Source organism: Quercus suber, unplaced genomic scaffold, assembly GCF_002906115.3.
Source record: "Quercus suber isolate HL8 unplaced genomic scaffold, Cork oak 2.0 scaffold_169, whole genome shotgun sequence".
NCBI lineage: Eukaryota > Viridiplantae > Streptophyta > Magnoliopsida > Fagales > Fagaceae > Quercus > Quercus suber.
Genome location: NW_027069629.1, coordinates 937,659 through 1,008,105, shown reverse-complemented (window position 1 = coordinate 1,008,105; position 70,447 = coordinate 937,659). Strand labels below are relative to the sequence as shown.

Here is a 70,447-nt window from a genome sequence, read left to right as displayed (position 1 = left end):
TTTGACCACTTATATGAACAAGCGGGTATTGCCAACTTAATCCTACCATACTTCACCCACATTATTTTGAGCTTGTTGCCAGTTACAACCTCAAACTCATAATGGTATTCACTCCAGATAAGAATAGGCTCAATTTATAAGCATATCTCTCGTGAAGGGCTGACGTAGGAAGTCTACGGACATACAAATGTAGTGTATATATAGACATATATAAATATATATTGGAAAGATTTTTCAGCATCAAGAGAAAGTAGACAAGCTGATCTGTGCATATAGGAACCCTGCCTCTCTAACAACAACACACACCAGATGCCATAAGATGTTGGGAAAGGTACCTGTTCAGAAATAAGAACTGTTGATTTGAAAGAAAGTTTTGAGAGTGAAACCAGCAAAGCGACCAAAAAATCCTCTTCTGTAGAGTCCAGCACCAACTTTAGACCTGTCTGCTACATATGAAGTATCAGTATCATTCTAACCCTGTACACAAGCCAAAAATATGATTCCACTTAAATCAGGGAAAAAAAACCACACAATAGATGACTTCGTGTATGAAATTAAAGAGGTATTACATGCTTCTACAAGTTCATGATTTCACTTATTATATGTCAGTTCTACAAAACACTAGTTAGGATAAAGGTTAAATGATTATTGCTTCCACTAGTTTTGACTATCCATGTACTCTAAAGCAACTCCTTTTTACAGAAACTCTTGTCTATTATGTGTTGCTCTCACAACCACTGAACTGCCACTTTGGAAGTCAGATAAGAGAAAAGAAACAGCATGCTTATTGTCAGCTAGCCCAAATCTTTGCTCCAGACAAGTGCTCAAGTTTTTCCAGACATCACATAACACCATGACTTTTGGATGAAAATCAGGAGAATTAAGAAAGATAATATCTATCATAAAGCAACAGATATACACAGACAAATATGTATCATTATGCAGCAGACACAGATAAATATCTATCATAATGCAAAAGACACACACAGACACACATCGCATTTGGTTGTGAATAATTTCTTAAAATTTCTGTTGAAGGCTTGAAGCACAACTAAATATAAATTCGTCAAAACCCAAAATACCATCCCATCGCATGTAATATGATCATATCATATGTTACTTGACTTAATCCTCAAAATGGCCTTTTATCATCGCCTAGTTCTTTTGTTGCAAAAGGAAAAAAAAAAAAAAAAGAGTAGCATGGCATCTCACACAGAAACTAAATCTATACCCTTTATGCAGATTACCATGTGTATAGTTTCTTTTTTAGTCAGTGATTTCCATGTGTATTTGAAACTGAAACAAAAACAGAAGAGAACCAGAACCTGGTAAGCTCTATTTGTAACTGAATATGAGCACCCAATTTTTGCAAGAACTCGTGCCCCGGCTAACCTTACAGCAGGTGATGTTTCAGATAAAGTCAACATATTAACCAGCATCTCCAGCACAGTACAAGCAAAATCATCTGATAACTCAGAAAAGCAACCAGCAGCAAATAATGATGCTTTTACCTGTAGAAACCAAATAAAATGCTTTCAGATCATTTTCAGACAAAATTTTGTGGATAATCAATTAAGATATAGAACCAAGTACATTGTGAAAAGCGTGTCCAAGAAGAAGGGGGTGGTGGGCAAGGGAATAATGTGCCCCTGAACCTAAAACCAGAACTCTAGGGACTAAATAAGTCCACCATAAGTGTCAATCTGCAAATTTAGTCTTCCAAATAATATAATTGTACATGTGTCAAAGATTTCATAAAATGATTTGACACATGTTCAATGATGAAGTTGTCCATATAAATTTCTAGAAACTTCTTATTGCTTCAGAGTTTAAACATGTGTGGCAATCTTTTCCAGGGGACCAGCAATGCAAACAATATGATCAACCCAACTATTAAGCCAACTAAAAAACCCCTCCTCTCCTCAAATTCTACTCAACAAAAAGCACTTTTATCATATGCATATGTTGGTTAATTCTGCCTGCCTGAATTCACTGAAAATAAGTCAATATTGGCCTTCAGGTGCATTAACTCTCTTGTGAATGAACTTGCAATATTATTATTTTCTCAACAAAGAATGTAAAGTTGTAGACCTTGACAATGATGATGATGGTGGCGACAAAAAAAAAAAAAAAATTAAGTTGCAGAAACAATACTGATGATGAAATCATTTTAACACGCAAAAAATACTAATCTCACCTCCAAAACATGAGAAGAAACTAGACTGGAAAGAATCACGTATCTTATCTGAGCACTGTCTTTTGCAAAATCTGCCCAACAACCGAAGAGAGCTAAAGCCAATGCTCTTGACTCAACTTCCCCAGTATCAAAAACATCCTTTACTCTTGTCAACAATTCTAGGTGGTTGTGTGGCCTGGCCTTAGACAAAATCCCTTTCTTTCCTTTACTTTTATTCTTCTTGTCATGATTTCTGTACTCAGATAAGAAAATCCTAACAATAGCAAGTTTAGTGTGTTTATCACCTAACCTAAACGCATCAGCAAGCCTTAATAGGATGGTGTTCGCAAAAAGCCTATCCTCCCCTGGCACTAAGCCAAACATGTCATATACTGCCATACTTGGTTCAGGTTCTCTACTCCAATGCTCTAGCCTTGGCCCAATCTGTAATATAGCTTCAACAGGTTGACCTGAATTGTGACAAACAAACTGAAAAGTTATAGCAAAATAAAAAAAAAATTGGGTACACTTTTTTCTTAATTGGACATATGCATAAGTTTGAAGAGTCCAAATCAGCATTGATTCCCAAAAAAAAAAAAGTACATAAGAGATGAGAATTCTCTGTAAAAAAGAAAATAGAATGAGGTCTAACCAGGTTTTTTGGAGCGGAGTGCCTTCTCCAGCTCAATACTCCATTCCATTGCACGAGCAGTAGAATTTCTCTCCATTACCACTTCCTCCCAAGTCCCTTTTGTCACCTGAATTGAGAAATTTACCTATCGTAATTGACATAAAAATAAAAGCGATCCAGCACTGGTACTGGTAATGGTATGAACACAAGTAGAAAGCAATGTATTAGGATCTTCTCCATTTAAAATGGATCCAGTTCATGGTTCAAATTAAATATTAGAAATCTAAAAGTGTTTCCAATGCCACAATTTTAAATGACATGGCACTCTGTACACTGTCAGATCCAAGAATTCTGAAAACAATAGGGGGAATAGTGGAACAGTTTACAAACCAAAGGCTTCACTTCACAACCTTGGGTTGCTTGGCATCACCAGCAAGCCATAGGAACAAACTCAATCCAATAATTTTTTTTTTTTTTAAATGTAAGTTGTCAAACTGAATTCTTGAATAGGAAAGAATTTCTCTCTATCTAGTGCGTTTGGTTTAGCTTTTTTTGGAGCTAATTTAGGTTATCTATTTATGTACAACATTTTAAAGCCTCACTTTTGTTGTTGTTGTTATAACTTCACTTATATCCACTTTCAGCAAATAAGCCAATCGAAACGCATATAACAAAGCCAAAGAAGGATTTTTGTAAAATAAATCAAGCAATAAGTGGCTCAATATTACGTTCACAAACTTGTCATAAGTAAAGAATGCTAGGAATTCTTTTAAATGTTCAGTGTTCCCAAATGGAACCCAAAATAGATCAACAACGTAGCAGACTGTGAATATCTAACAGTCTAACACCCCTTCTGCCATAATACTTTCAACTCATCAAGTCCTCCAATTAATAAACAAAACCTCAAAATAACCATCAATTGTAGGTTTTTGCTTAATGTAGGGAACCTCTAGGCATAATTGACCCCACCCACCAAAACCAATTGTCGGCTAATCCAAGGGTGTTCACCCCTGACGGGCTAAGCAGTTTACGCGCAAAAGCTTATATTTGTAAGCGTCAAATGACAAATCGAAATAAAAACTCAATGTAGGTAACTTTTCTAAATAAGAGCTCTCTGGACTCGCCTCTAGCTAGTAAAACCTATGCATAATTGACCCCACCTGCCAAAACCAGTTGTCGGGTAATCCAGAGGCATTCGCGCCTGACGGGTAACAATCAAATGATAAAATCGAAATAAAAGTTCAATCTTTGAAAATCACATGTGTGTGTTTGAATGTGGGTTATTGCTGAAAGCTTATATTTGATGGAAATTGACTAAAGTATAGTTGTAAACCATAGTTATGCCTAGAAAAAAGTGAGGCTTTAAAGAAACTGTACCTAAACAAATATGCTATTTACTAAAAAGAAAAAGTTGTTGCAAACAGACAAGCAAGAGGAGAGAGAGCGTGTACTTACCGGCAAGAAAGAGAGGCAGAAGAGGACGAGGTTACCGGTCGGCGGCGGAGGCAAATAGAGAGAGATTGAACATCGACCAAGTTTTCATCTTCGTTTGGGCAGTCGATGTTTTGTTATTATTTAGCATCAAAGGTACTGCCTTTGTAACTAGACTGTGTTGGTCGCCACCAAGGAGAAGTTGAAGGAAAAGAACCTATGAATATGCTAACCCGCGAAAGTTTTAAGGGAAAAAAATAGTTTTATTCTCGAGGTCAAAATTTGGGTTTTTTTTTAATTTTTTAGGTCTAATTAGTGTTTACATTTATTTACTTATAATTTAAAATTTGGCACTTTTTCCTACTTTAGGCTAGTTCATTAGGGTTTCATTATCCACCACTATTAAAATTGGGGCTAAAATATATATATATATATTTATATATTTAGTCTCATTTTTAAATTAAGCTCAAAAATACCCAACAAAAATAAGAATAAAAGAAAATAATATCAAAAAGTGAGAGTTGGGTAAAATTTATAATTTGGTTTGATTATATATATTTAGCACAGGCAGTAGAAAATTATATATATTAAATCAAACCAAAAAATACCCAAAAAAAAAAATTCATAATTTGGTTTGATTATGAATTAAAGAAGATGTTTGGCGGTGGTGGTGAATGACTGGCGGTGTTGGAGGTCTTAGGTAGTGTTAATTAGCGAGAATTATCAATGTGTTTGTTTTTAAATCTTGCATGTTCGTTTCAAGATTCTTCACAATATTTTATGGTGGTTGAGTTAGCAATCATACAAAAATAATGCAAAACAAATTAAACTAGGTGTTACAAGATGTGATTGAAAAGTGTTGCTGCAAGTTGATGCCTTGATGGAGAATATCCACAGAAGCTTGAATTTTTTTTTTTTTTTTTTTTTGTGGGTATTTTTTGGTTTGATTTAAGCTTTAGATGTACGGTTTCATTGGTTGCTTAGAAATGGATGAAGAAATTTGTTTTTATTGAAGATGATTCTTGTCAGAAGCTTCTATGGTAGTAGTATTGTTTATCCATAATTTTTACAAACCCTCGCTTTTTGATCTTGTTTTGTCTTATTCTTTTATATTTTTTTTATGTTTTGAGATGAAAGACATAAAAGAGAGAGAAAATACATATTTAGCTCAATTTCTAATAAAGGTGGGTAACGAAACTCTAACTAAACTAACCTCAGGCGGGTAAAGTACCAAATTTTAAACTACGGGTAAACAACTTAAATTTCGGCCAAATAACAAGTAGGTAAGTTGTAATTAGGCTTTTTTTTTTTTTTGACATTTTAACTTTAAAATTTTCATTTTCATCTTTGTCACAAAGTTTCATGAAATTTTCATCTTTTTCCTTTTTTATTTGCCCTAAAATAATGAAATTCTTGCATCTTTTTATAAAAGATTTAGAGTGTTTTTTTTTTTTTTAATTATTATTTACAAACGAGGATATCTAGACTTCTTTTTGACCATTCCCTGAGTGTATGCAATCTTATTACTCCGCACATACCAAGTTATTACAAAGAGAAATCTCAATAGAGTGGCCCAAGGTGTTGGGGAGAGGTTTTGAATTAGGATCTCATGGATATCATGAGCCCTTAAGAACCATTAAGCCAACCCTTTTGAGTTAAGAGTATGTTTAGTACGCTATAATAACTCTTATAATGAAATAGTTATTCGTGTGTAATTTCAATTCAGTCATTTGGTTGCATCTTTATTACATGGATTAGTTATTACCTTGGAATAACTATTTGTTAAATTGAAGAATAGCTATTCCTCTTTAAAATGAATATAATAGCTATTCCTTAGTGCATATAATAGGTTTTAAAATTAATATATTTCAAAAAATATAAAGTTTCCTTATTCATTATCTTTTACAAGCTTTCTATATGTAATAATCAAATTTATGAATAGTAATAGTTATTCCATTATAATGTATTCTATTCCCAGTAATAAAGATTACTATTCCTAATGTAATCTACATTCAGTGTACCAAACGTTCCCTAAATTATTTAAAGTTAGTATTCCATGAAATGATTAAACATAAAGAGTTAGATTATTAATGAAAACAAATGGTTGGTTCAATTTCATTTCCAAAAATAGATACCTCAATATTGTGCCTTTCAAGTAAACTCTATTAAAAAAAAGGAAAAAAAAAGAAGAGAAGATGGACTAGATGATCAGTGTTCATAAATAAAAAAGTTATATTTGTATTCGACTTATTTAATAGTCAAACTCAATTTGGACTTAAACTTGGTGTATTTGCTTAACAAACAAACAAACATAAAAATGTATGTTTATAAGTTTATCTCAAATTGTTCAAAAAAGTTTATTTACAAGTCTATTAACCTTCCACAAAAATAGGTGATTGTGTATAACTTATCAGTTATAATAAAAACAATTATTAGCACAGATTGAGGATTAGCAAACATTGTGGACTTCAATCCAAGGGAAACAAAAATATTACATATAGTTTTTTTTAGTATAAATAATTTATAATATAAGCACGTCAATTACTTTAATTGGTAAAGTTTTTATTTTCAAATAAATAAATCCAACTTTTGGGATTGTCGCATTTATTAGGTGCTTAATAAAGACTTGGATTTGGGACAAATCCAAGTTTCAAAGAGGGCAAAGACAACAAGAACTAGCCCATCATCTTTCTTACAAAAGACCCATTGGGATGGAAGAGATGGTTTACGGGCCTCAAGTTGAAAAAAGAGAAGCCCAACAGGCTAGCATGTAAGCATTAAACTTGGTTTATTTTCTAAATAAACGTCTATGTTAGTAGGTTTATCTCAAATTGTTTCTATTATCCTTCCACATAAATATTGATTGTATGTAACTTATCAAACAACAACAACAACAATGATAATAATAAATTATTAGCACACATAAAAAAAATAAAAAATAAAAAATAAAAAGAAAGGTATTCGCAAAAATTGTGGACTTCAATCCAAGGGAAAAATAATATCAGATATAGTTTTTTTTTATATACAAAAACAGTAAAACAATTTATAATATACACATATCAATTACTTGAATTGTTAAAGTTTTTTTTATTTTCAAATAAATTCATCCAGCTTTTGAATTGTTGCAATTATTTTACCAGACTTATTGGACTGATGTAGGTATGGATATCTCTCAAGCTGTTCTATCGTGCTTAAATTCTAGATCCATCCTGAAATCATTAATCATACTTTTATTACTCTTATTCCAAAAGTCCAAAATCCTGAGAGGGTGTCTGATTTTAGGCCTATTAGCCTTTGTAATGTGATATATAAGATTGTTAGTAAGGTTATTGCTAATCGCCTCAAACCATTGCTGGATTCTATTGTATCTGAAACTCAGAGTGCCTTCATTGCTAATAGGCTAATCACAGATAATATTTTGATTGCTTTTGAATCTTTGCACCATATGAAGAATAATTGTACAGGAAAGCAGGGCTACATGGCTCTTAAGCTGGATATGAGCAAAGCTTATGATAGGGTGGAGTGGTCTTTTCTCGAACAAATTCTTCTCAAATTGGGTTTTCAGGAAGATTGGGTGGCTTTGTTAATGGAGTGTATTACAACTGTATCTTACTCTATTTTGGTCAATGGTGAGCCGAAGGGTTTGTTTAGGCCTTCAAGGGGTTTAAGACAAGGGGATCCCCTTTCGCCTTATTTATTTCTTTTCTGTGCTGAAGGCTTAAATGCAATACTGAAAGAAGCAGCATTGAAAGGGGAAATTCATGGTTTCTCTATTTGTAGGACTGGCCCAAAACTCACCCATCTTTTCTTTGTAGATGATTGTCTTTTGTTTTGCAGAGCTTCATTATTAGAGTGTGAAAAGATCCAAGAATTATTGGGTTTTTATGAAGAAGCTTCGGGACAAATGATAAATAGGAACAAAACTACTTTATTTTTTAGCAAGAATACGGATGCCCAAACCATGGAGGAGATAAAACTGTCTCTGCGTGTTCCTGCTATTCAGCATTTTGAGAAGTACTTGGGGCTGCCCTCTTTTGTTGGTAAAGAGAAAAAAGCATGCTTTACTCATATTAAAGAACGGATTTGGGCAAAAATGCAAGGATGGAAAGAGAAACTCTTGTCGCAGGCGGGAAAGGAAGTTATGATAAAAGCGGTGGCACAATCTATACCTACCTATTCGATGAGTGTGTTTAAGTTGCCGGTGGGTTTATGTAAAGATATTGAAGCAATGATCCGAAAGTTTTGGTGGGGGCAAGGGGAATAAAAAAAGATTTATTGGGTTAAGTGGAGTACTCTTTGTTCGTCTAAGTCAGTGGGAGGCATGGGTTTTAGGGACATTCAAAATTTTAATAATGCTCTTCTTGCAAAACAAGTATGGCGCTTATTACATCATAAAGACTCTTTACTTTATAAGGTCTTTAGTGCGAAATATTTCCCTAATGGTAGCATATTAGAAGCTCCGGTTCATCCGCGATGTTCTTTTGCTTGGAGGAGTATTTTACAGTCTAGGGATGTCATCACAAAAGGGGCTATTTGGAGAGTGGGAGATGGGGAATCTATCAGAATTTGGGAGCATAATTGGTTGCCGGACTTGTCAAGCAGTAGGGTGATTTCTCCACAGACAAATACTGATATTCTCTATGTGAAAGACTTGTTCATGGCTGGTAGAAGAGTTTGGGATCCGGGTTTAGTGGATGAGGTTTTTTTGCCATGGGAGGCTGAGTTGATAAAGAGGATCCCGGTGAGTGAAGGGTGGGTTGAGGATTTGTTGATTTGGCCCTTAACTCCTACTGGGGATTATAGTGTGCAGAGCGCCTACCGAATGTTGGAGATAAATGCAAGAAGATTAAGTCCAGGTACTTCTTCTTTGGAAGGGCAGAGCAAGGTTTGGAAGGGGATTTGGAAGATCAAGACACCGAATAAAGTCCGTCATTTTATTTGGCAAGCTGTGCGTGATTCTCTTCCTACAAAAGTGATTCTCCGACACTGACATGTCCCTGTTGAAGCTGCATGTTCAATGTGTGATGAGCCATCGGAGTCATTAATCCATTGTTTGTGGTTATGTGATCATGCTCAGGCAGTATGGAAGTCTAATTTTTATTTTTCCAGGTTTTACAGAAAACAATATAGGAGCTTTATCGAGCTGTTAGAGGAGGTTATGTGCAGCGCTTCAGAGTTTCAGATGGCTCTGTTTTCAACAATTTCTTGGTGTTTATGGCAGAGGCGAAATAGGTTGAGAGAAAATCAACCTGCTTGGCCGCTGAATGAAGTTGGAGAGAGAGCAATTGGCCTAGTACGTGAATTCTTTGAAGTAGGAAAGTCTGAAGTTGTAACGCGTGGTACTGCTGCTCCTGTGCGCTGGTCTCGACCTCCAGATGGTTTTTACAAGGTAAATTTCGATGCTGCTCTATTTGGGAATCTGGGGTGTGCAGGTATTCGAGTGGCAGTACGGGATTCGGTTGGTGCGATAATTGCTGCGTTATCACAACGGATCCCTCTTCCTCTGTCAGTGGAGATGGCTGAAGCCATGGCAGTGCGTAGGGCTGTTCTTTTTGTGCAAGAGCTGTGTCTTTCTAAGGTGTTAGTGGAAGGTGATTGTCTGCGGGTGGTTTCGGCGTTGAATTCTTCGGTTTGTTGCAATACCTTGTATGGGAATGTCATCGAGGAGTGTGTTGTCAGGCCAGTCAGTTTCAAGCTTGCAAGTTTATCCATGTGCGCTGAGGAGGGAATCAGTTAGCTCATGCCCTCGCCAGAAGAGCAGTTTCATTTGTAGAGTTTAATGTTTGGGTAGAAGAACTATCCTCTGATTTGGAGTGTGTACTCCAAAACGATGTTTCTTAATTTTCTCTATTATATGATCTTACCTTTTTCTCAAAAAAAAGAAAAAAAAAAATCAGAACACAGATAATTTAAAGAAAAAAAATACTTGAATTTGGGCCAAATCTAATAAAATGTGTTAGGCCCCTTATTAGGATAGTTTGACAGGATAAAGATTTGGATTGGAACCTAATCCATTTATTTTGGATAACATAAAGAATAAAAAGATTTGGATTCGGGCCGATCCAATAAAATGTATTTGCGGATTTGGACCAAAATCCATTAAAATGTATTCGTCCGAGTATTCACCATGCAGCGGTGGAGGACATGAATAAAAAAACTCCAAAATTTTATTTTATTATATTTATATAATTTTTAAAAGGGTAAATTGTAAATTACACCGCTAATGTTGAAGGGTGTTTGGATTTTACAACATGAAATTTCAGAATTTGGAGTTTACCCCTTGAAGTTTGAGGGTACTTGAATTTTACACCATAACATTTTAGAATTTGGATTTTACCTCATAAATTTTAAAAGTGTTTGGATTTTACTCCCTAAAGTTTGGGGGTGTTCGGATTTTACACCATGACATTTCAAAATTTTGATTTTACCCCCTAAATTTTAGAGATGTTTGGATTCTACTCTCTAAAGTTTGGGAGTGTTTGAATTTTACATCTTAAAATTTCAGAATTTGAGATGTAAAATCCAAACATTTCTAAACTTTATGGTATAAAATCTAAGTTCTAAAATTTCAGGGTGTCAAATTTAAACACCCCAAACTTCACAGGATAAAATTCAAATTCTGAAATTTTAGAGTATAAAATTTAAACACCCTTAAATTAAGGGCCCATTTGGTACGTGTGTTTAAACAATAGTTTTCAATTTTTTTAGAAATACGCGTGAGTGAAAAGGTGTGTAGAAATACGTGTAATATTATTTAAAAACTGAAAACATGTGTTTAAAATTGTGTACCTAACATGGCATTCTGTAATTTTCAATTTACCATTTTTAGGATCTGTTTGGATACAACTTATTTTACTGAAAACTGAAAACTGAAAATACTGTAACAAAATAATTTTTAAATGAGTGAATGGTGTTGTGGGACCTATTTTTAATATATTTTTTTTTAATAAAGTAGTTGTGGTCCTGTGAACAGTACATAAACAGTGTGTGAATAGTAATAAACAATAACTTTGTCCCCCCTGAAACGCGTGCAGCAGCAAAGAAAAAAAAAAAGAAGAAGAGAAAAACACAAATGCAAAACGCATCATTTTAGTCCCTACATTTTATTTTTACCGCTTTTAGTCCATATCCTGAAAAACGCTTCTCGTTTTGGTCCCTGCCATTACATTAGAAATGGAGAAAGCTGACGTGACAGACGGTAGGAATAAATAATAGTAAATTAATGTCCACATAGTCTAAATTAAAAATAAAAAATGTTTTTTAGCAATAAAAAATACCACGTCAGCATCTAAATTAAAAAAAATTAATTTATTAATTTTAACTAAATAAAAAAAAATAAAAACTAAATTAAAAACTAAAAATTGCATGAATTGAGATTTTAGTATGTCTTGAATAAGAACACAAACTCAGATCTAAGAACACAAACCAAAAAATTAAAAATCTCAAAATCACCATTTTCTTAAACCCAACAATATCATCAAATCCTAAAGCCTCATGGTATCAAATTAATCCAAAAATACAATACAACCAATCCAAACAAAAAAATCCCAAATTCAGAACAACCCATCTCATTTAAAAAGAAACCCAACAAACCCACCTCAAGCAAACCCAAATCCGATGCCCATGCTCCCCATCGACGAGCTCTTCTCCGACGAAAAGCTCGTTCCACTACAACTCTCATCGGTCAAACGTGAGAGAGCACATTCACTTGAAAATTGCATAGCCCATCCACCTAAAAACCATCGGCCCATCGTGAACCCATTAGCCCGATTAGATCAGGTCCAAGGTGGCAGCACAGCGGCATTGAGTTCTCTTTCTCTCTGCTTTTTGTCGCTGGTCTTGGATTTTGGGAGGGGGGGGGGGGTTTGTTGATTGTGTTTGTTGGGAGTGGGCCATGGTGTTTGTTTTAAATTTGTGGGTTTCATGGGTAAATTTTTGTTGGGTTGTGGTTCCAATTCGGGTTAGGGTGGCAGTGGTTGGTGGTTCCTATCTAGGTTTGGTGTGTGGCTTGCTTTGTGGTTTGGTTTGTGATTTATTGGTGGGTTTGGTCACTGTGATTGTCCCTGGGTTCATGGCTTGCTTCAGACGTGGTGGTTGATGAGTTGTTCTGAGTTTGAGATTTTTTTTGTTTGGATTGGTTGTGTTGTATTTTTGGATTGATTTGATACTATGAGGCTTTAGGATTTGATGATATTGCTGGGTTTGAGAAAATTGTGATTTTGAGATTTTTAATTTTTGGGTTTGTGTTCTTAGATTTGGGTTTGTGTTATTGTTCAAGACACACTTAGATCTCAATTCATGTAATTTTTAGTTTTTAATTCTATTTTTAATTTTTTTATTTAGTTAAAATTAATAATTAATTTTTTTACTTTAGATGATGACGTGGCATTTTTTAATGCCAAAAAATATTTTTTATTATTAATTTAGGCCATATGGACATTAATTTACTATTATTTATTCCTGTCATTTGCCACGTCAGTTTTTTTCGTTTTTAATGTAACGATAGGGATCAAAATGAGAAGCATTTTTTAGGATAAGAACTAAAAGCGATAAAAATAAAATGTAGGAACTAAAATGGGAATCGCTTAAAAATGTAAGAACTAAAAGTGGTCTTTCGTCTAAAACTAAAAAACAGAGCCAAGTTCGGATCCGGGTCAAGAACCCAACCCACAAAACCCAAAACCAAAAGAGGTTGCGTATTCTAACACACAGGTGAGCTGTGAGCATCGAAGCTCTGAAAGTGAAAACCCAAACTCTCTCTCTCTCTCTCTCTCTCTCTCTCATCACCAAAACGCAAAAACCCCTCTCGCACTTTGCACTCATATGCGTCTTCGATCTCAGCTGTAAGCAAATATTCATAAACCTTTTTATTTTTAATCTTTCTCAGTAAAATTCCAATCTACTCTTCCTTTTTACTGTTTCACGATTCCCTTCTCAGATTGATAGCATCATTTTATATATATTTCCATTTCCTTATATTCTTTGTTCTGTGTTTGGTTACTTAGAAAAAAAAAATGATTGAAACAATAAAGAAAACTCAACGAATTTTGCTCTTATTGTTAATATCTTCATATTCCTTTAACTATTATTATTTTTTGTTTCATGGAAATTCAATGAGCTGAAATAAACTTAATAATTATAATTTATTTATTTATTTTTGTATTAGACTCCAATTTTTGTCTATGTGTTTCACGTATTCAGGAGTGATTTTTATTTTTATTTTTTTGGTTTTTCTTGCATTTTTCTGAGTAGCCAAACAGTGGAGTGCTGGAGAAATGGTATTACTACTAGTGGCAAATTTTTAGTCTCTGTTTGGTTGCTTAGAAAGCTGAGGAAATTCGAAAGGAAATGAAAGTTTTGATCTTATTTATTTATTTATTATTTATTTTTAATGTTATATGTTTTGTTCTGCTATGTATTAGTTAAAAGGACGAGGAATCTGTGAAATTAGTTTTGACTGTGATTATATGTGTGCATCGTTTTTTGGGTGAAATTTGGTGAGAATCATGGTGGACGTGCATGATTTTTATGTTTGTTGGATAATTTGGTAGTGGCATATTTTTAGTCTCTGTTTGGTTGCTTAGAAAACTGAGGAAATTCGAAAGGAAATAAAGTTTTGATATTTTTATGCTATGTGCTCTGTTCTGCTATGTATTAGTTTAAAAAGCTGAGGAATCTATGAAATTTTAGTTTCTTCAAAATTAAAATATCAGGAGTGGAAGTTTTTTTTTTCCTTGCATTTTCCGAGTAGCCAAACAGTGGAGTGCTGGAGAAATGGTATTAGTGGCAAATTTTTTGTCTCTGTTTGGTTGCTTAGAAAGCTGAGGAAATTTGAGAGGAATTTTGATATTTTTATGTTATGTGCTTTGGTCTGCTATTTATTAGTTTAAAAGGCTGAGGAATCTGTGAAATTTTTGTTTCTTTAAATTGAATTTTGACTGTGATTAGAAAACTGAGGAAATTTGAAAGGAAATAAAGTTTTGATATTTTTATGCTATGTGCTCTGTTCTGCTATGTATTAGTTTAAAAAGCTGAGGAATCTATGAAATTTTAGTTTCTTCAAAATTAAAATATCAGGAGTGGAAGTTTTTTTTTCCTTGCATTTTCCGAGTAGCCAAACAGTGGAGTGCTGGAGAAATTGTATTAGTGGCAAATTTTTTGTCTCTGTTTGGTTGCTTAGAAAGCTGAGGAAATTTGAGAGGAATTTTGATATTTTTATGTTATGTGCGTTGGTCTGCTATTTATTAGTTTAAAAAGCTGAGGAATCTGTGAAATTTTTGTTTCTTTAAATTGAATTTTGACTGTGATTATATTTGCAATGTTTTTTAGGTGAAATTTGGTGAGCATAATGCCTGGCGTGCATGATTTTTATGTTTTTGGATAATTTGGTAGTGGCAAATTTTCAGTCTCTGTTTGGTTGCTTAGAAAGCTGAGGGAATTCGAAAGGAAATGAAAATTTTGATCTTTTTATGTTATATATGCTTTGTTCTGCTATGTATTAGTTTAAAAAGCTGCGTAATTTGTCAAATTTGAGTTTCTTTAAAGTTAAAATTTCGACTGTGATTGTTATATGTGCGCACAGCGGTTTTTGGGTGAAATTTGGTGACAATCATGCCGGATGTGCATGATTTTTATGTTGTTGGATAATTTGGTAGTGGCAAATTTGTAATCTCTGTTTGGTTGCTTAGAAAACTAAGGAAACTCGAAAGGAAATGAAAGTTTTGATATTTTTATGTTATATGCTTTGTTCTGCTATGTATTAGTTTAAAAAGCTGAGGAATCTGTGAAATTTTAGTTTCTTAAAATTAAAATTTTGACTGTGATTATATGTGTGCAATGTTTTTTTAGGTGAAATTTCATGACAATCGTGCCTGACGTGCATAATTTTATGTTGTTGGATAATTTGGTAGTGGCAAATTTGTAGTCTCTGTTTGGTTCCTTAGAAAACTGAGGAAATTCGAAAGGAAATGAAATTTTTGATATTTTTATGTTATGTGCTTTGTTCTGCTATGTATTAGTTTAAAAAGCTGAAGAATTTTGACTGTGATCATATGTGTCCAATGTTATTTAGGTGAAATTTGGTGACAATCATGCCGGACGTGCAGGTCCTTGTGAATGATTTCATTAACAAGCTTAGAAAGCGGTAACATTTTTCAGCACTGTTTTGTATAGCTGCACATATGGTATATGAAGGCTGTGATTAAGAGTATATGTTTGTGTGTTTATGTTTTGATATATTTTGGGTGGCAGTAAAATTGAGGGCTCGCAGGCCACATCAAGGCAGACGGCTGAATTGCTTCGGTCGGTAATTTCACAGACGCGAGTGCCCTACACAAACCAGGCTGGAGCTTTGATTGATGGTGTTAGGGCAGTTGGGGAGCAGCTGATTGCTGCAAATCCTGTTGGTATGTGTATGAATTAAATTGCTAATCATGAGTCCTGACTAGAAAATTTTCAGTAGTATGTGTTCTTGAGGGGATTGTTTTAGCTTGGTTTGGTATTAGGGTAGTTTCTATTGCTTATTTTGCTTTAAAAAAAAAAAAAAGCTTGGCAAAAGTATAGTTGTACCTAGAAAAAATTGAGGCTTTGGAAAATTGTAAATAAGTAAATAAGCCAAAAGAGAAGCCAAAGCATCATGTTTGGTGAATATCTATATATAACTAAAGTTGTATTAGAATTTTATTTTCTTATTCTTATCATAGGCCTGTAGTTCTTAAGTTTCATGACTGAAGCAACTTTAAAAGGAATTGGTAATTTGAACTCGTGGTCTACTAGACGATTTTATAGCAGTGTATGGGCTTAGTATTTGTACAAATTTTTTTATCACAAGCATTACAAGTGAGGTTCCTTTTATTTATTTATTTGGGGGTTGGGGGGGGGGGGGTAGTTGCATGGATGTGAGGACTTGTAGTGGATGCTTCAGAAAGGCAAATTAATTTTTTTTTGATGGAAGTAATATATTGATTTTCTTCTTAGCCAAGAACCTTGTATAGCTCAACTAGCTTCTCCTAGTGTTCCCAATGGAGATGTCCAAGATTCAAATCCCATCCTCCAACTATTGAATTATCGTAGATTATTTTATTTTATTTTTTGTGTGTGTTTGTTTTGTAGTTGTAAACATGTATGTGATAGCTAAATTTTAGTTAATTGTAGTTGTAATCATGGATGCCTTCTGAAATCAGTCAAAGCCTAATTTTTCTTAGTCCACCCTCAATCAAGCATGTTTGCAAAAATTTAATGAATCATGTGTCACAATGTTTTCCGTTAAGAGAAATATGCAAAATAAACACTGCTCTTCACATTGCTCACCCAAGAGGATGAGTATTTTGTTGAATTAGATTGTGAAGCTGTGTTAGTAATTTGCATGCTAGCTACCTATTGATTTGTAGATGCATGAGTTATGAAAAGGTACAAGTCCTTCATTTTTTGTTGTGATGGAAGGAACATATGATTCTGTAATTACTGCTGCCACTATATTCTTTATTATTATTTATTTTATGGTTGTAATTTTATTATTTAGTTTGGGCCAACAGTCTAGAATATGCTAGGAGCCTTATTTTTATTTTTATTTCCTTATTGGTTTAGGGTCTTTATGTGAATTAGGTTTTGAGTCCTATATAAAGATAGATCATATGGCTTTTCACCACTGAGTGATATTCTAGAGTTCTTATTTGGAGGCTAATTGCCCTTGAAGTAATTATTTGGAGTCCTGAGCCCTTGAAGCTGTAACTCTTGTATCAATCCCTTCCTTCTTTATTTTTGTTTATTTGATACAAAGGGTTCATATTGTGTTGCTCTGAGAAACTTGTTGTCTGAGATCTCAAGTTGAATCTTCTTGGATATGACCCAGAGGATTGTTCCCTGTATAAAAATAAATAGACACTGTTGTTCGCTTGGAAAATATCAATGATCTCTACATTGATTCTTAATGCATGTGCACATAAGCTATTTTCTCTGTTCCTTTCATTTCTTGGCATCTGTTAGGCTATTATGTTGTCAAGTACAACATCAAATTTACAGAATGTATAGAGTGAGCTCTGATGCTAGGCATTTTCTCTAATGCTGAATCAAAAAAAGGTATTTTATTGATCGCTGTTGTATGTGCAAGAATGTTACACAACCTTTTTCTGTGCCTGTTACAAGAGAACTATGGCCTCTATCTGTCTATCTACTCTCTCTCTCCAGGAAAAAGTTATATATTTCTCTGAATTTATATTTAGTTTTGTATTTTTTTCCCTTTTTCTCAGATTATGAACTCCAGCATGTATATAAAAGGGCATGTTTATACTTTATATGGGCCGAATATCTTTGCTTGATTCTTCAATATTGATGATGGATATTTTCTAATCACATTACTATGATGGTTATCATGAAGGATGACTTGTAATTTTTAGGTTTACTTATATGGAAAAGTAAGACTTATAGTTGTTTTCTTAATTGAAGAGCTTGCTGTCGGTAATATTGTGAGGCGCGTTTTGCACATTATTAGGGAGGAGGATCTGTCTCTTGCAACGGCTGCCATTGCTGGTTTGGGTTTATCAAGTGTTAGTGATGATGAAGATGATGCTGAGCGGGATAATCATCCAGTTCTATCAGCTGCTGTTGTTGCTGCGGCTGCAAGAAGCACATTGCGTCCACCTTCCTTGCAAACTCTTCTTGAGGATGTGCCTGACTCGGGTGCTGTTCCTCACACTTCTTCATCTGGGGGTGATTCTGAAGGAAAAAGCAAGTGTGAGCTCCATAATTTTATTTGTATTCATCGTTGTTGTTGTAGTAGTGTTGTTATTATTGTTATTTTTCTTCAGTTATGCTTGTCTTTAAATGCTTCTATCCTCACATATTATATTTCTGTTTAGTCAATCGAGAATATGGTTGAAAATGAACTAAGCTATTTACGAACAATTCAGGATTGGCTTTAGAACAAGCTTGTTCATGTTAGTTTTTTTAGCAAATGGGCCAAGCTTAAGCACAAGTTTAGGCTCGACAATTAAATGAGCCAAGCTTGAACATAAAATTGTGTTTGTGAAAAAACTTGTGAGTATAAGGCTCGATTTGAGTATATATAACTTATATGTTTATATGCTTATTTAATATTATATAGTTTGTGTAAGTTAGTAAATAAGTTCATTAGATATCAAATTATTATTTGTAATTTAGTGATAATATAAATAGTCCATTTTGTATATAATTTTTAACATTACACTGTTTGTAAATCTAAGTTTGGTAAGTTCATAAACAAACATCATTCTATCTAATTAACTAAAATAATATAATTGTTATTGAATGTGATTGTTTGCATAATAAATTGCAAATGGATGAGTTTTTGAGGTTGATAAATTATTTTCCTTGGCAGCTGCTGATAAAAGTTCCAGAAGTCGGAAGCTGAAACATGATGTCATTGAAGCGTTAAATGAACTCATTCAAGATATTACCACTTGCCATGAATTGATTGCCGAGCAAGCAGTAGAGCACATTCATCAAAAGTAATTATTTTTAACTAGTAATATTAACTTTAATTTGCCTCTAGAAAAGAGCTTTTATTTTTGGGCCACACCTTCTCTCCCCTTAAGAAAATGGTGGAAGGTAAGGTGTAAACTAATTAAAAAGAACATACTATTTTTTGCTTTGGCATCATGTAATCATACATAAGCAAATAATTATGTGGGTGGTCTGAAAATTGTTTGAATTGATCTATATAATTTTGAGCTGACAATGTGTTATCTATAAAAAAAATAAAAAAAGAGCTGACAGTACCTGCAAATTACTTTTTTGTGCTTATAAAATTTGTAAGCACCCTCAAATTTCTTTGATGGTTGATTTTATTGTAATTTTCAACAGTCTGTGGTGGCTTATATGTTTTGTTTGTGGTCCTAGGATATGGCTTGTAAAGTTTCTATGACTTATATTGAGGTGAAAGAGCTGAAGATTTAGAGGTGGCATTATAAGAAAACTTGGTGTTAGGGATGAAATGTTAACAAAGACAAGAGTATTCAAAATCAAATTTCTTTGAGAATAACTGTTTATGTGTTTTTATTTATTTATTATTTTATATATATTTTATTTATTTATTTGTTTATATTTGAAGAGTTATGGTTGAGGTTGTTATGCATGAAATGATTCATTTGTTTGCCGAAAATCTTCCTGTATTGCTATGATTTATATTGTGAAAAGAATTGTTTTTATTCTATTTATCTTATTTTTTTTGTTGAAATGGAATATGGAATGCTGTAGACTAGAAGCTGAATTCCACATAATATGCAGTCTGACATGGCTGAAACTGTGGATTTGATAGGGAATCCATATTTTCCTTTAAATTTGAACTTGCAATAAAAGCACTAATGTTGAAAATTAATTGAATTCATTTTAGTGTTCAGCATTGCTTCAATTTAGACTTTTTCTGAGATATTTATTAGGATGGCTAAGGGATATTCAAATCATGTTTGTTCTTTTACTAATTTTTTAGGTCTCTGTAATTTGAGATGTTATTTTTTTGGTGGGGCTCTTGTATACTCCCCGTGTACTAGGGTTTGTCCAGTATTTCTTTTTAATACATAATTTTCTTACTTAAAAAAAAAAAAACCCTTGATCTTGGTGTTAACTTAAGTCACAGGCATTATGTCCACCTTTCGAGAACCAACATAGGTTTTTGTTTAATTGGATGGCATGTGGCATGCCAAGCTGATCCACTTAATAAAAATTTAAACAGTGATATTTGGCCATATCACACATTTGTCAGGATGAACAAAGCTCTTCTGCATATGATCATCCCTTTGCATTGAGTTGTCTCCTCTCTATAGTGCTGCATGTGACTTTTATAAGATGATTCAGAACAGCTTACCATTTCTTATATGAAAAAGTTGTAATCCCTTGAACATCGTAACGGTTTTTCTGATGAGAATAGTGAATTACTGTCATTCCCTGGACCACATAGTTGCTTGCGTGATGCATAATTTGTATTTAAGTGACTGATTCATGCAGGGAGTGCAGGAGCTGTTTGTGGATTAATATTCAATATGTCTTGAGATTTACCCCCCCACACACACACTCACACACAAATGTTGCATCTTGTGATATGTTTCTGTCTATTAGGCTAAGAAATGTCAAGTAAAATGTTAAAAAAAGAAATTCATATGTGGTTTGCAGCTTGGCATTAGTAGCATTATTAATGTACTTTACCTAGGTTCAACAACTCCCTTATGCCATTTTTTGTAATTTTTGAAAACGGTTGCTGCTTACATGATCTAGGGCAGGCATTAATATGATAAAGGTGAGAGGTATTTAGGTGTTGTCCAATTAGGGAAAATGGGAGAGTGCCTGCAATCTGTGGATTAGATAATGTCAATCCACTGATTCAAGGTTAATCTTTTTCCAGATAACCTTTGCACAGATGAAGAGTTGGTTTGTCTCCTTATGTAGGTCAATTAGGGCACCTAGGTTGGGAATTATTTGTCTTATCTGGGCTAACTTGCCATTTGATAATTTCTTATCATTATTTATATTCGCCCTTTACTTGTTATTCCAGAAATACTTGTAAAGTACTTATACAGCTCCATGTAGTTATGTCTTTTTATTGTTGTTCATCAATCTGAAAATATAGTCTTATGCACATCAGCTTGTGTGATGTATAATTTTCTGTGGTTTTTATTTCTAGAACCTTTTTTTCTTATCTCTGAAACACTTCTAATTGCATATATATATATATATATATTTTTTTTTTTTTCAGTGAGGTAATATTAACTCTTCTAATTGCATATATATATATATATATATATTTTTTTTTTTTCAGTGAGGTAATATTAACTTTAGGAAGTTCAAGAACAGTATTGGAATTTCTTTGCGCCGCAAAGGAGAAAAAGAGATCATTTCGGGTGTTTGTAGCAGAGGGTGCTCCAAGGTTTGTGCAACTGCATACTATTTTTTAGGTGGTGTAATTTTGATTTCCTCTCTCTAATGACATTTATTATAAAATTAGGTATCAGGGACATCTTCTTGCAAAAGATTTGGTCACAAGAGGTTTACAAACTACACTAATTACTGATTCTGCAGTTTTTGCCATGATTTCCCGTGTGAACATGGTAAATTGATGGCCTTAAGCTTATTTTTCCTTCTATTTGTTTTTTTCCTTCTATTTGTTTTTTTCCTCAATTGGAACAGCATTTCGTGGACTGATTTTTGGCTTCAATGTTGTAACTCCTAAAGGTTATAGTTGGAGCACATGCTGTCATGGCCAATGGTGGGGTTATAGCACCTGTTGGGTTGAATATGGTTGCACTTGCAGCTCAAAGGCATGCTGTCCCTTTTGTTGTACTTGCTGGCAGTCACAAGGTAATTTGGTACAATAATAGAGGTTTTGATGATTGATAAGTAAACCAAGTCTCTTCTGGTACATTTCTAAATTTCTTGCTCTCTTCTTAGTTCTTATGCTTTGAAGTGACTAAAATTCTTTGCTTTACAGCAGCCTTAATCTACGAAATGACTAAAATTCTTTGCTGCATAGAGTCTTAATGATTCCAAAAGAATGACTATTTGAAATTAACCCAAATTTCCACTTTCGGATTAATATGCACTTTGCTAATCAACCTGCAAGCGTGAAGTTATCAGTGATTCATTCTTCCGAAATCAACACCTATTTTTTTTTTTTTGGATAAATCAAATCAACTCATTTTTAGTTGCCTATTAGTTTAAGTAACCAATTTTATTTGGGATTTCTGACGTCCATAGAGAGTATTCTAAGCTGTTCAACTTTGTTTTGCATTTCTGGATCAAAGCAGGGATCAGATTTTGCGGGTTGTGAATAAACAAAATTAGAAATCTAAGTAGCCTAAGAATTTATTATGTAATGCGATAGAAATAGCCAAAATTTGTAATTACTTTAGCTAAAATTTATTTTGATGGAGTTAATGAATAGTGAATACTGAAATGCATGTTTTGCTCTAGTTCCTGGCATGTTGATTACTAGCAAGTGGAAATGTTTAAGTTTTGTATCTCATTTCATAAAATTTTGAAATTATTGTTTTTTGTTTTTTGGTTCCAATTATTGCTGTTGTACCTTCACAAAGTGCTGTTTCATCTACATTACAGTTGTGCCCTCTGTATCCACACAATCCTGAGGTCTTACTGAATGAGCTGAGATCCCCATCTGAGCTGCTGGATTTTGGAGATTTCTCAGATTGCATGGATTTTGGAACTGGCACTGCTTCCCCTCTTCTTCATGTGGTCAATCCAACATTTGATTATGTGCCACCAAAGCTCGTTAGTCTTTTTATTACTGACACGTAAGTTCAACAAAATCTTTTGTAAATTTCAAGAAAGAAAAGATTTACCCGGGTTCCAAAATTATATATATTCTGGAGCTCATTTAGAAAACCTTTTCTGTGCCCCATTATGGAATGTTGGCTATACTGTCCTTGTTCTTGTCTGGGTGCAAACTTTTAGCTCACTTTTGTATGCTTTTAGTCTGGTTTTGAGAATTTTGAATACTTTTGTACCAATCTCGATATTTCAAATTCTTTTATCCTGTAACTGTTACAAGTAAATTACTCTTTACTTCCTTCACAGAGGGGGGCACAATCCATCATACGTGTATCGGCTGATTGCTGATTATTACTCTGCTGATGATTTGGTGGTGCAACGAAGACCTCCTACAGCAAGTTGAGTTTAGCTTTTTGGACATTGTTGGGTAAGTTTTAAATTTTATATTCTACATTTGTTAATGGTTGTGCCTATATTCTGGTGTGTAATTGTATGTTTAACACGTATTTCATTGATGAAGCTAAAGCTTAAATTTTGAAATTGAAAATGTCAGTGCAAGAAAAAGATGTATGTAAATATGTTCCATTTAGCACTTACACATATAGCAATTGTATCAAGTGGCAGGTATAACTTAAAAGAGCATGTGTGTAGTTTACCCATCATGGAATGGTACCTTATTGTATTCTATACTGAGTTTACTTGAGCAGTAAAATAGATGCTTATACATATATAAAGCCATCTTCCAAATTGACAGAAAAAACTGTAGGTTGCTGAACATCAGAACATGGTATTGAATAAATTGGACAGCTCCATCTGTTCTGGTTTGAGATGGATGTTGTTTCTGGCGATTTCCTTGTCTTCATGGTAAATCAGAGATCCTCTGTTTTTATGGAATAAGCCTGCAACTGAGCTACTTGCTCAATGCTTGGGTTCAAATCCCACTACATTCATATTGCGTTGAGGTTGTTCCTACCTTTGTAAGGTACACCCTTTTCATGGATGGCTTCTGGGGGTTGTAGGTAGGGTCCTCCTCCCCTCCCAAACAAACCTTTGGGAAGTTTACATTTTAAACCCTATAATTAGGGTGTGTAACAAATAAAAGCCCATTTCAAAAAGTAACAAATTATATCCTATAGTTTCAGAAGTAAAATTAAACAATGAGATTTCAAAAAGTAACAATTTAAACTCTCAGTCAACAGTATCTAAATCTGATGCTGCGTTATCACCAGGTATGAAGTTAGGAGGTTTTTATTCTTTTGTTCTTCAGCCTTGTTGGCTCAGTTTGGTTTTTTATGGCGTTTGGGTTAGCTCATTAACTGAAGTATGCAGTTTGGAGAGAATACACTTCGGTTTGCAATATTTTAGTACATTACAGTCTGTGCACTTGGCTATCCCAATCATCTGAATATGTAATGTTGTGTTGGATATTGCCATTACTAATGAACTCAATTATCGTTTGTTTTGTTTTGATTTCATTTTTCTCCCCATCCTTGCTGGAATTCTGTACAAGAATCACTTGTTCAATTTTCAGGCGGCTCCATTTTTGTGATGGCATTGCTTTACTTCTCAGATTCACATATTCATGCCTGGTGTTTAAAGCATTATTATAGTCATGATTGGTTATTATTTTATTGACAGATCCCATGTTCATCTTTCAGATAATTCAGAAATATAGTATGATAAGCAGTGGACATTGAGAAATGAAATTTAAATTGTACCGTACGGAATGTAGACCAGATTTTAGTGCTGGAAGAGACTCGGAAAAAGTTGCAGTTTGGATAAGAGCAGAATGAGAAATGTGACAAAATCAAGGGGGAAAAAAAGGAATAGTGGTTTTCCTGGTTGTCAAGAGCTGTATTGGGGGAAACAGCTCCACCAAAGGAAGATGATTTTTGTCATTGTGAGAGGGCAAGGGGCTGAGAATCTTGTAGCAAACTGTGGCATATAAATAGACAGTCAGCTTTGTTGTATTGCATGTGTAGCTGAAAATCTTGTAGCAGTTTTGATCCTGGAACCAATCTTCTTACTTATGACTGTGTTACACTTCACATGAAAGCTTTAGATATTTCTTAAGAACAGTTTTGAATGTTGTTTCCAACCCAATTTTAGGAAGGAAAGAGTTTTTGGGAGATATAGATCTTAGGGAAATATTCATAACTAATATTTTTCATTTGGTAAAATGAGGCCTCTTCTTTTGTTCCCTTTTGACTACATGGTTGTTAAAGTCAAGATTCTAGTTGATGAAAGGGCTTTTTGGATCCTATCATATATAAGATTAAGAATCATGAAATGTTACTTTTTATATAAAATCATTGATAATAATGATATGTGATCAAGAATTAATCAACTAAAAAAGTGATAAAATCTTCTTTAACAAAAAAAAAAAAAAAAAACCTTTTCCAATAGAAAATGAGAATGATAATGTACAATAACTCAACTCAAGCATCTTAACATTAGCATCAACAATGCACTAGTTTTAATTTGGAAAGCTTAGATACAATTTACCAAAAAGAGAAAATTGACCTTTTCATTCTTTTAGTATATTTTGATATTGATTTTTCATTAAGTAAATCTACTCCACTTCATACAGGTTTTGCCGTTAGCTGCTTAATATCTTCTTTCTATTATAGCCTGCAAATGTAACTGTTAATGCATCTCACATTGTTCATCCACTAGTTGATGAAATATTCATTTCCAAGACAATTTGTATTGCTTGTCTCAATGCAAGAGCTTCTACAAAAATTGGAGAGCTGGTCTTTCTCACCTTGCCCGTGCTGTTATGCGATCTCCTCTATGAATTCAAGCTTTTAGTGTTAGGGTTGTCTATCATCAATCACCATTTAGCCTATTTAAAAGAATGGAAAGGAATAAAATAATAGAATAAAAATGATTTATAATAAACATTAATCAATTCCGTTGTTTAGACGTTTAGTAGGAAGGAATAAAATAGATAAAAGGAATGTTCGCTTCATTCCATTCCCTCTTAAGCATTCTTCCTAAAAGTGAAAGGAATAAAGGTATGCTCAATCCTTATATTTAGCAGGAATGAATGAAATTGTTAGAGAAGAAATATCAATTTATATGGATTTAAGAAAAGCAATACTAATAAATATACATATTTATTTTGCTTTAATTCATTCTTTTATAAACCCCCAATTCTCAAACAAATTAAAGAAATTAAATCATATTTAGGGATAGGACAAAACTTAGGTACAGTATCTTAGGTGTTGTTCCTTAAGTTCCATTCTTAAGATTTAGCCATGTGGCCACTTAACTAAAAAACAGTCTTCCATTTCATGAGAAAAAATTCACACGGCAAAATTTTAAGAGCAGAACTTAATGAATAACACTTAAGTACTGTCCCTAAGTCTTGCCCTTAGAGATATGCATCCAACTCACTAACCCAAAAAACCGACTTAAACCAACACAACCTGATGATTTGGGTTGGTTTTTTGGGGGTTGGGTTGGGTCGATACTTTTTATTAGCTTTAGGTTGGGTCAAGTTCGGGTAGATATATTTTTTAACCAATCTAACCCAACCCAACTTGATGTATAAGTTTATTTTATAATATTTATATTTATTTTTAGTTTGATTTAATTGGTATTTTGAAAAAAATGTTTTTGGTAAGTTTGAAAATTTAGAATATGATTTAGGCATATTATGTGAATTCTAATAATTTATCAAAAAATATGTCTTAAATAGTTGATAAAAACTTCTGTTTTTTTAACAAGTTATGAAATATTTAAGTCTAACCCAAAAACCCAACATGACATATTTAAGTCCAACCCAAAAACCCAACCTCCTATACACATGATGGGTTGGATTGAATTGGGTTGAAAATTTCTCAACCCGACATATTGAATTAGATTAAAAAAAAATCCTCTAATCCGATCTATACATACTTCTATTTATATTTTATTTTCTTTTTGTGAATGTGTTAAAAAGAGAATAAATAGAATATTCATTATACTTCATTCTTTTTCTTTCCTTCATTCCAAACATTCCAAGCTGAAAACTTGACAATGAATTGAATTTTAATTTTCAGACCCTTCAAATGAGCATTGAGTTGGTTGGAATTTGTCATAATTAAAAAAAAAAAAGACATTTTGATTAAATTTAAAATGAGAAAGAAAAAAAGGAAAAAAAGAAGAAGAGAGAGTGAGAGAAGAAAAAGAGCGCCTAGTTCATTCATATATTTCCTCTATCATACATACACTCGTGCTTAAATTTTCTTAAGCACGCTCAGCAAAGATGTCAAAGACATCTTGTTAATCAAGGGGTAATTTGCAGGCTATCATAATATTGGAAGACAATGTCATTAGCTAGCATGTGTTAGAAACGATTTAGTAAAGTAGACAATAATGTCATTTACTGTGATTTTTCATCAATAATCTCATAATCAATTTTGTTCACACTCCCCAAACAATTTTGATGATATATATATATATATATATCTGAAGTGAATAGTTATTTCCGGAAAAAAAAAAAAAGGATTTAGGTATACTTTATTGTGTGTGCGGTTTCTCTCGTTACTGAAGTAGTTCTGCTTGTGTGAAAGCGGAGCCTTGGGGAAGGGTACTGTTTTAGCAGTACACTTCACTTCTTGGACCTTAGCCCTTAAGGCTTGGGTTCTAGTGGTGGATTCTTCTTAGGCGCAAATACAATGCACGTGGAATCTTTAACGGTGATATATATACACATACACAAGAAAAAAAAAAAAAATCTATATATGAAAATAAAGAAATAATTGTAACAAGCAATATATGTTTGATTAATGGTGCATTTGTATAAGTAGTTAGAAAACTGTGTTTTGAATTTAAAATGGGCATTTATAAAAAAAAGTTATGAGGAATTGTAGTTGCAAAATAGAGTTTTGGGTTTTAAAAATTTTCTGGTGAAAAAAAATATTGTCACCTTAGATATGATTATGGATTTTTTAAGAAATTTAATTATTCTTAAATACACTTTGTTTGTTTTGTAAATTTCAGCTAAAATGAAAAATTCTTTTAGCATAAATAATTTGTTAAAGATGGTTAATTATAATATATTAACTTGTATAAGTTGCAAAGAACAAAATCTAATTAGTAGTCCATTACAAATTAATTACATATTCTGCACAACACTATATCTCTAATATATTGGCTAATAACGTTTTTAAAATTTTCGTATTTTCAACTGAGATATTTGTGGTTATGGAACTCTAGAATTATTATTTAAAAACAAGTAAAAATTCTTGGAGTTAGAATATAGGATTTTACTTCAGTTCAGATTATATTCTTCAATCTGTGCACCAATCATGCATATTGGTCATGTCACCATCTGTCAACTTTGTTGATCATTCACGCCAATTCAACCAAGGCGGCTAGAGATTGTCCCCATGTGCGACCATACCTAAACTTAGAGAAAGGACCTGCATCTTATCTTCTACTTTATTTCTTGCAAGAAGTGCACACCCTTTTTACAAATCGACTCTCACTGAATCTTATCAACTTATCACTTCTCTTTACCTCTTCCTTTTCATCACTATGGCTGAAGCTTTGGTGGGTGGAGCGGTTCTCTCTGCATTCCTTCAGGTGGCGTTTGAAAGAGTGGCTTCTCGTGAGGTCCTAGACTTTCTCAAGGGAAGGAAACACATTGATGGAATGGTGCAAAAGCTGAAGATAGAGCTGATGTCTGCTGATGCAGTGCTCATTGATGCAGAGGAGAAGCAAATTACAAACCCTGCTGTGAAAGAGTGGCTTGACGAGCTTAAAGATGCTGTTTATGTTGCGGATGACCTCCTGGATGAGATTGCCTATGAAGCTTTGAGATGCAAGTTAGAAGCTGAATCCACTAGTAAGGTAAGAGGCTTGATCTCTACTTTTGTTAGTTCATTTGACAAAAGCATACAATCAGAGCTGAAAAATATTCTAGACAGACTAGATTCTATTTCAAAACAAAAGGATGTTCTTCGTTTAGAAAAAGTTGCTGCGGTTGGAATACCTTCACGACCATTGACAACTTCTTGTCCGGAAGAATATGGTGTCTTTGGCAGAGACAAAGATAAGGAGGCTATATTTATGAAGTTTCAATCAAGTGAAGCAAGTGATAATGGTATATGTGTTATTCCCATAGTAGGTCTGGGTGGGGTTGGTAAAACAACTCTTGCTCGACTTATATACAATGACAAAAGAGTGACGAATAGTTTTGATCACAAAGCTTGGGTTTGCGTTTCAGAAAACTTTGATTGTTTTAGGATATTAAAAACTATTTTGGAGGATGCCACTTTGTCTATGTGTGATATTCAAAACATGAATTTGCTGCAAATTAAAATTAGAGAGACATTCAAAGACAAGAAAATTTTCTTGGTTTTAGATGATGTTTGGAATGAAAATTATGATGATTGGATTGAATTAATTAAAGTTTTTAAATATGGGGCACAGGAAATTAAGATCATTGTTACAACACGAAGTGAAAATATTGCATCAAATGTATGCACAGTTCCAACCTATCTTCTAAATCAATTGTCAAATGAAGAATGCTGGTTGTTATTTGAAAAGCATGCATTTAGAAACGGAAGCTCTAGTGAATTTCCATTACTAAGGGAAATCGGTAAGCAAATTGTCCAAAAGTGTGGAGGCTTGCCTTTAATTAGCTGCAAAAGCACTTGGGGGATTGCTGCATTTTGAAGAAGAACCAAGAGAGTGGACAAAGATTTTGAAGAGTGATATATGGGATTTACCAAAAGGAAATACTAGTATCCTTCCGGCTCTAAGATTGAGCTACCATTATCTCCCATCACATTTGAAGCGTTGCTTTTCTTATTGCTCGATCCTTCAAAGGATTATGAATTTAAAAAGGAGGAGTTGGTCAACTTGTGGACGGCGGAAGATTTATTACAGCAATCAAAAGGAAATAAAAGGATGGAAGAAATAGGTGAAGAATACTTTGATGATTTGGTATCTAGATTACTTTTTCAACAATCAAGTAAAAGCGAATTGATCATGTTTCATGATGCATGACTTGGTGAATGACTTGGCAAAATTTATATTTGGAGAATTTTGTTTCAAGCTGGAGATTGATGATTCTGGTGTAATCACAACAAAGACTCGTCATTTTTCATATGTTAGAATAAAATTTGATGCCTTTAAGAAATTTAACGTGTCCCACGAAGCCAAGGGTTTGCGAACCTTCCTTGGATTTGATTTGTCAGTGCCAAAGTGGACGTGGAATAACATATCAGCAATAATGATAGATGATTTGTTGTTGACATTTAAGTGCTTAAGAGTGCTATCATTTTCTACCTATAGAAACATGAAGGAATTACCTAAATCAGTTGGTAATTTGAAACATCTATGTTATTTAAATCTTAGTTACACTTCAATTGAACGGTTACCAAATTCTCCATGTACTTTGTATAATTTACAAACCTTGCTATTGTCGGAATGCGAGTCCCTTACCAAGTTGCCTTCCAAGATGTGGAGATTAGTCAACTTGCGGCACCTAGATATAGTTAAAACAAATTTGGAAGAGATGCCACTGCATATGGGAAAATTAAGAAATCTCCGGAGTTTAACTACTTTTGTTGTGAGCAAACATAATAGGTCTAATATTAAAGAGTTGGGGGAGCTTCTACATCTTTCTGGAGCATTGTCTATATTAAATTTGCAAAATGTTCAACATGCTAGAGATGCAATGGAGGTTAATTTGAAGGATAAGCGACACCTATATGAGTTGGTGCTTGAATGGGGTCATGACAAGGACAGTTCAGAAAATGAAATAAATGTGCTTGAACATTTGTGTCCTCATTCAAAACTCGAATCTCTCACCATTGAAAATTATGGGGGTGCAAGATTTCCAAAATGGTTACAAGATTGTTCATTCTCTAATATGGTGCACATACGGCTTGCCAATTGTAAGTATTGCTACTCCTGGCCTCCACTTGGGGATCTGCCTAACCTCAAGAAACTCTTCGTTGAAGGTTTTCATGTGGTATCACATGTGAATCGTGAGTTCTACGGGGGTGCTTCTTCTGCAGTTAAGCCATTTAGATCCCTTGAAATATTAAGTTTCAAGAACATGCCAGAGTGGCAGGAATGGTTTTTATTTGAAGGCAAAGATGAAGATGAAGGTGGTGTTTTCTATAATCTCCAAAAGCTTTGCATAATTAAATGTCCTAAACTAAGCATAGGTCTGCCCAACCACCTTCCTGCTTTAATGACACTTCAAATTGAAGACTGTCCGCAGCTTGTCGCTTCGGTTCCTAGATCTCCGAATCTCAGTGAATTGCAGTTAAGTAATTGTGATGAGTTACTATTGAAGGAATTACCACCTAGGCTATATCGGCTTGTAGTTGGAGAGGGTCGTATCCTACAATCCTTTGTAGAGCTTATGATGTCTATGTCTATCCCAGGAGGTGGTCTACCCACTACATTAAAAACACTTTCAATTCAAGGAACATATCTGTTGCCAAGGAGGCAGTACTATCCATCACTTGAAGAATTGGGAATTAAAGGTGGTTTTGATTCACTATGGTGTTTTCCATTGGAGTTCTACCCAAAGCTCAAATCTCTTATTGTGTTTGGAAGTGAAAGTCTTGAATCTCTTTCTGTATCAGAGGGATCTCACCGGGATCTTATTTCTCTCACTTCTTTGAGTATCTTTGATTGCCCAACATTGTCAGTAAGAAAATCATATTTATATGTATATATTATTTACATATAAATTCTCACAAATGCGAATTTCATACGTATTTCAATATGCCACAGCCCATTTTGTATTTAAAAATAAAAATAAAATTTGAGTACAATTTTCTTTAAAAAAATTAATATTACTACATATTTTGAAAATTTAACTGTTGGATTACACCTGTTTTACGCTTTTAATGCACATGTCAAATTTTGTTCCAATCGGATGTTATTTATTATATGATCTAAGAACTTATTTTTTATGCATAATATTAGATTACAATAACTTACAATTTAAAAAATTAATTGATGAAATAGTTAATAATCTTTGATCTTTTAGAAATTTTGCAAGCATGAAAGATATAAGAAGAAAATGTAATTCATTTGTAGATTTGTCATTATTCGCATCCAATAAAAAGATATATTCAGTAAAGTTGTAATTTTAAGCTATAAGCAAGTTTGTAGGCTCAATTTATAAGTTTAACCATATTAAGAAAAAAAAATTACAAGTTCTAAAAAAAAAAAAAAAAAAAAACCAATAATGAGAACTAAAGAGACGTGGGTTGGGAAAGTTAGGTAAAAGCACACAGTATTAATACATTTGAAAAGGTAAGCGTCAATTTGCCCAACTATTCTGAAAGTTCAAACTGCGCTCTCCATTCGCGCAGACAACAAAGAATTATTGCATTCGTAGCCATAAAAATCAAAATCTAGTACATGTACCTGTACGACGTTAGAGTAATGTAATGTTTATTCAAATCTTGGACGCATGTGATTAGCTCACACAGCCAGTTTATGAACAATATTCCAAAACAGGTCTCATTTTTCCTAGCCTAAATCACAAGTTACGCACCCTATATATAGATCAAGATTGCAAGTCATGATAAGTTAATATGTATCAGAGGGATCTCACCGGGATCTTATTTCTCTCACTTCTTTGAGTATCTTTGATTGCCCAACATTGTCAGTAAGAAAATCATATTTATATGTATATATTATTTACATATAAATTCTCACAAATGCGAATTTCATACGTATTTCAATATGCCACAGCCCATTTTGTATTTAAAAATAAAAATAAAATTTGAGTACAATTTTCTTTAAAAAAATTAATATTACTACATATTTTGAAAATTTAACTGTTGGATTACACCTGTTTTACGCTTTTAATACACATGTCAAATTTTGTTACAATCGGATGTTATTTATTATATGATCTAAGAACTTATTTTTTATGCATAATATTAGATTACAATAACTTACAATTTAAAAAATTAATTGATGAAATAGTTAATAATCTTTGATCTTTTAGAAATTTTGCAAGCATGAAAGATATAAGAAGAAAATGTAATTCAATTGTAGATTTGTCATTATTCGCATCCAATAAAAAGATATATTCAGTAAAGTTGTAATTTTAAGCTATAAGCAAGTTTGTAGGCTCAATTTATAAGTTTAACCATATTAAGAAAAAAAAATTACAAGTTCAAAAAAAAAAAAAAAAAAAAAACCAATAATGAGAACTAAAGAGACGTGGGTTGGGAAAGTTAGGTAAAAGCACACAGTATTAATACATTTGAAAAGGTAAGCGTCAATTTGCCCAACTATTCTGAAAGTTCAAACTGCGCTCTCCATTCGCGCAGACAACAAAGAATTATTGCATTCGTAGCCATAAAAATCAAAATCTAGTACATGTACCTGTACGACGTTAGAGTAATGTAATGTTTATTCAAATCTTGGACGCATGTGATTAGCTCACACAGCCAGTTTATGAACAATATTCCAAAACAGGTCTCATTTTTCCTAGCCTAAATCACAAGTTACGCACCCTATATATAGATCAAGATTGCAAGTCATGATAAGTTAATACAAAGTGAACAAGATTTGGCATGATGAGTTTAAGGTTCCATTTCTATATCTTGGTTTTGTATGCATGCATTATCATCCCAACCCAATGCCTTGGTAACATCTGCCTGCCAAAGGAACATGTTGCCTTATTCATTTTCGGGGATTCAATACTTGATGCTGGAAACAACAACTATATCAATACCACTACTGATTTCCAGGCAAATATCTGGCCTTATGGGGAGACATTCTTTAAGTATTCCACTGGGAGACCTTCTGATGGCCGTCTAATTCCTGATTTCATTGGTAAGATAATGGTTTTCTGTTGTTTTCTATTGGACTTGGATTGTTTACTCAATTAATTTTTGAAGCTTTATTGCAGCTGAGTATGCAAACTTGCCGCTAATTCCTCCATATCTACATCCTGGTTATAATCGGTACATTGATGGGGCTAACTTCGCATCAGCAGGATCTGGTGCTCTTGATGAAACTCGTCCAGGATTGGTATGCTTTCTATCTGACTATATATGCTCCTTAAAATGTAATTAGGATTCTAAAAAGTGGAGCGCAATTAGGGTCAAAGTTTGTGCGCATAGCCTGATAGAGCTCTTCCATAACCGCAATCCTATTGATTGGAATTATTGAAAAAGAAAAGAAAAGAAAAGACATTTGATGCTATGATAGAATAGTTGAAACATAATAATGACGTAATGAAAAAGTACATGAGAAAAGAAAGAATGCAAAGAAAGAAAGAAAAAGAGAGAGAACACAATGAATGAGCATGATTCGGCCTAAGAGGCCTACATCTACAATGAAAAATTCTTAATGGTTATATCTTTACTATTAGGCTCTATGTATTACAATGAACCTATTAAAGAGAATTTTATAGTAGGCTAAACCCTATGATTACGTCTTCAGCAATACAAATAGGATTAGGATTTCTTTACTTGTGCTCCAAGTAGGATCATGATTACTTTATTTGTAGGATTATTTTGCTTGCATTCTTAGATACAATGAATATTGACAAGAGACTTGGGCCTTGATTTGGATAAAGCTTTAGTATCCTTAACATGAATCAAGATATCGAACCTAGGATTGCCAAGGGTTTCTTGTAATAGGTAATGTTGTTGAATTACGCAAAAATCCTTGCATTTGCTTCATATGCTTTTGTTTATGATTGGACACTCTACGAATGAAATATATCAGTCTTTTTCTATATTCCATCATAATTTGAAACGAAGATTATGTTCTTATGACATGTGTGTGTCTAAATTGTTCTCACAGTTGACTGCTTCCCTTTCGCTCTTTTGCCCTCCTTATCAGGTGATAGACCTAAACACTCAACTTAAGTATTTCAAGAAAATGGAGACTCAATTGAGGCAAAACCTAGGTGAAAAAGAAGTCAAGGAACTCCTATTTAAAGCTGTTTACTTAATTAGCATTGGGAACAATGATTACTTTGTCCCCTTTACCTCAAACTCTAGTGTGCTTCAATCCTACTCTCGAGAAGAATACGTAAATATGGTAATTGGCAACTTGACAACAGTGATCAAGGTAATTAAAATTAGTGATTTATACAATATTTAAAACAAATTTGTGTTAGATCGTTCTTGTTTATGTTTTTAAGTTGGTCATAATTATACTTTGATTTGTTAGGAAATATATAAAAAAGGAGGAAGAAAATATGCGTTCCTAGGCTTGCCACCTTTGGGTTGTGTCCCGTTTGCAAAAGCACTAAAACCTGGAAACACCGATGCATGCATGGAGGAAATTACAGAACTTGTAAAACTACATAATAAAGCACTTTCTGAAGTCCTTCCGAAGCTACAGAGTGAGCTGAAAGGATTTAAATATTCAATAGCCGATTTATACACTTTTCTTAGTGAAAGAATTGATAATCCTTCAAAATATGGTATGCACTTCCATTTTTATAGTACAAGAAGTGTTTTATTATTATTGTACTTCACATTTTATCTTTTCATAGACTAATAGCACCTTTGTTTTAATTATGTTGGTAAAGGTTTTATGGAAGGGAAGATTGCATGTTGTGGAAGTGGTCCATATAGGGGACTCCCAAGTTGCGGAGGAAAGAGATCGGTCGGTTCTGAGTATGAAATATGTGGGAAAACTAGTGACTATGTGTTCTTTGATGCTGCTCATCCTACTGAGAAGGCCTACCAACAATTATCAGAGCTAATTTGGAGTGGAGCTCCCAATGTCGTAGGACCTTACAATCTCAAAACATTGTTTGAACACTAATGTATTTAGATTTAATAAATGAAAAATAAAAAACTTGTAAACATGGAGCATATTTAATAAGTTAGGGCTTCTGTTAACAAATGCCATGAAGGTAGTGGTTAATATGAATTCAATATTTTATTAAATAATATTTTTACATATTCTTTCAAAAAATAAAGTCAACTAGCACACATATGTCCCAAAAAGCTCACAACTATGAGTGATCGTGGTGCGGTGCGGTGCGATTTTAGGCCATTTTTAGCACCGCACTTTGCAGTACGATTTAGCTAAAATCATAATTACACTGCACCTTATTTTTGTGGTCACATATGCGGTGCGGTGTAGTGCGGTGCGGTTTAAAGTTTAGCCAAAACTATAATCGCACCACACCTCATTTTTGCGATCACATGTGCGATGCGATGTAGAAGATGCGGTTTGAATGGTTTGAAGTTGGTACATTTTTCAAATTTTGGGCTTTTCCTACCCAGCTCAAAACTAATTTTTCCCTTTGTTTTGGTTCAAGTTTTAAACTATTGAGTTAGTTTTTCTTTATTTTGGGCTGGCTTTCCTAATCAACACTTGCTAAGGTTATCAAACTATTTTTTTTTTGAAAACTAGGGTTATTAAACTATTAATAATATATTTAATATTAAAAATAATTAAAAATATTAATATATAAAGAGTGTGCGGTGCGGTGTGGTTTGTGCGATTTTCTTATTATAAAACTGCAAACCGCACTGCACCATGCGGTGTGGTGTGGTGCACTATTACTTGCAGTGTAATGCGGTTATACCATTTTGTGGACAATTTTGGTGCGGTTTTTGCGATTTGTGCGGTTTGGTGAACACCCCTACTCACAACCATAATGAAATTGTGCTTGTAAGCCAATGAATTATTAACAAATATATATATATTTTTCTTTAAAACACGTGAATTAAAACTCATGACTGAGTAATTATTAATCCTTCAAATGTGACGCCAAGGCACTCATCACCCGCACCCATAAATTAATATGTTTAATAATTCAAATCAGCCAAACACTAAGCAAGTATTTTTGGTTAAATCATTAATGAAATGATCAGTCAAAAACTGTGTTGGTTTAATGAAATTTATGCATTTGTCAATTAGTGAAATAGGTAGAAGTGAGATTTGATCTAAAATCCAAAAAATTAAATTTGATAACTACTAAAAAAATGCAGTACTTATCTAAGGACTTATAATTACAAATCTATATATATCTAAAAGCTGAATCGTAGCATTTATTGTTACTACGCTCCAGTTGAGCCACATCATCGCCATGTCACAAAGTTTTTATTTTCCTTTTTTTTTTTTTTTTGGGTTTCCACTTCATATATTCTCTTTAATCAATCCCATTCTCTCTCTCAACTCATCATCTTCCCATCAAACAAGAGGCTAATGTTTATACTATTAATGAATTTCTTATTGAATCCAAATTCCCTTAAATTCAGCAATCAATCATTCTCTCTCTTTAACTTATCATCTCCTTATCAAAAAAACGGCTTCTTTCCCCCATCAAAACATTCAATTGCCTCCCTTTGGATTTAAAACCCACTGATTTAATTTTTTTATATATAGGTTTTGAATTGCTTACTTTCCACCCATCAATCACCAAATTACAACTAGAATTAGAAGGTCCATTTGAGGTCAGTTTTTCTCTCTTCCCTTGAACTTCTTTCTTTTTTGCGGCAATTTTTTAATGATTTGTATTGGATTTTCTTTTCTAGGGTTGTAAATACCATGTTTCTTTTTTCTTTTTTCTAATTTTCAATTGATAGTCTATAATTTTGGATTCATGCTTACAATTTTTCCTTACATTATTATGTTTTACCCATTAAAATTGTTAGTGTCTAAAGAATTGGAATGCTTTTTATTGATTTAGTACATGATTATTTGCCTCCCATTTGTTTATTTTATTTTTTGAATAGCTTTGTAATTTTTAAATTAAATACTACATAAATTCTTGCTACTTTTCTTTTAATCTCATCTAAATCTATGTTAATTTTTAACTTCTTAGGATAACTTGGGATAGGAAACAAAATATTATGATCGATAGGTATGGACCAAATGTTGTTCCTCTTTTTCTTTGTATTTGGGATTATAACTTAGTTTAATATGGTCATTTTCATTAATTTTTTGACAAATTACAATGTAAAGGTTTGTATTGGATTTTCTTTTCCAGGGTTGTAAATACCATTTTTTTTAATTGATATTCTATTTCTTTGTATTCATATTTACAATTTTTTTACATAATTTTGTTTTACCCATTAAAATTGTTTGTGTTTAAAGAATTGGAATGCGTTTTATTGATTTAGTACATGATCATTTGCCTCTCATTCGTTTATTTTATTTTTTGAAGAGCTTTCTAATTTTTTAAATTAAATACCACATAAATCCTTGCTAATTTTCTTTTAATCTCATCTAAACTGATGCTAATTTATAACTTCTTAGGACACCTTGGAAGAGGAAACAAAATTTTATGATCGATAGGTATTGATCGTACAGTGTTCCTCTTTTTCTTTGTATTTGGGTACCATTTATCTTTTCAAAAAAAAATTCTTACAATTTATAACTATTGCATCCATTTTATAATTGTGGACATGCATGCAATATTGCTTTATGTTTCCATGGTAATACTAATGTTCATTACTTTAAAATTAAAAAATTCTCTCAATTGAAGCATATACCTCAACGTAATCTCATTCTTATGAAATCCTGCAACTTAATTCAAATCATGCTAACCAATATATATATATATATATAGAATGATTTTGTATAGTCCAACATGAATTAAATCATATTACCTTAGTAATTAGCTTAATTAAGCTTATCTAATTCTCAAGAAAAAAAAACCTTAAACTTATATCTTATATCTTATTGTTCGATTTGGCTATGATACGTTGCACTTTAATTCATCATACTCCTTAAATATTCAAAATTATAATAGAAATAATATAAGAAATAAAATAGATAAATACAACAGGAAATCAACTAGGAATTTCTTTTTTACTACAAATTTCACTATTATAATTCTTAAATAATATGTACTTAAATATTCACTATTAGATCTTTTAGAAATACAATCAATTTTTTTTGCCTTCCTATATATTTCTTCGATCTAATTGAAAAAAAAAATCCATAAAATTCTCATTTATGAAGGAAATAATTTTCTCTGATAAAAATTTTTGGGAAAAAAATAATGAATATAGAAAGTATTAAATTTTTCATAAACCTATATGGTTGCCCAAAAGTCCTCTATTCAGACTTACTATTATGTTACTATGTTGGATTTGGTGAGTTCTTTTAAAAAGAAAATATTATATATATATATATATAAAACATTAACTATGCAACTTACCAGTTATAAATACATTTTTCAATTACCAAAACATACAAAGTCTCTTCCTCTTTCCCAACCTTTCCCCTCTCTTAACACTTATGTATCGTATATACATTTTTCCCTTCCCCTACACACATGCGGGCACACACACACACACACACACACAAACACATTTTATATTTATATTTGTTCTCTTTTAGTCTCTCTTAAAACCAATAAGTATAGTATTTGTGATGGAATTTTTTTTAATTATCACTACATATTTGTGATATCTTTTAATCTCTCTTTTATTATCACTAAAAATTAGAAATTGTGTTTGGCTTCATTTTGCTAGGTTCTTTTTCATGATCATTTGTTTATATGTTGTGAGTTGGGTTCAAGTTGCAGAACTAGGAGAGATCAAACAAGATACAGTTGCACCATAAATATTTTAGAAAGCAAGGGTATTATTATACAAAAACAAATATGGACATATATAAACAATTATACCATGATTACGTTTGCTTTCCCCTACCCCTTTTATGCTATTTATTGATTGACTAAGATCAACTACACATTTTTATTTTTTGCATAAATGATCAACTACACATTTAGCTTCCTTAGTTGTTCACATTTTTTAAATTGTATGGAAAGGAATAATAGAAATCAATATATGTTTTGGGGAGAAATTTTTTTGTAATAGTTGATTCTCATACATGAGTTTAGTGATTCTCAAAATAGAAACTATTATAATTTTTTTTAATAGTTCTTATGTGATAAAATGGAAACAAAGTTTGGATAAATTGCTCAGTAATTTCTCCAAAAATGCAAAATAATGTTAGCTTTCATATGAAACCAATAAGATTCATTTTCATGTTCTAATAAAAATTATACATTTTCCAGTTTTTATTTGTGTTGTGTTTTGATACATATCTCACACTATTCTAACGTATTACAAAATATTTTGTTATATATAATAATTGAAAGTAAAATGCAACATGTTTCTTTGCTAAAAAAATACACACACACACACACACACACACAAAATCAAGATAAAGACTTCTTTACTTAAAATTTATTATATATATTACAATGTAATCACATTATTGTGAGATGAGTTTGGGACTATTAGTTATAAGTCTCAACTATTATTCTCATTCTTTACTTAACAAAAAAAATATGACATCAAAATTATCCCGCGCATTGCGCGGGTCTGCTACTAGTTTACAAATAAAATATAAACCCATGCTTCAACAACTAGTTTTAAATATAGTCCATGAATTTTATATTTAAGCAAATAACTCTTGACAATAGAATTTCATTCAGTCAAACACTATGTAAGTATTTTTGGCTAAAGCATTAATGAAATGATCAGTCTAACACCATGCATTAGTCTAATGAAATTTATGCATTTGTCAATCAGTGAGACAGGTAGGAGTGAGATTTGATCTAACCCCCAAAAAGTGAACACGAAAATCTAATTAGAATTCAAATTAAATTTCAATTGAAGTCTAATTTTGGGTCGCGTGTCCCATTTCGTGTTTTTTTATTTTTTTTATTTTTTTTATTTTCATGTCAAATGAGTTAATTTAGTACAAAAAATAGGGAGCTCAATATAAATAAATCATAAAAAATCTAGTCATATATCCAGTTATATATATAAATTAGAAGGAGAGAAAGATTAGAGTTTGAATGAATTTTCTTCCTACGCCATTTGTTTGTCTAACTAAAAATAAGTTAAATTTATTAGCATTTTACATAGTACTAAGTAGCCAGAAATTTAAAATCTAGTACATGTACCTAGATGAGGTTAGGGTAATGTTCGTCCATATATAATTTTTATTCAAATCTTAGATGCATGTGATTAGCTCACCCAGCCAGTTTTTAAAGAATATATCAATTGAGAGTGTCACGCCTCAAACTCAAAAAGGGTCCAAAGCATGAGAAACACAACCCAAAGGTCCCTATAGATTTTTCCTTTTTTGACAATTCAATCCAAATAGTTCATACCAAGAACCAACGTTAAAAATTTTCATAATAATTTCATTAAAAATATTCCCAAAGTAAGTCAGAACTCTATGCAATAATTACAATGACCATTGGCCACAAAAGAATGGAGGTCTAAATTAACTACATATAAACATCTTGTTTCTAAGACGGGATAAAAGTCATCGCCAAAATTAGTTACAAAACAATTGTGCAAAATCTCCCTAATGTGTGCAGCTTCAACACTAGGTTAGGAGTCTCATACACCTAAGGTCTATAATACAAAAAGTCCAGCCTCTAGAAAGTAGTTGCCTAACTACTACAAGCCACAACATCTGACTCAAAAGGTTAATGCTTGCTCTATAAAAATTCATAATTAAACAATTGTGACACAAATAAGTAGCAATGCTAATGTGCATAATGAGATGACAAATTCATAATGATGACTACTTTGGTATGCATGTCATAACTTATGGACTTCGAGTTAAATTCAACAATAACACTTTCAATACAATAATACATTAATTGCATTTTAAATAATGGAGCATAAAAATACTCAAAATAGTACATTGTGACATTACATTACTTACATGGTAAGCCAGAAGGATATCCACAAGATCCCTTAAAACAAATCCCAAATTCCAGATATATATATATATATATATATTAGTTATCCACATAGGCTAATATGCCAAGTTACAAATGTCATACAAACTCGAGTATAAAGCTATAGGCTACCATGTCACAAAGACTACAAGAACACATAGGCTACCAGTTATTGGGTACCATGTCACATAGACTTAGGTTCCATCATATATACCACCATGTCACAAAGACTCAAGTGCCATAAAATAATCCACCATGTCCCAAAGACTGCAAGTACTAGTTATTGGCTACTGTGTCACACAAACTTAGGTGCCATAATATAATCCACTGTGTCACAAAGACTTAGGTGTTGTGCTACTGGCTATGTCACAAAGACTGCAAGTACCAGTTACTGGCTACCGTGTCACACAAACTCAAGTGCCATAATATAATCCACTGTGTCACAAAGACTCAGGTGTTGCATTGCTGGCCATGTCACAAAGACTAAGTACAAGTTACTGGCTACCGCGTCACATAGACTCAGGTGCCATAATAAAATCCACAAGAGTCACAAAGACTCAAGTGCGATCATACCAACACCACAAAGATCCAAGTATTTGGTTGGGTAATCATTGGGAAATCACAATTGCCATGACATGAGCTAAGGTGTCATTAAGAGCTGGCAACTTTATATAATCAAGTTTTGGAACACATTTTCAATGAATTTGCATAATTCCAAAGAAATTCCTATCCAGTAGGATTTCACACCCGCTTGTCAAATGACGCTTTCCAATTCATTAAATTATCTAATTATTTGTAATATCCATTATAAATGAATCACATCAAAGTCAATCTCCTAGAATTAATAAAAACTTTGCATTTTTTCGCACATTATATATATACACACACATTACACATTTTAAATAGCTACTTATCTTGCAAGACGGCATAAAAGCCTAGCTTCCAAGTGCTCCAACAAGAATTAGTTAGAACCTAAAGAAAATGTATACAAGTTTATCATGACAAGTTTGAAAATCTTAAACTAAGTCTAGTTAAAAACTATAATCTCCCATAGAAACAATCACTTAGGTAGGCCAAAACTTAGAATGTTGGGCATATTTTATTAGCTTCTTTGAGGTTACCCTTTTTGCCAATCACAATTTTACCCAAAAATCTCCTTAATCTCATAAAATTTCTTTAGGAACTAAGAATTTCTTCACTTGAAAGATGCATCACAAAACTAGCATCACAAACATGTACCAAGACAATAAGGCATCAAACCCCCAAATCATAGCTATAGAAAACCTCAAATGGCCACCATTTTTATAAGTAAATAAAAACCCTAAGCCCTTCATCAGAATATGTCCACCAAATCAAAACTCTTAAGGCTTAATCATGTGAATATCACTTCAAAAGCTTAGATGAACAATATCAAAATCCACCAAAATATTTAGAGTTTTTACCTTAATTGTTTGAGATGAAGGAGCCTAGAGATTTTTACAAAGTTCCCCGGTGAATCTCGTTGTAAAAAGATGGTGGTGGTGCTCTGATGTAGTGGTGGTTGGTGAGGGTGAGAGAGAGAGATGGAGGTTTTTGTGTGTGTGTGTGTGTGTTTTTGTGTGAAAAAAAAAAGAAAAAAAATAGCAAAGTGGGAGAGAAGGGCTTAGGTCCCGATCAAGAGGAGTCTAAATGTTCTGTTTCACTTTTCCTGCTTCACTCTATACTCCACTAATAAATACTTGCCACGTGTTCACTTAATTAATTAAGTACTACTATTAATTAATAACTGTAATATTAATAAGTTAATAATGATAGTATTTAATTAATTAGATAAACAAGTGGTAAGTATTTATTGGTGGAATATATAATGGAATAGAAAAACTAGGACAAAATATTTTAACTAGGTCATGAGAGAGTGAGAGATATTTGAGAGTGAAAGATATTTTAACTTTTAAGAGATTGTGTGGTGGGAAATAGATGGTTAGGTGGTGGCTCACGTGGTGGATTTTAAAAATATCTCTCAAACATTTTTTTTTTTTTAAACGCTGGGGTGTTACAGAGAGCAGGTCTAAAAAGTTCAACGCGTCTCTTTTTTCCTAGCCTGAATGACATATCATGCATTCTATATAAATCAAGATTAAAAGTAATTGAGAAGTTAATACAAAAAGAACAAGATTTGGCATGATGAGTTTAAGGTTCCTTTTTTATATCTTGGTTTTGTGTGCATGCATTATCATCCAAACCCAATGTCTTGATAACATATGCCTGCCAAATGAAGAAGCAGACTTATTTAATTGTGGGGATTCGATATATACTTGATGTTGGAAACAACATCTGTTTGCCAAAGGAACATGTTGCCTTATTCATTTTTGGGGATTCAATACTTGATGTTGGAAACAATAACTATATCACAACTTATCTCCAGGCAAATGTTTCACCTTATGGGAAAAGCTTCTTCAGGTACCCCACTGGGAGATTTTCCAATGGCCGGCTCATTCCAGATTTCATCGGTAAGATATATAATAGTTATGTGCTGCTTTCTATTGGACTGGAATTGTGGCTCCATTTATTTTCATAGCATTATTGCAGCTGAGTATGCAAACTTGGAGCTAATTCCTCCATATATATCTACATCCTGGTTATAATCGATACATTGATGGGGCTAACTTTGCATCAGGAGGAGCTGGTGCTCTTGATGAAACTCGTCAAGGATTGGTATGCATTCTACTGACTATGCACACCCCAAAAAAAGTTAATTTTAATTAGGATTCTCAGAAATGAAGCACTATTAGGGCCAAAGTTTGCTTGCATTGCTAGCTCGATAGAGCTCTTACATAACAACTATATATATCCTGTTGATTGGGATTAACCGATTAACAGACAAGATAAAAAAGAGTTCTGACTCCATCGTAGAATATTTGAAACATTAATATGATATAATGATAAAGTACGTGAGAAAATAAAGAAGGCAAAGAGAGAGAACATAATGAATGATTAGTATGATCCAGTTCAGCCTAAGAGAGGACTCTAGGAATTGTGGATTATTCTTTATTTAGAACAAATTTGTGTTAGATTATTCTTTATTTCATTTTTAAGTTGGTCAGAATTATACTTTGATTTGTTAGGAAATATATAAGAAAGGAGGTAGAAAATATGTGTTCCTAGGCCTACCCCCTTTGGGTTGTTTTCCGATTATGAAAGCACTGGAACCAGGAAACACCAATGGATGCATGGAGGAAGTTACAGCACTTGTGAAGCTACATAAATAATAAAGCACTTTCAGAAGTCCTTTCGAAGCTACAGAGTGAACTGAAAGGATTCAAATATTCAATAGCCCAAATTTTGTGTCCTTTCCTAAAGGAGGATTGTGCGCCCCAAATTTGGCAGTGATTCATATCTTCAACTGTGAAAAGTTGAAGTCACTACCTGAAGGGATGTGCACCCTTCTCCCATCTCGAGTCTTTGACATTGTTTAAATGTCCAGAACTAGAATCATTTCCTAAGGGCGGTTTGCCCTCCAATTTAGTTACCCTTGACATTTCCTTATGTGACAAACTCTTTTCCCGTCGCATGGAATGGGCTTCCCTTTCTTCTCTAATTCTCAAACAATGCCCTCTTCTAAAACAACGGTGTCAAAGAGATAAAGGGAAAGATTGGCCTAAAATTTCACACATCCCTTTCATTCAGATTGAAGATGTAGTTATAACATGAGCTACGAGCTACGAGTTGACAAGCACTTCCGTGCAAAGGTGAGTACTTGTTTTGCACTAATACCATCTGCTTTTTGCTCAATTTTGAGTTAAAATCATTGCCTGAAATCATCAAAAAACTCCTTTTCAAAGAAATTGGTTTTCATGGCACGCTTGGTTTGGATAGCATGAATATAAGCGAATGTGGCAAATTTCTTAAATTAACTTGTATTGTTTGCAAGAAGCTTGAAAATTTGCTCATAAAACCAATAAAAAAAAAAAAGTGTTTGGACTGCATCTGGGCAAAAATCACTTTCTCAAAAAATATCTCGTGAACATCCACTACAAAATTTACTCTTGGTAAAGAAATTCACTTTCTAGAACTATACTTTTTCTTTTTGCAAATTAAAAAGAAAAAGGAAAAAAAGAATAGAAAAGAGAAGCTTCAAATAATGGTGTGGTAACATAAACTTTTATAAACTAGTTTATTTTCTATGTGGGATTTCAATGCATATAATCATTTCCTTTCCTATTCTTTTGCAGTGTCACTTTCAGACAAGTGCCTCACACATGCACCCAGCATTGATTTTGTGCTACCAAGTGCCGCTGATCCTCTTGCATTGTATAAACTATGAAATTTCTATTTATGTTTCAAGCATCTGTAAAACATCTTCTTTCTTTATCAAAGAGTCCCTTGCTCTCACTTTTGCTGGAGTGCTCTTTCTTCATTATCCAAGATCCATACACCAATTTCAAGTTTGGACTTTTGAAGTGCATAGACAAAGACTTTTGAGTAAATTACTAATCTCAGTGGTAAGTTTTTCCAGCATTCTTCTTTTGATGACTAACAAAGTCTAGAGTAGCTTTATGTGATACTGGCAATTGACTTGAGCACAATATGACAGGCTATTTAATCTACAGTATACATTGGGGCAATTTGAAGCTATTTCTGCTTCAATATCTTCAAATAGCAGCTAATTCTTTTATGCAAGGGAATCTTTGGGATGAATGATGCTGGTCAGTATTCCGTAGTGCCCCATGTTATTTATCTAAATTTTTGGAGAGGAAATTAAAATGATTTACAAGAGAGGAACCTGAATAGAGATTAGGATTCACTTTAATTTGTCAGCAGTTTAAAACACAAGCCTGACATTTATTTGGTGCAATATCAGTGCCTATTGTTCCTCTTGCATCAGTCACACTCCTAAATTTCTTATACATTTCCAGGTCACTAAAAAAAACTTCTTATCTTGAGGACTTTTGGTTATTTGAATCCTCTGCACACATTCCAACTGGAGGGACCTGCAGCATTATTCAACCCCTTCATTTCGAGTCCAAACTCCTGGTGGTACAACAAGACAAAGGAAGATTGAGGGAATGGTAAGTCTCTGGTCGTTTCATTTTTTTCCCCCATAAGCTTAAGTATTCAGTGACTAACAGATTGATTCTTTTAACAATTTAGACTATAAAGTGCGATTGAGAAATATGGCTGCCTGTTTAATCCATACTTAACAAGTGGCAGATGCAACCTAGTGCGGACTTGTAGCTACCATTATCACATTTTTGAGATTGAAAATCACTTCTCAGTCTTAGTGAGAGATGTTCTTTTGATTGTACAATGCAGGTAAGCTTTACACTGCTTCTATTCTTATCTTTTACCTTTTCTTTTCTGAAAAGAGGAAACCAGACATTACTTATTCTACAAATTGGAAATGGAATAAAAATACTAAAATGTTCACATGGACGGTAAAAAATGGTATTGAAATCATTAGAAGTAATCAGTGTTGAATGTTCGTTCATTCAAACCAAGCCTTTCTCTGTTTAATTATCTAAATGGCACATTCCATTGCATGTGGGTGGAAGACATCCCCTGTTAGTATATGTAATCATGAAGAAATCAATTAATGAAGAAATCAACCAAGTCTTTTCTGCTGGCGGTCCCTGCTTGGAATTCTTATCTCGTTTGTTGTCTCTAATGGAAACTATGTGGGCTTGCAAGTCTTGGAGCACAACAAATCCATGCTGGATGGATCATGCAATTAAAGGAGGTAAGCTCATCTCATTACGACCGATTTGTCATTATTTTCATATTACAGAAGCATTCTTGAACACATCCTTTGTTACTAAAAAATTTCTTCATCACTTCTACTAACTACTTCTGGAATCTTTTGGTGCTTGATACTGCCAAGTTATGTGCCTTTTTTTGCAGTATTTTGTTTTGTTTATGTTATTTTCATTCATGATCATGACCTTGGTTGATATGACCAAACAACCATCATGCATGCTGTTATGAAAACATATTTGCTATTCTATCACAATGGCAAGGACATTTTTGTATTCCATAAGCACCTGTTTAAATCGAGTTTACATCATCAGATTAACAAGCTGCCTCTCTATGAGCTTTGGGAATTGATGATGGAGAGCAAGATATAAGTCCTCACCAGAATTTTGGTTCTTTCTTCTCTTCCACCCTCCAGAGTGCTCAGAAGGCTCAGCAAATCACTGATCTCGTTGTCCTTGCAGTCCTCACCAGAAGGGGCTATCCAACTCCGTTCTTGCTAACAAGGATTTTAAATTGTCCTATGCCGAGATAGTGGAGCCAGAGGCAAAGAGGGGAAAACTGTCCCAAGATAGCTCAGGTGCTCGTTCCATGAAAGATTGTCATTCTTGAGGCTGTCATGCAGTGGCGGCTCCAAGATTTTTTTCCAGGGGGGTCAATAATGGCGGAGCCAAAAATTTATTAGCGGAGGATAGGCACAAGTGAAAAAAATAAGATGATTAATTGTTGTTTTTGGTTTTTTTATATATACAACTTCCAAGTTCTAAAACATTATTAATAGTTTAAAGATCGTTAAGAGTCTTAAGACAACAATCATTGGATGCATAAACAAATAGAATTAAATAACTAATCATACATTTTTTTATCAAATTAATAATAACTTATTACATTTATAAATTATATCAATTGAATAAAAAAAATAGAATAAATAAGAATAGTAGAGTATTCTAAATGCTTTACCTATATATAAAAAAAAGAAAAAAAGAATAGTAACACGGTTAGGAGTAGGGCTAGGAGTAACTATGAAATTAAGAAAAATAATACTCTAGTAATAAATTTTTGCTTTTGAAGTGTATGGTTTTATAAATATACACGTGGTCACTCTTTTGGAATTAGAGTAAGCAGTAAAAGATTTATTGGGCTTGGAAATGTGTAGAGCACTTATCAAACTACTTGATTAAACATTGAGAAAAACTAAGACAACATAAAAACTAAGGATCATGTTCAAGCTTATTTTAATTAAGCTTAACCAAAAATTTAAAGTCAGGGTGTTCATATTTTTGTTGTGGGGGTCAAAACAAGATTAAAAAAAATTTGTATATAATTTTTTTTTTGAGGGGACCAGGTCAAGGGGTTCATTTGAACCCCCTGGGCTACTCTTGGAGCCGCCCCTGCTGTCATGTCACCACCTGCAATTACCAGTACATGTTTTCAAACCAGAGGGTGTTCAATGATTGTTAGTGTTGTTCAATTGATTTGTGTTTTGTGTATAAAATCTGGGCCTCCAATTATGAATGATATTTATGGGTCCGTTTGGATACAACTGAAAATTGAAAACTGAAACTGAAAAACACTGTAGCAAAATAATTTTTAAATGTATGAATAGTATCGTGAGACCCATTTTTAATGAAAAAGTCGCTGAAAAGTGAAATTTGTGGGTTCGTGAACAGTGAAATTTGTGCTGAAAAGTCAACTATTGTGGCTACTGTTCATTGAACAGGCGCAACAGTGCTGCTACAGTAAAAAAGAGCTGGAAACGCGTAAAAAAAAAAAAAAAACTAAAAAAACACAGACGTCAAACGTAAACGTGCCAGCTAAACGAGCACTATATCTTAATTGTTCTACGGATTTTCAGGCACAATATGTGCAACCTGTTGAGGCTTTCAACAATTTCTACCTAAAAATTACTTGATATCATCCTATTGATGGATACAGTAATTACAGGTTTGGTTTTAAGATCTAGGGTGGTTTCTTCCAATCAACTTTGACCTTCTGCAATAAAAAATTCCGAACATGTCTGTCCTGCCAGCTTGTTCTGTTTACTTCATATCAAGTTTGGACCTCCATGCGTGCATTGGTACAATGATGAGCAAAGTAGAGATTGGTTTCACATAGCTCCAACTTTTCAGATTCTAGATTTGGTTGGCAACATATTTTATTTTATTTTTTTGGTAAACGTTGGCAACATATTACTTAGGCAATGTAACGCCCCAGCCTATTTAATAACCAAAAAAAAAAAAAAAAGGGTTATGGCATTATAAATTTAGTGGCTCTATTTTCTCACCACAACCTATTGAAGGCTCTGGAGTCTGGACTCTAGACTAATGCAAATGAAGACATGCGCATGCCCCTCATGCACTCTACTGCCCAAGCTACTTCCTCATCCTTCTTACATCTTTGTTGAATTAAGCATCTTTTCAGCAGAACTTTCCAGGTACTAGCTGTGTAAGCACATTCAACAAATATACGGTCAAAAATTTCCCCAAGTTCACTTTCAAAAACACTCATTGCCTCTGACTATCTATGAAGGACTTACAAGTTACAACTAACCTTGCCATTTTTAGATGAAACATGCTGATGGCAACAGTGCCTGAAAATTGACATTATTACTGGATGCTTCTTTCTAACAAAACAAAAATTTCAAGAATTGGCAAATAATTACTTCCACTAGCAGTAGGCAACGGATTATATTATTATTTTCTTTTGAGGGTACCATTTGTGTGGAGCACTTCATAATGTATGCTAGCTGTTCGAATCCAAAAGCATCAAATTTAGATTATGCTCAAGCTCATAATGCTCACATTATATTCCACAGATCAAGAGTAAAACTTGATGATGCAATAGAACCCCAGATCAGTTAACAAAAGAGCTTATTTTTCGAGACAATATGTCAGTTAACACAATTGAAATAAGGAGATAGGAGCATACCATACGTGAAAGTGTAATAATATTTCCTCCTATGTTGAGAGGACAACATATTGTCAGTGAGAAAATCATATTTATATGTTAATAGTATATATTATTTACATATAAATTCTCGCAAATGCGAATTTCATACCTATTTCAATATGCCACAGCCCATTTTGTATTAAAAAAAAAAATTTGGGTAAAATTTTCTTTAAAAAAATTAATATTACTATATATTTTGAAAATTTAACCGTTGGATTATATGTGTTTTACGCTTTTAACGTACATGTCAAATTTTGTGCCAACCGGATATTATTTACTATATGATCTAAAAACGTATTTTTTATGCATAATATTAGATTACAATAACTTGTAATTTAAACAATTGATTGATGATATAGTTAATAATCTTTGATCTTCTTTGATATAAAAAAAAAAATAAAAAAACTTTGATCTTTTAGAAATTTTGCAAGCATGAAAGATATAAGAAGAAAATGTAATTCAATTGTGAATTTGTCAGTAATCGCATCCAATAAAAAGATTTATTAAGTAAAGTTGTAATCTTAAGTTGTAAGCAAGTTTGTAGGCTCAATTATAAGTTTAACCATATAAAAAAAAATTACAAGTTCTGAAAAGAAAAAAAAAAAAAATGAGAACTAAAGAGACGTGGGTTGATAAAGTGGTAGGTAAAAGCAACACAGTTAATACATTTGAAGAGGTGAGCGTCATTTTGCCAAACTATTCTGAAATTTCAAACTGCGCTCTCCATTCGCGCAGAGAACAAAGAATTATTGCATTCGTAGCCATAAAATTCAAGATCTAGTACATGTACCTGGACGACGTTAGAGTAATGTTTGTTCATATATAATGTTTATTCAAATCTTGGACGCGCGTGATTAGCTCACACAGCCAGTTTATGAAGAATATTCCAACACAGGTCTCTTTTTCCTAGCCTAAATCACAAGTTATGCACCCTCTATATATAGATCAAGATTGCAAGTCATGATAAGTTAATACAAAGTGAACAAGATTTGGCATTATGAGTATAAGGTTCCATTTCTCTATCTTGGTTTTGTATGCATGCATCATCATCCCAACCCAATGCCTTGGTAACATCTGCCTGCCAAAGGAACATGTTGCCTTATTCATTTTTGGGGATTCAATACTTGATGCTGGAAACAACAACTATATCAATGCCACTACTGATCTCCAGGCAAATATCTGGCCTTATGGGGAGACATTCTTTAAGTATTCCACAGGGAGAGCTTCCGATGGCCGTCTAATTTCGGATTTCATTGGTAAGATAATGGATATCTGTTGTTTTCCATTGGACTTGGATTGTTTAATCAATTAATTTTTGAAGCTTTATTATATTGCAGCTGAATATGCAAACTTGCCGCTAATTCCTCCATATCTACATCCTGGTTATAATCGGTACATTGATGGGGCTAACTTCGCATCAGTAGGAGCTGGCGCTCTTGATGAAACTCGTCCAGGACTGGTATGCTTTCTATCTGACTATATATGCTCCTTAAAATGTTAATTAGGATTCTAAAAAGTGGAGCGCAATTAGGGTCTAATTAAGTTTGTGCGCATAGCCTGATAGAGCTCTTCCATAACCGCAATCCTATTGATTGGAATTATTGAAAAAAAGAAAAAGAAAAAGACATTTGATACGATGATAGAATAGTTGAAACATAATAATGACATAATGAAAAAGTACATGAGTAAAGAAAGAATGCAAAGAAAGAAAGAAAAAGAGAGAGAATACAATGAATGAGCATGATTCGTCCTAAGAGGCCTACATCCATAATGGAAAACTCTTAATGGTTATATCTTTACTATTAGGCTCTATGTATCACAACGAACCTATTAAAATGTATTTTATAATAGGTTAAATCCTATGATTACATCATCAGCAATACAAAGATGATTAGGATTTCTTTACTTGTGCTCCAAGTAAGATCATGATTACTTTATTTCTTTACTCTATGAATGAAATATAAGCACTCTTTTTCTATATTCCATCATAATTTGAAACGAAGATTATGTTCTTATGACATAAGTGTGTCTATTTTGTTCTCACAGTTGATTGCTTCCCTTTTGTTCTTTTGCCCTCCTTATTAGGTGATAGACCTAAACACTCAAATTAAGTATTTCAAGAACATGGAGACTCAATTGAGGCAAAAACTAGGTGAAAAAGAAGCCAAGGAACTCCTATTTAAAGCTGTTTACTTAATCAGCATTGGGTACAATGATTACCTTGTCCCCTTTACCTCAAACTCTAGTGTGCTTCAATCCTACTCTCGAGAAGAATACGTAAATATGGTAATTGGCAACTTGACAACAGTGATCAAGGTAATTATAATTTGTGTTTTATACAATATTTAGAACAAATATGTGTTAGATCCTTCTTGTTTACGTTTTTAAGTTGGTCATAATTATATACTTTGATTTGTTAGGAAATATATAAGGAAGGAGGAAGAAAATATGCATTCCTAGGCTTGCCACCTTTGGGTTGCGTCCCGCTTGTTAAAGCACTAAAACCAAGAAACACCGATGCATGCATGGAGGAAATTACAGAACTTGCAAAACTACATAATAAAGCACTTTCTAAAGTCCTTCCGAAGCTACAGAGTGAGCTGAAAGGATTTAAATATTCAATAGCCGATTTATACACTTTTTTTAGTGAAAGAATTGATAATCCTTCAAAATATGGTATGCACTTCCACTTCTATAGTACAAGATGCGTTTTATTATTATTGTACTCCACATTTTATTTTTTCATAGCCTAATAGCATCTTTGTTTTAATTATGTTGGTAAAGGTTTTATGGAAGGGAAGATTGCATGTTGTGGAAGTGGTCCATATAGGGGACTCCCAAGTTGCGGAGGAAAGAGATCGGTCGGTTCTGAGTATGAAATATGTAGGAAAACTAGTGACTATGTGTTCTTTGACGCTGCTCATCCTACTGAGAAGGCCTATCAACAATTATCAGAGCTAATTTGGAGTGGAGCTCCCAATGTCATAGGACCTTACAATCTCAAAGCATTGTTTGAAAACTAATGTATTTAGATTTAATAAATGAAAAATAAAAAACTTGTAGACATGGAGCATATTTAACAAGTTAGGGCTTATGTTAACAAATGCCCTAAAAGTAGTGGTTAATGTGCATTTAATATTTTATTAAATAATATTTTTATATATTCTTTCAAAAAATAAAGTCAACTAGCACACATATGTCCCAAAAAGCTCACAACCCTAATGAAATTGTGCTTGTAAGCCAATGAATTATTAACAAATATATATTTATTCTTTAAAACATGTGAATTAAAACTCATAACTGAGTAATTATTAATCCTTCAAATGTGATGTCAAGACACTCATCACCCGCACCCATAAATTAATATGTTTAATAATTCAAATCAGCCAAACACTAAGCAAGTATTTTTGGTTTAAGCATTAATGAAATGATCAGTCAAAAACTGTGTTGGTTTAATGAAATTTATGCATTTGTCAATTACTGAAACAGTTGAGTTCCACCGCGCACCCTTGGTGCAGTCGTCACTTCATAAGTATAAATGCTTGTGGGGTGTTGAGGGTAAAGACAGAGGTTTAAGTCTTCAGGGGGGACTTCATACACAAATATACTTAGATTAGGTTAAAAAATGCAGTACTTATCTAAGGACTTATAATTACAAATTTACAAATAAAATAAAAACCCATGCTTCAACAACTAGTTTTAAATATACTCCATGAATTTTATATTTAAGCAAATAACTCTTGACGGTAGAATTTCGATCAGTCAAACACTATGTAAGTATTTTTGGTCAAAGCATTAATGAAATGATCAGTCCAACACCATGCGTTAGTCTAATGGAATTTATGCATTTGTCAATCGCAGAGATAGGTAGGAGTGATATTTGATCCATCCCCCAAAAAGTGAATATGAAGATCTAATTAGAATTCAAATTAAATTTCAATTGGAGACTAATTTTGGGTCACGTATCCCATTTAATTTTTTTAATTTTCATGTCAAATGAGTTAATTTAGTACAAAAAATGGAGAGCTCAAAATAAATAAATCATCAAAAATCCAGTCATATGTCCAATTATATATATAAATTAGAAGGAGAGAAAGAGTTTGAATGAATTTTCTTCCTACGCCATTTGTTTGTCTAACTAAAAATAATTTTTTCTCCAAAAAAAAAAAAAAAAAGAGTTAAATTTATTAGCATTTTACATAATACTAAGTAGCCAGAAAATTTAAAATGTAGTACATGTACCTGGATGAGATTAGGGTAATGTTCTTCCATATATAATGTTTATTCAAATCTTGGACGCATATGATTAGTTCACCCAGCTAATTTTTAAAAAATATGTCAATTGAGAGTGTCACGCCCCAAACCCAAAAGGGTCCAAAGCACGAGAAACACAACCCAAAGGTACCTATAGATTTTTCCTTTTTGACAATTCAGTCCAAATAATTCATACCAAGTACTAACGTCAAGAATTTTTATAATAATTTTATTAAAGATACTCTCAAAATAAGTGAAAGCTATATGCAATAATTACAATGACCAATGGCCACAAAAGAATGGAGGTCTAAATTAACTACATATAAACATCTCGTTTCTAAGATGGGATAAAAGTCATCGCCAAAATAAGTTACAAAACAATTGTGCAAAATCTCCCTAATGTGTGCGGCTTCAACACTAGGTTAGGAGTCTCATACACCTAGGTCTATAATAACAAAAGTCTAGCCGCCAGAAAGTAGTTGCGTAACTACTACAAGCCATAACATCTGACTCAAAAGGTTACTGCCTGCTTTGTAAAAATTCATAATTAAACAATAGTGAGACAAAGCTCAGAAAGTAGCAATGTTAATGTGCATAATGAGATGAAAAATTCATAATGATGACCTAATTTGGCATGCATGTCATAACTTACAGACTTCGAGTTTAATTCAACAATAACACTTTCAATACAATAATACATTAATCGCATTTTAAAAAATGGAGCATAAAAGTACTCAAAATAGTACATTGTGACATTACATTACTTACATGGCAAGCCAGAAGGATATCCACTAGATCCCCTAAAACAGAACCCAAATTCCATATATATATATATATATATAGTAGCTATCCACATAGGCTAATATGCCAAGTTACAAATGTCATACAAACTCTAGTATAAAGCTATAGGCTACCATGTCTCAAAGACTACAAGAACAAATCATTGGCTACTAGTTATTGGGTACCATGTCACACAAACTTAGGTTCCATCATATAAATCACTGTGTCACAAAGACTCAAGTGCTATAAAATAATCCACCGTGTCACAAAGACTTATGTGTTGTGCTATTGGCCGTGTCCCAAAGATTGCAAGTACCAGTTACTAGCTACTATGTCACACAGACTTAGGTGCCATAATAATATAATCCACCGTGTCACAAAGACTCAGGTGTTGTGCTACTAGCCTTGTCACAAAGACTACAAGTACCGGTTACTGGCTACCGTGTCACATAGACTCAGGTGCCATAATAAAATCCACCGAGTCACAAAGACTTAAGTGCCATCATACCAACACCACAAAGATCTAGGTATTTGGTTAGGTAATCACTGGGAATTCACAACTGCCATGACATGAGGTAAGGTGTCATAAAGAGTTGGCAACTTTATATAATCAAGTTTTGTAACACATTTTCGATGAATTTGCATAATTCCAAAGAAATTCCTATCCAGTAGGATTTCACACCCACTTGTCAAATGACGCTTTCCAATTCGTCAAATTATCTAATTATTTGTAATATCCATTATAAATGAATTAAATCAAAGTCAATCTCCTAAAATTAATAAAAACTTTGCATTTTTCCCACATTATATATATACACACACATTACATGTTTTAAATAGCTACTTACCTTGCAAGACCGCATAAAAGCCTAGCTTCCAAGTGCTCCAACAAGAATTAGTTAGAACCTAAAGAAAAGGTATACAAGTTTATCATGACAAGTTCGAAAATCTTAAACTAAGTCTAGTTAAATAACTTTAATCTCCCATAGAAACAGTTCACTTAGGCAAGCCTAAACTTAGAATGTTGGGCATATTTTATTAGCTCCTTTGAGGTCACCCTTTTTGCCAATCGCAAACATGTACCAAGCCAGTAAGGCATCAAACCCCCAAATCTTAGCTATAGAAAACCTCGAATGGCCACCATTTATATAGGTAAATAAAAACCCTAAGCCCTTCATCAGAATATGTTCACCAAATCAAAACTCTTAAGGCTTAATCATGTGAATATCACTTCAAAGGCTTAGATCAACAATATGAAAATCCACCAAAATATTTAGAGCTTTTACCTTAATTGTTTGAGATGAAGGAGCCTAGAGATTTTTACGATGTTCCCCGGTGAATCTCGTCGTTAAAAGATGGTAGTGGTGATCCGATGGAGTGGTGGTCGGTGAGGGTGAGAGAGAGATGGAGGTTTGTGTGTGCGTGTTTTTGTGTGAAAAAAAGAAAAGAAAAGAAAGAAAGCAAAGAGGGAGAGAAGGGCTTAGGTGGCGGCTGACGTGGTGGATTTTAAAAATATCTCTCAAACTTTTTTTTTTTTTTTTTAAACGCTGGGGCGTTACAGAGAGCAGGTCTAAAAAGTTCAACACGTCTCTTTTTTCCTAGCCTGAATGACATATTATGCACTCTATATAAATCAAGATTAAAAGTAATTGAGAAGTTAATACAGAAAGAACAAGATTTGGCATGATGAGTTTAAGGTTCCATTTTTATATCTTGGTTTTGTATGCATGCATTATCATCCAAACCCAATGTCTTGATAACATATGCCTGCCATATGAAGAAGCAGACTTACTTACTTGTGGGGATTCGATACTTGATGTTGGAAACGACATCTGTTTGCCAAAGGAACATGTTGCCTTATTCATTTTTGGGGATTCAATACTTGATGTTGGAAACAATAACCATATAAATACCTCCACTGCTGATCTCCAGGCAAATGTTTCGCCTTATGGAAAAAGCTTCTTCAGGTTCCCCACTGGGAGATTTTCCGATGGCCGGCTCATTCCAGAGATATATAATAGTTATGTGCTGTTTTCTATTGGACTTGAATTGTAGCTCCATTTATTTTCATAGCATTGTTGCGGCTGAGTATGCAAACTTGGAGCTAATTCCTCCATATCTACATCCTGGTTACAATCGGTACATTGATGGGGCTAACTTTGCGTGGAGGAGATGGTGCTCTTGATGAAACTCGTCAAGGATTGGTATGCATTATACTGACTATGCACAGTCCAAAAAAAAGTTAATTTTAATTAGGATTCTCAGAAATGAAGCACAATTAAGGCCAAAGTTTGCTTGCATTCTAAATAAGATTAGATACAATGAACATGGACAGGAGACTTGGGCCTTGACTAACAGTGGCAGCTCTAGGAATCTTTCTCAGGATGTTTCTTAAGATGCATAAATTATATAATCTAATAAAAAAAAATTTATATATTGATAACAACAACAATAAAAAAAAACACGCAAATATATAAAGTTTACAATTGCTTTCTACGAGTTTTCATATTTTGAAATTATTGCATGATAGTCTCATTATCATTTATCAATGTTATAAGCTACATCTCTTTCAATGTATACAACTAAGTAATCGTTCATTCACTGAATGTAGAACAAATTATGGAGCAAAATTTAATTTTATTGGCATAAAAAAAACTGAGGGTGTTTCCAAATTTTTTTTAAAGGGTAGACAAATAAAAATTTATAAATTATGTGGCGCCGCTCCTAACCTTAAGGTGGCGCCGGCCCTGTTGACTAAGATTAAGATTTGATATCTTTAACATGAATCAACGTGTCTAACCTGAGGGTAGCCATGTTTCCTTTTCCTAGAATTTTATATATACTACGTACCCAAACTCAAATCCTTGCATTTGCTTTATCTATGAGTGGATACGTTTACTTATGAAATATTTTGAGACATAGATTATGTTCTTAAGACATAAGCATGTGTATTTTGTTCTTATGGTTGTGTACTTCCCTTTTGTTCTTTTCACCTCTTTATCAGGTGATAGACCTAAACACTCAACTTAATTATTTCAAGAACATGGAGACTTTGTTGAGGCAAAAAATAGGTGAACAAGAAGCCAAAGAGTAGTTGTTCAAAGCTGTTTACTATTTAGCGTTGGAAACAACGATTATAATATCCTCTTTTCCACAAACTCCACTGTGCTTCAATCCTACTCTCGAGAAGAATATGTAAATATGGTAATTGGTAACTTGACAATCTGTGATCAAGGTAATTACAATTACTGTTTTATACAATATTTAGAACAAATTTGTGTTAGATTATTCTTTATTTCATTTTTAAGTTGGTCAGAATTATACTTTGATTTGTTAGGAAATATATAAGGAAGGAGGTAGAAAATCTGTGTTCCTAGACTAACAACATCTTCATTTTAATTATGTTGGGAAGGTTTTACAGAAGGGAAGATTGCATGTTGTGGAACTGGTCCATATAATGGAATTCTAAGTTGCGGAGGAAAGAGATTAGTTGGTTTTGAGTACGAATTATGTAGGAACACTAGTGACTATGTGTTCTTTGACTCTGGTCATCCTACTGAAGAGGCCTACCAGCAATTAACAGAGCTAATATGGAGTGGAACTCGCAGTGTCATAGGACCTTATAATCTCAAAGAGTTGTTTGAACACTGATGCATTAAAATTTTAATAAATGTAAAATAAAACTGGGAAACATGGGGCATATTGCGAACTAAATTTAATAAATTAATGATTTTGTTAAAATTTAGAATATGATTTAGGCGTATTATGTGAATTCTAATAATTTATCAAAAAATATGTCTTAAATAGTTGATAAAAACTTATGTTTTTTTAACAAGTTATAAAATATTTAAGTCCAACCCAAAAACCCAACCTCCTATACACATGATGGGTTGGATTGAATTGGGTTGAAAATTTCTCAACCTGACATATCGAATTAGATTAAAATAAAAAATCCTCTAATCCGATTTATACATACTTCTATTCATATTTCATTTTTTTTTTCAGCGTATCTGTTAAAAAGAGAATAAATAGAATATTCTCTAATTCGATCTATACATACTTCTATTCATATTTCATTTTTTTTTTCCGCGTATGTGTTAAAAAGAGAATAAATAGAATATTCATTGTACTTCATTTTTTTTCTTTCCTTCATTCCAAACATTCCAAGTTGAAAACTTGACAATGAATTGAATTTTAATTTTCAGAACCTTCAAATGAGCATTGAGTTGGTTGGAATTTGTCATAATTAAAAAAAAAAAAAGGCACTTTCATTAAATTTAAAATGAGAAAGAAAAAAAGGAAGAAAAAAAAAAAAAAAAAAGAGATTAAGGGTTAATTTAAAATGAGAAAGAAAAAAAGGAAGAAAAAAAAAAAAAAAAAGAGATTAAGGGTTCGTTTGGATACAGCTGAAAACTGAAAACTAAAAACTGGAAACACTGTAGCAAAATAATTTTTAAATGTGTGAATAGTACAGTGGGGCCCATTTTTAATGAAAAAGTTGTTGAAAAGTGAAAAATTGTGGGTCCGTGAACAGTAAAATTTGGGTTGAAAAGTCAATTATTGCGGCTACTGTTCATTGAACAGTAGAAGCTACAGTGCTACACAGTAAAAAAGTGGCTGGGAAAAGCTTGAAACGCGTGAAAAAAAAAGGAGCTGAAAACGTAAACGCCAGACGCAAACACACTGGCCAAACGTTCTCTAAGGGTCCGTTTGGATACAGCTGAAAACTGAAAATTGAAAACTAAAAAACACTGTAACAAAATAATTTTTAAATGTGTGAATAGTATTGTGGGACCCATTTTTAAAGAAAAAGTTGCTGAAAAGTTAAATTTATGGGTCTGTAAACAGTAAAATTTGTGTTGAAAAGTCAAACTTTGCAGCTACTCTTCATTGCCACTACAGTACTGCTACAGTAAAATTTTGGCTGGGAACGCATAAAAAAAAAAAAAAAAAAAGAGGTGAAAACGTAGATGCAAATCGTGGACGCGCAAGCCAAACGATCACTAAGAGAAGAAAAAGAGCGCCTAGTTCCCTCATATATTTCCTCTATCATAAATACACTTGTGCTTGAATTTTCTTAAGCACACTCAGCAAAGATGTCAAAGACATCATGTTAATCAAGGGGTAATTTGCACTCTATCATAATATTGGAAGACAATGTCATTAGCTAGCATGTGTTAGAAATGATTCAGTAAAGTAGACAATAATGTCATTTACTGAGATTTTTCATCAATAATCTCATAATCAATTTTGTTCACACTCCCCAAACAATTTTGATGATATATATATATCTGAAGTGAATAGTTATTTCCAAAAAAAAAAAAAAAGACTTTAGGTGTACTTTATTGTGTGCGCAGTTTCTCTTGTTATTGAAGTAGTTCTTCTTAGGCCCATACAAAGGAGTCCAAATCCTCTGTCTCATCAATTGTGCTCCACTTCATGCACCACCAATAAAATTTGGATAACTAGCCTCTCTCATTAAATGAGATATCTCATTAAATGAGACAACTAGCCTCTCTCATTAAAGTCAGAGTTATCTCATTTAATGAGAGAGGCTAGTTGTCCAAAATTTATTGGTGGAGCATGAAGTGGAGCACAATTGATGAGACAGAAGATTTGGACTCCATACAAAGTACGCGGAATCTTTAACGGGTGATATATATACACACACAAGAAAAGAAAAAAAAAAAAAATCTGTACATGGAAATAAAGAAATCAATGTAACAAGCAATATATGTTTGATTAATGGTGCATTTGTATAAGCCGTTAGAAAACTGTGTTTTGAATTTAAAATGAGCATTTATAAAAAGAAGTTATGAGGAATTGTGGTTGCAAAATAGAGTTTTGGGTTTTAAAAATTCTTTGGTGAAAAAAAATATTGTTACCTTAGATATGATTATGGATTTTAAGTGTAAGAAATTTAATTATTCTTAAATACACTTAGTTTGTTTTGTAAATTTCAGCAAAAATGAAAAATTATTTAAGCATAAATAGTTTGTTAAAGATGGTTAATTATAATATATTAACTTGCATAAGTTGCAAAGAACAAAATCTAATTTGTAGTCCATTACAAGTTAATTACATATTCTGCACAACAGAATATCTCTATATTGGCTAATAACGTTTTTAAAATTTTCGTATTTTCAACTGAGATATTTGTGGTTATGGAACTCTAGAATTATTATTTAAAAACAAGTAAAAATTCTTGGAGTTGGAATATAGGATTTTACTTCAGTTCAGATTATATTATTCAATCTGTGCACCACTCATGCAAATTGGTCATGTCAGTACCATCTGTCAACTTTGTTGATCATTCACGCCGACTCAACCAAGGCGGCTAGAGATTGTCCCCATGCGCGACATACCAAAACTTAGAGAAAGGACCTGCATCTTATCTTCTACTTTATTTCTTGCAAGAAGTGCACACCCTTTTTACAAATCGACTCCCACTGAATCTTATCATCTTATCACTTCTCTTTACTTCTTCCTTTTCATCACTATGGCTGAAGCTTTGGTGGGTGGAGCGGTTCTCTCTGCATTCCTTCAGGTGGCGTTTGACAGAGTGGCTTCTCGTGAGGTCCTAGACTTTCTCAAGGGAAGGAAACACATTGATGGAATGGTGCAAAAGCTGAAGATAGAGCTGATGTCTGCTGATGCAGTGCTCATTGATGCAGAGAAGAAGCAAATTACAAACCCTGCTGTGAAAGAGTGGCTTGACGAGCTTAAAGATGCTGTTTATGTTGCGGATGACCTCCTGGATGAGATTGCCTATGAAGCTTTGAGATGCAAGTTAGAAGCTGAATCCACTAGTAAGGTAAGGGGCTTGATCTCTACTTTTGTTAGTTCATTTGACAAAAGCATACAATCAGAGCTGAAAAATATTCTAGACAGATTAGAATCTATTTCAAAACAAAAGGATGTTCTTCGTTTAGAAAAAGTTGCTGCGGTTGGAATACCTTCACGACCATTGACAACTTCTTGTCCGGAAGAATATGGTGTCTTCGGCAGAGACAAAGATAAGGAGGCTATATTTATGAAGTTTCAATCAAGTGATGCAAGTGTTAATGGTATATGTGTTGTTCCCATAGTAGGTCTGGGTGGGGTTGGTAAAACAACTCTTGCTCGACTTATATACAATGACAAAAGAGTAACGGATAGTTTTGATCACAAAGCTTGGGTTTGCGTTTCAGAAAACTTTGATTGTGTTAGGATATTAAAAACTATTTTGGAGGATGCCACTTTGTCTATGTGTGATATTCAAAACATGAATTTGCTGCAAACTAAAATTAGAGAGACATTCAAAGACAAGAAAATTTTCCTGGTTTTAGATGATGTTTGGAATGAAAATTATGATGATTGGATTGAGTTACTTAAAGTTTTTAAATGTGGGGCACAGGAAATTAAGATCATCGTTACGACACGAATCGAAAAAGTTGCATCAAGTGTATGCACAGTTCCAGCTTATCTTCTAAATCAATTGTCAAATGAAGAATGTTGGTTGTTATTTGAAAAGCATGCATTTAGAAACGGAAGCTCTGGTGAATTTCCATTACTAAGGGAAATCGGTAAGCAAATTGTCCATAAGTGTGGAGGCTTGCCTTTAGCTGCAAAAGCACTTGGGGGATTGCTGCGTTTTGAAGAAGAACCAAGAGAGTGGACAAAGATTTTGAAGAGTGATATATGAGATTTACCAAAAGGAAATACTAGTATCCTTCCGGCTCTAAGATTGAGCTACCACTGTCTCCCATCACATTTGAAGCGTTGCTTTTCTTATTGCTTGATCCTTCCAAAGAATTATGAATTTAAAAAGGAGGAGTTGGTCAACTTGTGGATGGTGGAAGATTTATTACAGCAATCAAAAGGAAATAAAAGGATGGAAGAAATAGGCAAAGAATACTTTGATGATTTGGTATCTAGATTACTTTTTCAACAATCAAGTAACACCGAATCATGTTTCATGATGCATGACTTGGTCAATGACTTGACAAAATTTATATTTGGAGAATTTTGTTTCAAGCTAGAGATTGATGATTCTGGTGTAATCACAAGAAAGACTCGTCATTTTTCATATATTAGAACTAGATTTGATGCATTTAAGAAATTTAACGTGTCCTACGAAGCCAAGGGTTTGCAAACCTTCCTTGGATTTGATTTGTCACCGTGGACGTGGAATAACGTATCAGCAATGATGATAGATGATTTGTTGTCGACATTTAAGTGCTTGAGAGTGCTATCATTTTCTACCTATAGAAACATGAAGGAATTACCTAAATCAGTTGGTAATTTGAAACATCTACGTTATTTAAATCTTAGTTACACTTCAATTGAACGGTTACCAAATTCTCTATGTACTTTGTATAATTTACAAACCTTGTTATTGTCGAAATGCAAGTCCCTTACCAAGCTGCCTACCAAGACGTGGAGATTAGTCAACTTGCGGCACCTAGATATAGTTGAAACAAAATTGGAAGAGATGCCACTGCATATGAGTAAATTAAAAAATCTCCGGAGTTTAACTACTTTTGTTGTGAGCAAACATAATAGGTCTAATATTAAAGAGTTGGGGGAACTTCTACATCTTTCTGGAGCATTGTCTATATTAAATTTGCAAAATGTTCAACACGCTAGAGATGCAATGGAGGTTAATTTGAAGGATAAGCAACACCTATATAAGTTGGTGCTTGAATAGGGTCATGACAAGGACAGTTCAGAAAATGAAATAAATGTGCTTGAACATTTGTGTCCTCATTCAAAACTCGAATCTCTCACCATTGAAAATTATGGGGGTACAAGATTTCCAAAATGGTTACAAGATTGTTCATTCTCTAATATGGTGTACATACGGCTTGCCAATTGTAAGTATTGCTACTCTTGGCCTCCACTTGGGGATCTGCCTAACCTCAAGAAACTCTTTGTTGAAGGTTTTCATGTGGTATCACATGTAGATCGTGAGTTCTACAGGGGTGGTTCTTCTGCAGTTAAGCCATTTAGATCCCTTGAAATATTAAGTTTCAAGGACATGCCAGAGTGGCAGGAATGGTTTTTATTTGAAGGCAAAGATGAAGATGAAGGTGGTGTTTCTATAATCTCCAAGAGCTTTGCATAATTAAATGTCCTAAACTAAGCAGAGGTCTACCCAACCACCTTCCTGCTTTAATGGCACTTCAAATTGAAGATTGTTCACAGCTTGTTGCTTCGGTTCCTAGATCTCCGAATCTCAGTGAATTGCGGTTAAGTAATTGTGATGAGTTACTATTGAAGGAATTACCACCTAGGCTATATCGGCTTGTAGTTGGAGAGGGTCGTATCCTACAATCCTTTGTAGAGCTTATGATGTCTATCCCAGGAGGTGGTCTACCCACTACATTAAAAACACTTTCAATTCAAGGAACATTTCTGTTGCCAAGGAGGCATTACTATCCATCACTTCAAGAATTGGTAATTGAAGGTGGTTTTGATTCACTCTGGTGTTTTCCATTGGAGTTCTACCCAAAGCTCAAATTTCTTTTTGTGCCTGGAAGTGAAACTCTTGAATCTCTTTCGGTATCAGAGGGATCTCACCGGGATCTTATTTCTCTCACTTTTTTGAGTATCTTTTATTGCCCAAATTTTGTGTCCTTTCCTAAAGGAGGATTGTGCGCCCCAAATTTGGCAATTGACTTGAGCACAATATGACAGGCTATTTAATCTACAGTATACATTGGGGCAATTTGAAGCTAATTCTTTTATGCGAGGGAATCTTTGGGATGAATGATGCTGGTCAGTATTCCATAGTGCCCCATGTTATTTATCTAAATTTTTGGAGAGGAAAGTAAAATGATTTACAAGAGAGGAACCTGAATAGAGATTAGGATTCACTTTAATTTGTCAGCAGTTTAAAACACAAGCCTGGCATTTATTTGGTGCAATATCAGTGCCTATTGTTCCTCTTGCATCAGTCACACTCCTAAATTTCTTATACATTTCCAGGTCACTAAAAAAAACTTCTTATCTTGAGGACTTTTGGTTATTTGAATCCTCTGCCCACATTCCAACTGGAGGGACCTGCAGCATTATTCAACCCCTTCATTTCGAGTCCAAACTCCTGGTGGTACAACAAGACAAAGGAAGGTTGAGGGAATGGTAAGTCTCTGGTCGTTTCATTTTTTTCCCCCATAAGCTTAAGTATTCAATGACTAACAGATTGATTCTTTTAACAATTTAGACTATAAAGTGCGATTGAGAAATATGGCTGCCTGTTTAATCCATACTTAACAAGTGGCAGATGGAACCTAGTGCAGACTTGTAGCTACCATTATCGCATATTTGAGATTGAAAATCACTTCTCAGTCTTAGTGAGAGATGTTCTTTTGATTGTACAATGCAGGTAAGCTTTACACTGCTTCTATTCTTATCTTTTACCTTTTCTTTTCTGAAAAGAGGACACCAGACATTACTTATTCTACAAATTGGAAATGGAATAAAAATACAAAAATGTTCACATGGAAGGTAAAAAATGGTATTGAAATCATTAGAAGTAATCAGTGTTGAATGTTCGTTCATTCAAACCAAGCCTTTCTCTGTTTAATTATCTAAATGGCACATTCCATCGCATGTGGGTGGAAGACATCCCCTGTTAGTATATGTAATCATGAAGAAATCAACCAAGTCCTTTCTGCTGGCGGTCCGTGCTTGGAATTCTTATCTCGTTCGTTGTCTCTAATGGAAGCTATGTGGGCTTGCAAGTCTTGGAGCACAACAAATCCATGCTGGATGGATCATGCAATTAAAGGAGGTAAGCTCATCTCATTACAACCGATTTGTCATTATTTTCAGATTACAGAAGCATTCTTGAACACATCCTTTGTTACTAAAAAATTTCTTCATCACTTCTACTAACTACTTCTGGAATCTTTTGGTGCTTGATACTGCCAAGTTATGTGCCTTTTTTTGCAGTATTCTGTTTTGTTCATGTTATTTTCATTCATGATCATGACCTTGGTTGATATGACCAAACAACCATCATGCATGCTGTTATGAAAACATATTTGCTATTCTATCACAATGGCAAGGACATTTTTGTATATATATTCCATAAGCACCTGTTTAAATCGAGTTTACATCATCAGATTCATAAGCTGCCTCTCTATGAGCTTTGGGAATTGATGGTGGAGAGCAAGATATAAGTCCTCACCAGAATTTTGGTTCTTTCTTCTCTTCCACCCTCCATAGTGCTCAAAAGGCTCAGCAAATCACTGATCTCGTTGTCCTTGCAGTCCTCACCAGAAGGGGCTATCCAACTCCGTTCTTGCTAACAAGGATTCTAAATTGTCCTATGCTGAGATAGTGGAGCCAGAGGCAAAGAGGGGAAAACTGTCCCAAGATAGCTCAGGTGCTCGTTCCATGAAAGATTGTCATTCTTGAGGCTGTCATGCTGTGGGCCTGTGGCGGCTCCAAGATTTATTTCTAGGGGGTCAATTATGGCGGAGCCAAAAATTTATTAGTGGAGGGTAGGCGCAAGTGAAAAAAATAAGATGATTAATTGTTGTTTTTGGTTTTTCTATATATACAACTTCCAAGTTCTAAAAAATTATTAATAGTTTAAAGATCGTTAAGAGTCTTAAGACAATAATCATTGGATGCATAAACAAATAGAATTAAATAACTAATCATACATTTTTTTTATCAAATTAATAATAACTTATTATATTTATAAATTATATCAATTGAATAAAAAAAATAGAATAAATAAGAATAGTGGAGTATTCTAAATGCTTTACCTATATATAAAAAAAAAGAAAAAAAGAATAGTAACACGGTTAGGAGTAGGGCTAAGAGTAACTGTGAAACGAAGAAAAATAATACTCTAGTAATAAATTTTTGTTTTTGAAGTGTATGGTTTTATAAATATACACGTGGTCACTCTTTTGGAATTGGAGTATGTAGTAAAAGATTTATTGGGCTTGAAAATGTGTAGAGCACTTATCAAACTACTTGATTGAACATTGAAAAAACTAAGACAACATAAAAACTAAGAATCATGTTCAAGCTTATTTTAATTAAGCTTAACCAAAAATTTAAAATCAGGGTGTTCATATTTTTGCTGTGGGGGTCAAAACAAGATTAAAAAAAATTTATATATAAATTTTTTTTTTTGGGGGACCAGGTCAGGGGGTTCATTTGAACCCCCTGGGCTGCTCTTGGAGCCGCCCTTGCTATCATGTCACCACCTGCAATTACCAGTACATGTTTTCAAACCGGTGTTCAATGATTGTTAGTGTTGTTCAATTGATTTGTGTTTTGTGTATAAAATCTGGGCCTCCAATCATGAATGATATTTATGGGTCCGTTTGGATATAGCTGAAAACTGAAAAACACTGTAACAAAATAATTTTTAAATGTGTGAATAGTATCGTGAAACCCATTTTTAATGAAAAAGTTGTTAAAAAGTGAAATTTGTGGGTCTGTAAACAGTGAAATTTGTACTGAAAAGTCAATTATTGCGGCTACTGTTCATTAAACAGTAGCTGCTACAGTGCTGCTACAGTAAAAAAGAGCTAAAAACGCGTATTTTTTTTTTTTTTTTTTTTTTTCTGAAAAAACACAGACGTCAAATGTAAATGTGCCAGCCAAATCAGCACTATATCTTAATTGTTCTGCGGATTTTCAGGCACAATATGTGCAACCTGTTGAGGCTTTCAACAATTTCTACCTAAAAATTACTTGATATCATCCTATTGATGGATACAGTAATTATAGGTTTGGTTTTAAGATCTAGGGTGGTTTCTTCCAATCAACTTTGACCTTCTGCAATAAAAAATTCCGAACATGTCTGTCCTGCCAGCTTGTTCTGTTTACTTCATATCAAGTTTGGACCTCCATGCGTGCATTGGTACAATGATGAGCAAAGTAGAGATTGGTTTCACATTGCTCCAACTTTTCAGATTCTAGATTTGGTTGGCAACATATTACTTAGGCAATGTAACGCCCCAGCCTATTTAATAACCAAAAAAAAAAAAGAAGGGTTATGGCATTATAAATTTAGTGGCTCCATTTTCTCACCACAACCTATTGAAGGCTCTGGAGTCTGGACTCTAGACTAATGCAAATGAAGACATGCGCATGCCCCTCATGCACTCTACTGCCCAAGCTACTTCCTCATCCTACTTACATCTTTGTTGAATTAAGCATCTTTTCAGCAGAACTTTCCAGGTACTAGCTGTATAAGCACATTCAACAAATATACGGTCAAAAATTTCCCCAAGTTCACTTTCAAAAACACTCATTGCCTCTGACTATCTATGAAGGACTTACAAGTTACAACTAACCTTGCCATTTTTAGATGAAACATGCTGATGGCAACAGTGCCTGAAAATTGACATTATTACTGGATGCTTCTTTCTAACAAAACAAAAATTTCAAGAATTGGCAAATATATTACTTCCACTAGCAGTGGGCAACGGATTATATTATTATTTTCTTTTGAGGGTACCATTTGTGTGGAGCACTTCATAATGTATGCAAGCTGTTCGAATCCAAAAGCATCAAATTTAGATTATGCTCAAGCTCATAATGCTCACATTATATTCCACAGATCAAGAGTAAAACTTGATGATGCAATAGAACCCCAGAGTTAACAAAAGAGCTTATTTTTCGAGACAATATGTCAGTTAACACAATTGAAATAAGGAGAAAGGAGCATACCATACGTGAAAGTGTAATAATATTTCCTCCTATGTTGAAAGCACAACATATTGTCAGTGAGAAAATCATATTTATATGTTAATAGTATATATTATTTGCATATAAATTCTCACAAATGCGAATTTCATACCTATTTCAATATGCCACAGCCCATTTTGTATTAAAAAAAAATTTGGGTAAAATTTTTTTAAAAAAAATTAATATTACTTCATATTTTAAAAATTTAACTGTTGGATTATATGTGTTTTACGCTCTTAACACACATGTCAAATTTTGTGCCGATCGGATGTCATTTACTATATGATCTAAAAACGTATTTTTTATGCATAATATTAGATTACAATAACTTGTAATTTAAACAATTGATTGATGATATAGTTAATAATCTTTGATCTTCTTTGATATAAAAAAAAAAATAAAAAAACTTTGATCTTTTAGAAATTTTGCAAGCATGAAAGATATAAGAAGAAAATGTAATTCAATTGTGAATTTGTCAGTAATCGCATCCAATAAAAAGATTTATTAAGTAAAGTTGTAATCTTAAGTTGTAAGCAAGTTTGTAGGCTCAATTATAAGTTTAACCATATAAAAAAAAATTACAAGTTCTGAAAAGAAAAAAAAAAAAAATGAGAACTAAAGAGACGTGGGTTGATAAAGTGGTAGGTAAAAGCAACACAGTTAATACATTTGAAGAGGNCAAAACAAAAAAAAAACAAAAACATACCAATGCATGACTTAAAAACTCAAGGTTCTCAATAAATATTCATTTCATAAAAATTAACCTACAAGAGAGTCTTCAAATAAGTAACAAGTGTGCAAGTGCTAAAACAGAGAACTCTATGCATGCATGACTTTTATACAATTGACACACACAATATGTATTTATCTCAAAATAGTCATGCACTCAGTTGCAAACACAATTTTCAAGTTTCTCCATAATATCAAGTAGCTCTAAGTCGAGAGAGACATTAGAAATCATGTTATACACCTCAAGAAAAATAAAACAAGACACAAAATAAATTTTTCTTTTTTTGTCTTTTTGAAAATTTTCAATGTTTCTAGATTTTTGAATAATCAAACAACCCAAGATAATAAAACAACCAAAAACTGAAAGAAAACATGTTCACAAATAATTGAAATAATTAAATTTAGGACAAGTAAACAACACTCACCTTAGAAAATCTTTTCTCACCCATACAGCAAATGTCTTTGGCTTTGTGGGTGAAGAACCATGAAAACTAGAGTGTATTTGAGGGATCTTCTAAGAGAGACAGAAATCCTGCAATTTCCTTTCACAAGCCAACATACTTAAATTTTTCAAAAGCATATGAAACAATTTTTCTGAACCTGTGGCAAGAGATATATTATCACATATCCTAGACTAGAATACAGAATGCTTAATTTTCAATTTATGCTAATTTGGATGAATGTAACTAGAAACACCACAAAAGTGACAAACAAGAAAATTTAGGAACATCAATATTCCTAGACAAAAATTTTGGTGACTACATAAAGGCATTTATTACCAATTTTTCACCAAAAATAATTTCAAGATGGAGAAGGTTTATATAAGTTTTTAGACCCCTGGAAAACACAGTATTTAACCTAATTTATTAGCCAAGTAGTTACTTAGGTTATTATTCAAATCTTGGTTAAACATTCATCACACATAGCATGCACAAGAAAAAACTAAATAACACAAGATGTGATGATCTAGGAAAACCAATGAATCAAACTAGTTTCAAGGTAAAAAACCAAGGAGGAACAATCCCAAGAGAAGAATTCATTATATCAAATTGAGATTTACAGTCAAGAATACCAATTCGTAGTAAATCTACTCGCACATGAACCTTGATTTCACGCTTTAGATCTCCCACATAGACCTCCA

General features: G+C 33.3%; 8 protein-coding genes and 2 pseudogenes across 11 annotated transcripts in view; 9 read left to right on the top strand and 1 right to left on the bottom strand.

The window, feature by feature from the left end:
* LOC111999345 (uncharacterized) overlaps positions 1-4,470 on the bottom strand; it is an 8,335-nt gene extending 3,865 nt beyond the window's left edge. The window contains exons 1-5 of one of the 2 annotated variants that reach the window (XM_065777941.1): positions 4,263-4,470; positions 2,829-2,934; positions 2,198-2,646; positions 1,326-1,511; positions 336-443 (exon numbers count right to left, since the gene is read on the bottom strand). In XM_065777941.1, coding sequence (XP_065634013.1) covers positions 336-443; positions 1,326-1,511; positions 2,198-2,646; positions 2,829-2,904 — 819 coding nt within the window. In that variant the 5' untranslated portion in view covers positions 2,905-2,934; positions 4,263-4,470. Of the gene's footprint in view, positions 1-335; positions 444-1,325; positions 1,512-2,197; positions 2,647-2,828; positions 2,935-3,217; positions 3,264-4,262 lie in introns of those variants that run through there. The other variant, XM_065777942.1, reaches the window with a different exon arrangement.
* An 8,470-nt stretch (positions 4,471-12,940) lies between these two features.
* On the top strand, positions 12,941-24,691 carry LOC111999363 (uncharacterized). Of its 3 annotated transcripts, none has more exons than XM_065777940.1 (11): positions 12,941-13,081; positions 15,310-15,381; positions 15,489-15,643; positions 17,682-17,963; positions 18,592-18,721; positions 21,025-21,132; positions 21,211-21,313; positions 21,438-21,563; positions 22,320-22,513; positions 22,797-22,917; positions 24,149-24,691. In XM_065777940.1, the coding sequence occupies exons 2-10, from the start codon at positions 15,329-15,331 to the stop codon at positions 22,891-22,893; spliced, it is 1,248 nt and encodes a 415-aa protein (XP_065634012.1). In that variant the 5' UTR covers positions 12,941-13,081; positions 15,310-15,328; the 3' UTR covers positions 22,894-22,917; positions 24,149-24,691. The 3 variants fall into 3 exon arrangements, with proteins under 3 accessions (XP_065634012.1, XP_023887259.1, XP_023887258.1); XM_024031491.2 differs by having other exon boundaries at positions 17,682-17,969; positions 24,129-24,691; XM_024031490.2 differs by having other exon boundaries at positions 12,942-13,081; positions 17,682-17,969.
* A 3,084-nt stretch (positions 24,692-27,775) lies between these two features.
* Positions 27,776-29,503, top strand: LOC136069426 (putative disease resistance RPP13-like protein 1; annotated as a pseudogene).
* Positions 29,504-29,784: 281 nt separating this feature from the next.
* On the top strand, positions 29,785-31,194 carry LOC136069432 (putative disease resistance protein At3g14460). The gene has a single exon (XM_065777958.1). The coding sequence runs from the start codon at positions 29,785-29,787 to the stop codon at positions 31,192-31,194; it is 1,410 nt and encodes a 469-aa protein (XP_065634030.1).
* A 1,476-nt stretch (positions 31,195-32,670) lies between these two features.
* LOC111999358 (GDSL esterase/lipase 1) lies at positions 32,671-35,394 on the top strand. Its single transcript, XM_024031486.2, has 5 exons — positions 32,671-33,305; positions 33,382-33,503; positions 34,323-34,553; positions 34,656-34,911; positions 35,020-35,394. The coding sequence occupies exons 1-5, from the start codon at positions 33,044-33,046 to the stop codon at positions 35,256-35,258; spliced, it is 1,110 nt and encodes a 369-aa protein (XP_023887254.2). The 5' UTR covers positions 32,671-33,043; the 3' UTR covers positions 35,259-35,394.
* An 8,023-nt stretch (positions 35,395-43,417) lies between these two features.
* LOC111999348 (GDSL esterase/lipase At3g05180) lies at positions 43,418-47,505 on the top strand. Its single transcript, XM_024031478.1, has 4 exons — positions 43,418-43,655; positions 45,378-45,456; positions 46,062-46,214; positions 47,358-47,505. Exons 1-4 carry the CDS (start codon positions 43,418-43,420, stop codon positions 47,503-47,505), a joined length of 618 nt encoding a protein of 205 aa, XP_023887246.1.
* A 3,326-nt stretch (positions 47,506-50,831) lies between these two features.
* LOC111999357 (GDSL esterase/lipase 1) lies at positions 50,832-52,916 on the top strand. Its single transcript, XM_024031485.2, has 5 exons — positions 50,832-51,098; positions 51,180-51,301; positions 51,928-52,158; positions 52,263-52,518; positions 52,627-52,916. The coding sequence occupies exons 1-5, from the start codon at positions 50,840-50,842 to the stop codon at positions 52,863-52,865; spliced, it is 1,107 nt and encodes a 368-aa protein (XP_023887253.1). The 5' UTR covers positions 50,832-50,839; the 3' UTR covers positions 52,866-52,916.
* A 3,643-nt stretch (positions 52,917-56,559) lies between these two features.
* On the top strand, positions 56,560-58,527 carry LOC111999350 (GDSL esterase/lipase 5-like; annotated as a pseudogene).
* Positions 58,528-61,304: 2,777 nt separating this feature from the next.
* LOC111999351 (putative disease resistance RPP13-like protein 1) lies at positions 61,305-66,430 on the top strand. Its single transcript, XM_065777939.1, has 4 exons — positions 61,305-64,635; positions 64,846-64,998; positions 65,081-65,650; positions 65,985-66,430. Exon 1 carries the CDS (start codon positions 61,376-61,378, stop codon positions 62,558-62,560), a length of 1,185 nt encoding a protein of 394 aa, XP_065634011.1. The 5' UTR covers positions 61,305-61,375; the 3' UTR covers positions 62,561-64,635; positions 64,846-64,998; positions 65,081-65,650; positions 65,985-66,430.
* LOC111999352 (putative disease resistance RPP13-like protein 1) lies at positions 62,750-63,982 on the top strand. Its single transcript, XM_024031480.1, has 2 exons — positions 62,750-63,517; positions 63,566-63,982. Exons 1-2 carry the CDS (start codon positions 62,750-62,752, stop codon positions 63,980-63,982), a joined length of 1,185 nt encoding a protein of 394 aa, XP_023887248.1.
* Positions 66,431-70,447: the final 4,017 nt, after the last annotated feature.

What these genes read in the sequence shown, in the direction of transcription:
- LOC111999351 (XM_065777939.1), top strand. Translation starts at nt 61,376, where the DNA reads ATGGCTGAAGCTTTGGTGGGTGGAGCGGTTCTCTCTGCATTCCTTCAG.
- LOC111999357 (XM_024031485.2), top strand. Translation starts at nt 50,840, where the DNA reads ATGAGTATAAGGTTCCATTTCTCTATCTTGGTTTTGTATGCATGCATC. An exon ending in ATGAAACTCGTCCAGGACTG is followed by an intron (nt 51,302 to 51,927) that starts GTATGCTTTCTA and finishes CCTCCTTATTAG; the next exon opens with GTGATAGACCTAAACACTCA. An exon ending in ACTTGACAACAGTGATCAAG is followed by an intron (nt 52,159 to 52,262) that starts GTAATTATAATT and finishes TTGATTTGTTAG; the next exon opens with GAAATATATAAGGAAGGAGG.
- LOC136069432 (XM_065777958.1), top strand. Translation starts at nt 29,785, where the DNA reads ATGAAGGAATTACCTAAATCAGTTGGTAATTTGAAACATCTATGTTAT.
- LOC111999358 (XM_024031486.2), top strand. Translation starts at nt 33,044, where the DNA reads ATGATGAGTTTAAGGTTCCATTTCTATATCTTGGTTTTGTATGCATGC. An exon ending in TCTAATTCCTGATTTCATTG is followed by an intron (nt 33,306 to 33,381) that starts GTAAGATAATGG and finishes GCTTTATTGCAG; the next exon opens with CTGAGTATGCAAACTTGCCG. An exon ending in TGATAATCCTTCAAAATATG is followed by an intron (nt 34,912 to 35,019) that starts GTATGCACTTCC and finishes ATGTTGGTAAAG; the next exon opens with GTTTTATGGAAGGGAAGATT.
- LOC111999363 (XM_024031491.2), top strand. Translation starts at nt 15,329, where the DNA reads ATGCCGGACGTGCAGGTCCTTGTGAATGATTTCATTAACAAGCTTAGA. An exon ending in ATTAACAAGCTTAGAAAGCG is followed by an intron (nt 15,382 to 15,488) that starts GTAACATTTTTC and finishes TTTGGGTGGCAG; the next exon opens with TAAAATTGAGGGCTCGCAGG. An exon ending in GATTGCTGCAAATCCTGTTG is followed by an intron (nt 15,644 to 17,681) that starts GTATGTGTATGA and finishes TCTTAATTGAAG; the next exon opens with AGCTTGCTGTCGGTAATATT.
- LOC111999352 (XM_024031480.1), top strand. Translation starts at nt 62,750, where the DNA reads ATGGAAGAAATAGGCAAAGAATACTTTGATGATTTGGTATCTAGATTA. An exon ending in ACGCTAGAGATGCAATGGAG is followed by an intron (nt 63,518 to 63,565) that starts GTTAATTTGAAG and finishes GTGCTTGAATAG; the next exon opens with GGTCATGACAAGGACAGTTC.
- LOC111999348 (XM_024031478.1), top strand. Translation starts at nt 43,418, where the DNA reads ATGAAGAAGCAGACTTATTTAATTGTGGGGATTCGATATATACTTGAT. An exon ending in GCTCATTCCAGATTTCATCG is followed by an intron (nt 43,656 to 45,377) that starts GTAAGATATATA and finishes ATTCTTTTGCAG; the next exon opens with TGTCACTTTCAGACAAGTGC. An exon ending in GCCGCTGATCCTCTTGCATT is followed by an intron (nt 45,457 to 46,061) that starts GTATAAACTATG and finishes ATACATTTCCAG; the next exon opens with GTCACTAAAAAAAACTTCTT.